Source organism: Sparus aurata, chromosome 13, assembly GCF_900880675.1.
Source record: "Sparus aurata chromosome 13, fSpaAur1.1, whole genome shotgun sequence".
Classification (NCBI taxonomy): domain Eukaryota; kingdom Metazoa; phylum Chordata; class Actinopteri; order Spariformes; family Sparidae; genus Sparus; species Sparus aurata.
The window spans coordinates 2,303,120-2,356,547 of NC_044199.1; the positions used below are offsets into that span (position 1 = coordinate 2,303,120).

A 53,428-nucleotide genomic window follows, 5' to 3' on the forward strand; every position below is an offset into this window, starting at 1 on the left:
TCTAATAAGCTTGGGGAAGATTGTAAGCTTCCGCAGTTTGAACAGAAGAAATGGATCTTTGCAGTGCCGCTTAAAAATTCATACATGGAACATCGTCTCGAGCGTTTGCAAGTGATGTTGTTTATTTTTTGGGTGCTTTTTTTCACAGAAAGCTTGAACCAGTTTCTCTTCCATCGAGTCACTGCTGACTTTAAACACATGCCTCGCTCTTTTTGTGGCCGTCCTTGTAGGAGAAAGACAACCGCGTACCTTCTCTTGCCCGTGTGAAGCCACCAGCTGCTCCCGTGCACCCGACCCCTCGGTACACAACATGTCAGCGTTGTGTTTATCATTGTGTAAGCGCTGCATAAGCAACCATCTGTCCACTTCAGACTCTGAGTCAGTTCTGTTTTGCATCCACATGGGAGTAAAGAAAACGGCAAACATGAGGAAAATCATCTTTTATTATCACCGCTGTTGACTGAGCGACTGAAGAACCGCTCAGATCTGAACAGAAACTCTGTAAGCAGCCTTCAGTCCTGCTCAGCTTCACTTCTGATGTCATCAGACGCTCCCTCTGACATCATGTGTTTGACTTCAATGTGAAGTTTTAGCCCAACCAGTGGGCGTGGCAGCAGGGAATGAAATGACCATCTGTTGGCTAAAGCTAGCATTGCTAACAAGCAAGTTACTCACCGGGTTGCTGAAGCGCCTCCGTCATCTCTCACCGACATTGTTCTTGTTTGACTCAGTCGTGGTCGTCCCTCGAGGAAACATCGAAAAGGCAGCGGTATGGTTCCTATCTTACGCATTTACACACTCTGTCATATGTTGGTCAACGTCAACGAACATGTCGTATGAGATGTCAAACTGAGCAGGAAGATACAAACATTTCTGACACGCTCGATTTGTGGTCGAGGTGTCGCGGATGTCACTGGAGTAAAAAGCAACAATTAGTGCAGACGATCAAGTTTAGCATCTGTGCCTCAGTCAGAAAGAAGCTGCTCTTCAATTCTATGTTTTTATTTTTTTGCAACAGGAACACGACACTTCTGATGACGGTGTGACGTCAGGTCGCTTCGTTGGTTTGTTTATAACACACACACGAGAGCTGATCATATTTTATATGTCTCTTTTTTGTTTTACCATTTTCAAAACCCAGTGGGACAACCTCTGAATGAGCAACAAGTAAACTGGGTACTAAAACAACATATACTGTGTGTGTCTGCTGCAACAGAGAGATCTCATTAACACCATGAGGGGCAGTTATCTATATTGACAACACGGTAAATCAGAGATCAGGACTGTGTGGTGTCAAAATGTGATTTTTATGATCTTTGTGATGGAGTATTCTCCTTTTTTTGTTGGGTTTTTGCCCAAAAGACACATTTCTATCTCTAAATGTGTATCAACATATATTTTGTTGGTGAAATAAAATAACACACAGTGTAGGACTTCATCGTCCGACCCCTCGCAGCAAGAACCTCATTACAAACCTTTCTGTTACGCTAGAAAAGCAGGAGATTCTAGGAGAAGAAGAGGAGAAACTGTTCATGAAGCTATTATAGGCTCATTATAAAGAAACATGGAAGTGAGAAAATAACAAAGACCTGCCGGATGTTCGCAGAGTAAATCTGTTTCTTGGGTCTCATTGTGAAAACAGTTTTAAAAGATGATCAGACTTTGTTTTTTACACGAGCTGACAACAAACTCTCAGTGGTTGTGTGCAGCGGCTGGATGAAGGATGAACTGCTAGAGCAATAAAACAGTTTCTGGTATTGAAACAGGACGAGACAATTAAAGAATATGCAAAGCTTTGTGTTATTGCTGCTCTAAAGTCTTGTAAATATAAATTATTTGTTCTTTTTGCACGGCAGACACGCCGAGAGTTTGAACTCTGATGGGACTAAAATGCGTCAACACGAGGATGAAACTAGAGATGCAGCATGTGTTCTCGTGGCTGATATCGATAAGATCACAGATAGTTTGACACTTTTGAAAATAAAAAAACTTCCTTATCTGTAGTTTATGTGAACCTGAAGGTTTTCTGCAGCTCTCATAAGATGTTTTGTCAAGATAAAACTTGCAGACGTCGTTCCTCTCTGAGCTCCTGGACTGATGAATAATGTGCTGTATTCCTCTGAAACTGTAAAAAAAACAAAAAAAACATCCACACCCGCTTCTTTGACTCTCATCTTCTTCTTCTTCTTTTTGTTTATCGGTTGACATGAACATTCACAGTATTGCAGTGTGTGAATGCTGCACTTTTCAAGTTAATGAAAGTAATTTGGCTTCAGATTCTCAGTGTTATTTACTTTCATGATCGACTGAATCGTGTACATTTCCCAGTATAATGTTTATTGTGGATCTCCAGTCAGACACACACATTTCTGGAGATTTTAAATGCTACATTGATTGTTTATATTCTTATTTAATCAAACACAGGTTTTATTTTTGTCTCTTTCTCTTTGACTTTTCGTCTCTGTCTCTGATGCATTCAGCCGATGTTTTATTCCGAGTGAAAACACACCGACAGCAGACACGTTCATTAGAATACAAGCCTCTAATTAGAAAAGCCGGCTCTCCCTGTCACTCACTGAAGACACCGTTATTAATGCTGCACATGAGAAAAACAAAAGCCTTTATCTGCGTCCACAGAAGACTCTGGTGATGAATCATATATCCAGTAGCCATTACAGATACAGGTATTCTGCTGCTGCTGCTCTTTCTTTTTTACTCGCTGTCAATCACAGCTGCTCATCAACAACCCTGCTCTCTGCAGCTCGACACACAGACAGCAGAATACATATCTGATGTAGTATGAATCTGAGTGGGAGCAGGAACGTGTGAATAATATAACGTGCTGAATGAGAAGCTGTCACTGTCGCTCGCACTGCAGCGCCTCGGGGCTGAATTAGGCGTTAGCGTTAGCGTTAGCGCCAAAGAGACGCGGCGGTGAGCAGGACTGACAGACACACTCGGCACAGGTCACAGCTTGTTTTTATTTTGAATTCAAACCAAGAGACAAGGATGCACACTGATAAATTACATCAAGTATCGCTACATATCAACTAACAACATCACAATATCTCATAAAAGCGCTCTTGACAACAGATCCAACGTTACAAAATGAAAAGTGACCGTAGAGGAACAGAACCTGGCTGCAGTCGAAGCCCATCGATAAACAAACCAAAACACGGCAAAGAGTTTTGGCAAGAGACGGTGATATGCACAGTATTTCCTTTCCCATCTGCAACATCGTGTTCGAAGGAGCTACAAGACCGGCCGCAGAAGCAATATGCAACCAAAGAGGAAAAACAGAAAAGGAAAAATCGGCTAATTAAAGCTACTACAATGCAAACACACACAGGAAACTAGCCTGAACGCACAGGTGTATGTACAGCTTGGGTCACCGGGGGGGTCTCAGGATTTAAAATGTTATAGCACAGCACATTGAAATGTCACTGAAGATAAGCCATCAAACAGCCATGATGGAAAAGATTCATTCAATCAACTCAGACGTGTCTCAGTGGCGTCAAAACCTTCCTCAGAGAGTGAACTTTGTGTTTTGTAAATGTGTTACAGCTAGAGCGTGTGTGTGTGTGTGTGTCTGTGTGTGTGTGACTGATTCTACAGTAACGACAGTAAACACACTTGAAAATAAAAAACAAAAGAATCGCTACAAACGAGAAGGTTGTAATTCAGCACTAGCGCTTGTCTTTGTACAAAGAGTTGCCTGGTAATCACATAGAAATCATCCGCACGTTACAGTTAAAAAATGAACATATCATGACGAGTCGATAAATAATAATAAATAAGAACGAGGGAGTCGACATGGTAACGAGAGAGCAGTGTGTGTGTGTGTGTGTCTGTGTGTGTGTGTGTGTGTCAGCAAACGATTATAATCCCAAGAGAGAAATGCAGTCAAGGTAAATCAGAAAATGATCTCGCTGTGATGTGCTTGTGTGGTTTAATGTCTGCATGCATGTTTTCACTCTACATTGGCATTATATATGCAGCTGTCGTGTTTGTGTGCGTCTCTTTTTGTCTATATTTCTACATGTTCACCTACTTGTTCTCGTGTGTCTGTGTGTCTGCATGTCTGCATGTGTCTGTACGTGTTTTACGACACCCTCGGACCCGCCGGGCCGGCTCAGTGGCCCTCGCCGCTCGGGGGCTTCGCGTCATGCTGCTGCCCTCCCGCCCCTCCAGGCAGCCAGGGGGAGACGGAGTGCGAGGTGGTCTGCTTGGCCATGCTGTAGTGGCTGATCACTGTGTAGAAACGGCCCCTCGAGTTGGCGTCCTGGGCGGCGTAGTACGCCTCCAGAGAGGCTGGGATACACCGCTTGTGCTGAGGAGAGAGAGAACAGAGCGGTTCAGAACACGGAGCCGTTAATTCATTGTTAAAAGTTGGTTTACCCTGAAGGAGAAGTATCTGCTGCCGAACCACCAGCTGACAGAGCTTCACTCCTCAGGCCTCCGTCCATCCTCCACATTCCACCATATAAAATATTTTTCTTGTGCACATGTTGGTGAGACTGTGAAACCTCCCTGCGCTCATAAAGACAACGTGTGACCAAACTTAAAGGGATATTCCGGTGTAAGTTTAATCCATGTTCTAAATCACCGTGAAACTGTGTTAGACTCCCTCTCGAGAGATCAAGTTAGCAGACCGCTAATTTACGGAGTTTTATCAACCTCAGAAACGACCGCACAACAACAATACACTGCAGTAAATGGATCCAAATATAAACCGCCACCAAAAAGCCACAAATAATGCTCAGAACAGCACCAAACTTCAGCAACAGTACAAATAGGGTCTCAGCACATAGTCCGGGGCATCTAACCTCCGCTAGCTTAGCTGGATTTCTACTGTGAAAGCTAAAAACAGACTTCAACTCTCCTCAATCAGCTTCCGGGTCGGGGAAGTCCCGACGCGACGATTACCGAGTGCGGTTAGAAATGCTCAAGTTCCGTTCTTTTCCCTGTCCGCTCTCGATAATAACTGTTATAAACTGGCAGGTAAGACACATATGAACTTTGATTGCTTTTCCATGGAGTCATAATCATACATTTTCATCCATGAGCCGCGGAACTCTACTGCACTCGGTAATCGACTCGTCGGGACTTCCCGTCAACAGGAAGCTGCTGCAGAAGAGTGGTAAATTTAGTCAGCTTTTCAGTAGAAATATGATTTAGACCATGGATTAAATTTACACCGGTATATCCCTTTAAGCTCCATAAAGCACATTTTACTTGGTGTTTTAGGTAGCTAGCTTTAGCACGATAGCTAAGAGAGAATTATTATAATTTTGTGTTGGCTGTGTCTGAAATCACGACCCACAAAATAGTGGACTCTATAGTGAGCTTGCCATTTTGTACTGCTGCCCAAAAGTGTAGTGGGAATTATTATCTTCTATATAGTTTACTCATCCCGCAATGCCTCATAAACAGAAGTGCAGTAGTACAACTGATAATCTCTAAAGAGTTTTTCATTTGACAGATGAGCTCACTATGGACTCCTCTATATAAAACCCCCCGTAGGTAGTGAGAAAGGAGTGAGTGGGTGATTTCGGACACTACTATGAATCTAGGTCACTCAGCAGATTGAAGAAATATCTCCTCATGTTACTCAAGTACAGCTGGTAAAACAGCGTGCAGAGCCAGAGTCGTTTCACATCCAACTCTGCGAATTAAGGGCTGAATGCTAAAATCACAGTTTTTTTCAGTGGTAGCTTTGAAGAAAGTTTGTTTAGGTCCAAGATGCTGATGTTCTAGTGCGACACCTGGTGGCAGCGAACGTCTTATGTGCTAAATTTTGCATCGACTGAACCGTTTCATAGAGCTGAGAGGTTTGTGCGAAATCGTATCGCAATTTTTCTGACTAATTCTGAATTTAGACATTTAAAAGTGCTACGTTCAAGAAACCAACGTTAAAAACAAGCTTCAAAGACTTCGACTGCTGCTTGTGTTTGAAAACACACTCATCTATATTTATCAGATTTACGTTGAATAAAACGTACGCAGAAAGAAAACACAACACTTGTTTTTACTGTTTTTATTAATGATGCAAAATCATGGAGCGCAACGAAAAATGTCTCTCTAAAAGATGTGAAAAATGGAATACGGCTTGATGAGCTTTGATTAGGAGAACTGCTTTTATGGTCTGCTCGCCCACTGAAATAAACATCCAAGAGTCATAATCTGCATTTACACATTTACCTGGTTTTCATCAGAGGACGGGGAGCAGATGAGAGAAGGTATTTTGCATTTCTGAGGCTAAGAGTACAACTCTATTACGGGGGAGAGTGGGCTCATAATACCACATGGAGTGCAGGCTTATATTACTGCATTTTGCGCCCGTATAGCATTAAAATGTGCTTGAGTGTGCATACATTAACAGCCCGGTGTGCAGTTGTGTCACAGTGTGTTCTTCTATCGACACATTTGCACCTGGCCAACGTGCATGTGACACTTCTAATAATACCTCTGCAGACTGCAGTCAGAGAGCCCCTGCAGAGGCTGCGGACCTGAAACTAGATTTATTCCACCTTAAAAGACCAGATTCATCCAGAGACACAGACTTCCAAGGTGACCTCGCACAAACTGCTACACAAACTTATAAGTGCAGTGCAGCGGAAATCTATAAGTACCTGGGAGGAGAGGAAGTCTGCATCCACCTCCTGGAAAGAGATTAAACACTGACACTGAGCACATCGGGGCAGCAGATTGGTTGGAGGATGGACGACCTCGGCCGTATGGATCACGAGTTAGTGATCATAATGTGGTAATTATTGTAAAATAGGCAGTAAGTCTAATTCTCATTTAATAGCAGCTAATTACATATCTCAGTGTCTTTCTTTGGCTTGGAGAAAAAAAGAAAAAAAGCTTGAAATTACACTTGATTACACTCGTCATAAAAAAATCACTGATATCGTTAATTGATGATTGCCAGTCTAATAAGCCTCGTTAGCCTCTTCCTGTATGACGACCTCGGACATTAGTAAAAGTAGGACAGGAGTATTTTATTTTTTCCCTCTCCCACAGGAGGCTGGGCAGAGCGCTCACCTTTAATTCTTTATTTAGAGCAGAGGGGAGAGGAGAGGGAGACAGTGAAGGGCAGATAGTCTCGTGTTTTAGGAGGAGCGAATATATGAGTCCAGTTGGAATCGTAACAGCCGGCAGGAGGCTAGCGTAGCACAGCATAAAGACTGGAGACAGGTGGGAACAGCTAGCATGGCTCTGTCCAGAGGAATTATTATTTTTTGATAATAAATGGATAAAAAGAAAGCAGACACTCTTAAGTCTGTATTCCAGTTAGAAAGGGAGGACTCAAGCACAGTGCCGACTGCTTCTTATCAATTCATTTTATAATATCTGGTTTTATTTTGTGTTGAAGTCACATTTTTATTTCTGTTTATTGTCTACAAGGCTGCAGGTGTGACTGTGTTGGTCACACATGCACCAAAATATACGTCAAGTGCGACTAAACATTGACATCATGCACAAGATCATTTATTTAAAGGGACAGTGTGTAATATATCAAGTATTTAGCGCCATCTAGCTGTGAGGTTCTACATTGCAACACCCCTCCCGTTCTGAAGACGTTGGAGACGTTCCAGAAGCTACGGTGGCCCTGACGGACAAGAAACTCATTTTCAAAATATGGACTCTTTCCCAACAGCGTCGAGTATTTCTACTGATTCAAGTAATGAGGTAACGATGTAGTTAGTTATTGTTATTGTTGGTGACGAGCGCTTTTACTGAGCTCCCTCTCAGTTCCGCAGTCAAGCTAGCTCTGAGCGAAAACGCGTTTAGCCTTACTACGTAGTACCACGTAGTGCTTTGTGTCCCTCTCAGCAGTCCGTAGTTTTTTTAAAACCGGAAAGACATGGCGGCCTCCATAGAGCTTGCCCGTGCTGTGTATATTCAGCAGTGGTGGACAGTAACTGAGTAAATGTACTTGAGTACTGTACTTAAGTACATATCCAGAGGATTTGTACTTTACTTGAGTATTAGATTTCTTTGGTACTTATTACTCTTACTTGAATACATTTCCAAGACAAATATTTTTTCTTTTACTCAAGTTAATTTCTAGGAAGGCTGAAAAGTACTCGTTACTTTCAGGTCTGCTCTTTTTTTTTTTTTCTTTCTAAAATACTATTGGACACAAGCTGTGTTTGTCAAAGAAGGAAACCTATCACAGTGCACGCGCTCCACTGGGATCTACGTAAAAGCTGAAATACGTCATCCCTCCCCATAAGGAAACCACCAAAGTAGCCACGCTCTCGACTGCGTTTGTCAAAACAAAACCGCAACAATGGCTGCATCAGATGTAGTTTTTTGTAAAGCAGTGATTCTCAACCAGTGGTCCGGGGACAACATTGGTGTTTGAGGGGGTTCCAGTTCCCAACTTAGCTAAATGATAGAGAGTTAGTTGGACGGTGCAGGTTCATTTGGTTACAGTTTTAATGATTGTTAATAAACATCTGCATCTGCAACATCTGCTGTCCTCCTGTGATCCATTCATTGTATTTGTTGTATAGGTGTTTCTGCAGGCTTTATATAACATTGTGGTTCTAAAAGCAAGCACATCAGTGCAGGTGGTTTCAAAGAGTTCATTCTCAGAAACAAGAGTTAAAAGGTCCTTAAATTCATTTAGAAAAAATTATAGTAATTCATTGATGTGAAAAATAAGAAATTTACTCTTACTCTTACTTAAAGTACATTTAAAAGCATGTACTTTTGGATACTTAAGTACCTTTAAAAGCAAGTACTTTTTTACTCTTACTCGAGTAACATGTCGACTGAGCTACTTTTACTTGTAACGGAGTAAATTTTGACCAGTAGTATTTGTACTCTTACTCAAGTACTGTGGTCGAGTACTCTGTCCATCTCTGATATTCAGATAGGTAATTCTTGGCTCAGGAGGAGAAGTCAGATTGTTGGCAGAGGTAATTGTTCACCAATGAGGACTTACTTATGAACGAAGACGTTTATTTGAGTTAATAAATTACTTAAATCGTTACACACTGTCCCTTTAATGTCTTTAGAGTTAAATTCAAATGTATTATTGAGTACAGCGGTGTAATAAGTTAGGCTGGTCTATATATTACCACAATATTTATTCAGCCGAGGTGGAACAAATAAGAATGTATTGTGTTGCATGACGAGTCCTAAATTTCCTGCTGGTGCTCCTGAAACGTTCAGTACGGAGCAGCTGGACGTAGTTACTCTGCAGCCATGTGGGTGGATTCTGTCTCAGTTTCCAGTCGTTCCAGCTGACTGCTGTCTTCTGACTGTAGCTTCATCTTCAACAGACAGTTCAGAGAGCGTTCTCATCTCATCTCACCTGCTGTGTGTGCTTATACTTATATATTCTCTCAGTTTCTTCACTTAACTGTTCTGTTTTCTGTCCATGTGCTGTTGAAACACCAGATTTTCCTGCTCTGTGGCATCAGTGTAGGATTATCTTATCTGATCTCATCTTTAATTAATTTCTCAACAAAAAGTGCCAAGAGTCTCAAATCTCCTGCTTCTCTCCATTTTCATCAGTATAAATTGAATATTGGTGAACTGATGATGTAACCAGTGAACTTGTGGCGGGCGTTTTAACCTATTTTTAGATATTTTGTCGATGAATCAAATAAAGAACTATAAAAAAATAAAATGTCAATAATGAAAACCTCCTGTGAAGGCTAATGTTAAACCCTCTTGACAATCGAGCCGCCCTGTTCACCTCCTGACGCTCTCCTGGGCTGAGTGACGGGTGTGTAAAATGAAATATAGGCCAATTATTGCTCTTACCTTATAAATGAATCCATCCGGGCAGGCGTGGTCGTAGGTGAAGGCTTTATAAACCACCAGGAACACGATGCAGGCGAGGAAGGCCAGGGCCAGGATGATCAGGATCGTCACCTGGAGGGAGGACGAACACCGGTCAGTGTGTGTGTGTGTGTGTGTGTGTGTGCCAGAGCCGTAAAGAAGGACTGTGAATATGTGGTTTATATACGAGAGACAGGGTTAGGGTTACATAGTGAGAAAGATGTGTGTGTGTGTGTGTGTGTGTGCAGGCATAATAAATGGGACAGTGAGATGCTGCTGACGGAGGTCAATGGCTCCTCAAGGCAAGGTGTTCCTGTTGAGCTGCCTGACGAACGACTCAGGTTGTGACACCGCGTGCGGATAAATATAAGACATGAAGTCGGAGGCGTTAATCAGGAGAACACGTGGATGATTTGCTGCGTTCTTGTTTTCTTTCTGTATTCTGTGTTTTTGTGTTGCTACAGAATTTATCTGTAATTATGCATTTTCAGCACAAAGACATTTGTCCTTCCAGCATAAAAGACACGGCAGACTTCCCCGCTCTTTATGCAAATGAGCACCGGGACAAACACACACACTGCTTTTTCACACAAAGAAAGAAAATATCCTCATGCATAACGTTTGCCGAATTAACAAAAAACCTTAAAAAATTTAGATTTTGTTGTGAACGGGGTTTCACAAAGTTTATAAAGTTCCTTCCAGCGCAACAACTCACAAAATTAAGCGTTTTGTTCAGGGAGTCTGGGGACTTTCTCCACAGAACACAAAAAAAGTTATCTGTGTAAAATTTGACATGTTTACTGTCAATGAAATGTTGTCTTCTTTCCTACGTTTTAAACGTAAATGGTGAAATTAGAGCTGCAGAATTCACAAGAAGGTGTGAATGATTTAGAATTTGTCGTGGCCGTTTCACAAACTTCACAAACACCTGTACACCTGCATTGTGGGTAATGTAGGCACCATGTTCATCAAGGAAGAAGAAGTGCGATATCTCTGGTTCTGCTGGATCGTTTTTGATCATCAGTTTTTAAACCGTCCATAATGAGTCCAACAGTGTTATAGGAGAGCAAAATCAGACCAGTGGACTGGTTTCCAAAAACCTGGTGCCTACATTACCCACAATGCAACTGATCCACTGAGTGACATCACTGGAGGCAGTTTATCAGATTACTTGCAGCTTCATCTGGAGCCACAACAGTCTTCATACTACTTTTCTCACATGTGCAGTTTTACTCCCAGAGACCTGTGAACACACTTTAACGTGTACAATTGGTGTAATAACCCTTTAATGGATTTTAATTCTACCAGTATCTTGTTTTTGAATCGGCCTGATGAATCGATCAGCATCCGTCGTGCGCTGAATGTCGGTGCACTCAAGTCAGTGACAGAAATCAATTAGCGCTGCATCTTCTTTCTGAATGTGTCCGGCCGTCCACAGCGAGCAGCAGAACGAAGCTCGGAGGCAACAAACACATTCAGGAACCGCATCTTCCTGAAACCTCGAGCAGCTCTGAGGTGTTCAAGTGTGCAAAAGACGAAGAACTGGAACATATTAAAAATGTTCTGGTCAGTTTTTGTACAACAAGTGACTGTGAAATGTTATCAGGATTCGCTTGGACAGAATCAAAACGCATCTGTAGCGTGAGAAATGCTTAATAGCAGCAGGAAAGCAGAGCTAATCTAAAATGATGGAAATAACATTTATTTTGCCGTGCTGATGCAAATAAGAACGCCTCTGTGTCGTTTGAGGTGTGAAATATTCATTTCCCTGGCAGGCCAGACAATGTCGTAGTAAAGCAGATTAACATATAAAAGGATTTGTTTCCTCCTACTTTCTACTTGACAGCCCGATTGGGTGCTTTTGACTGAGCATTTAATTAGAATTATGCAAAACATGTGCGAAGGATAGCTGTGTTATAAAATGCTTCTGTCTGCTAAATCATAAATGTTGCGTTTCCCCACACGTGCTCAAAATTTAAATGTTGTCGTGAAAAAGTCAGATTTATCCCGGCGGGCCAAAAAGAAACAGAACCTTCCTGAACGGATGAATATTCCTGATGTCCTGTTTTTATTTCTAGAGCGACATTAGAGCCGTTCTCAGTTTCCTGCTCTCTATATGATCTGTCACAGGGACGTCAGCGCAATTACACATGGGCGTGATCATCGGTCTCCATCAGCGCTGTGGGGGTGGACAGGGACATGCAAGCTAAGTGACTGTTTACTCGGTGTCACCCGGGGGACACGACTCTTAGCCTTGGTCGCCGCTGACACTCGCCGTAAATTACATCTCTCACATCACACACAGCGATGCATTAAAAGGACGCATTTAAAGTCACGCCGACCCGCCTTTAGGAGCGGCGACAGACGTCGAATGACTGATTAAGACGCACCCTGACCCCCTTTTTGAATAGTGATGCGCGTGAAACGGCTTATTAAGAGAAGGGATTACTATAAAGCTCCTCGTCTCAGTTAGTGTTTCATGCAAGCGGAGAGCCAACTGCGCTTGGACACTTTGAAAACATGAAACGGAGACTTAAGTCTCTAAACACTGAGGAGATTTGTGCTTTTGCTCAACTAAACTGCTGGCGTTTGAATTCGTTGTCAACGCAGCCGAGACACAAAATTCTTCCTCGTGACATTCACAAAAAGACACTCAGCAGCACAGAGGAGAAGTGATGAGACGTCGAACACAACATCAAATAATAACTCTGGCTCGGACGCAGAGATGTTCGCTTAGTTAGGTTTCTGTTTTCTGCTGCAGCGGTCCAGTTAAAGATGGAGATACTTCACATAGATTCCAAACATGATTTGCTGCATTTTAATGTGTGGAAGAAGTTAGGGAAAGTCTCGAGGTCATGCCTGATTCCGGTACCGCCACAGATTTATGCTAAGCTATGCTGTAAATGTTAGCTTCGACCTCTAATGTGTTACCTAGCAACAACTACAGCTCGTTAGTTTCCGTATAAACAGGCTGTTTTGGTGACTCCGTCTTTGCTTCCCACATTAACTCTGGAACACAGCAGGGTCACACGTCTTAAAACCATCATTAACAAATGGTAAATGTACGTTAATCAAACTTTATTTAATAGTTATCAGACTGTTATCAAACAATGGGATGCTTTATGAACCATTTACTGAGCAGTTGTTCATTGTAAAGTTGCAACTGACGTCTATAAACCTTTTAATTCAAAGTTTAATTAGCTTTAAATTAACCATTTATTAATGACAGGCTGAGAAATAGACCGTGACAGGTTCAATGACTGGTCTAAATGTAGGATATCGCCCTTTAATTCACAAAACAAAATGATTAAAGTGGAAGAAACTGCTGAGCTGTGCGGTCCATATTTAGCAATTTACAGTTATCATCAAACTGCACTTTAAAATGAAATAATCATTTTAATAATATGCAAGCATGGTACTACATCTGCAGTTCAGCAGCTTATTTACTGATTGAAAGCGTGTCCTACATATCATCTTTACTGGTGCTCAACATTACAGATTAGTCGTATTAACCGTGAGTCGTACAGTCTACGTACATTAAGGCTCCATTAATCTTTCACTGTACGTTCAACAGAAGAGCAGCAGCAGCAGCACTGGAGCAGAAACACCCCGACCTTTGTAATAGAAACGATCGCTTTATAAGTCCCTGTTGATGCGACCGCGACCATGTGGTGTATAAATCCATTAAAAATCTATCCTGACCTTTCTCCATTATTCATAATCTGGCTGAACTCCGCAGTAAACCTTCAGGAGGTCTTCCTACAGCTCGAGGATGACGACTACCTCCTCTACGCATGGAGCGGATTCATACGTTTATCTGCCCGGATCTCTGTATTCACTTATGAAAAGATAATGCTCTCATTCATCTGATCAGCTGAATCTGTGCCAAGGCTGTGCTCACGTTAATAGAACAGAAAAAGAGAAATACAGCAGAATACAATAAATAAAGAATTGTGCTTGTTTAGTCGACTCAAGGCTGCATCTCCCGGCGAGGCAGCCTCCCACGCACACATCAACATCATCCTGTTTCCTGTGGAACTCAGTCGATGCGGCTGTTCTGTCATTAGCGCTCCGGTGTGTGCCATCCTACACCACTATCACCTCCGACACAACCAGCACCCTGTCCGCTGTGCGGCACAGATAACAGGCAGGCGTTTGTTCTTCTTGGATGCGGGCAGGTGAACAGCATGCTGCTGTAATTTGGACTAAAAGCAACGTGTCCTTAACAAGGACGGACTCCATCAGTGGAGACTGGACCGACTGCAGGAGCTGTAACTGCCTCTAACCACGGCCAGTCACTGTTTCAGTCCGTATGGATCCAAAATCGCTGGTTGGATTTAAATCTGCACTGAGCAAAGAAACACTTCACCGACATCGAGGTCGTCGTCTGTGTTCACACGGTTTGTCCAAGTGGAACCAACAGAACAAGCTTAAGAGAAATATAAATACTAAACATTCACAGTACGAAACAAAAGTGAATCATCTCCGGCCTCTTTCATCTCGAAGGTATACGTATCATTTCACTAACAAAGACCGCGCCAAAGACTGTATGGAACGAAAACAGGAATTTATTACACGTAATGACGTATGTTGGATACTGGGAGGGAAAGGGTCGAGGGATGAGGGGGTTTAGGAAGGACGGGTGAGGGTTGATAGGAAGGGAGAGAGGCTGGTGGGATGAGAGGATGGAGGGGGGAGTTTGGGAGGAACAGAGTGGGTGTGGAGACGCTGAGTGGGGGAGCCGTCTCCGATCTCTTCGTAAGCCCACGTGGTTCCTGTATGTGGATGAGAGAGAGAAAACAAAAGAAAGAAGGGGATTGGAAGGGAGGGAGGTAGAGTATCAGTCAAAGAGGGAGTGAACGGATGAGGTGTGCTTAAATATATTTCGGGCGGAAATGTTTGAGTTAGAGGCGTGGTCTTTGTTCCCGAACCTAGTTATAAACCTTCATATAAAGTATGAAGTGATCACACAAAGGTTCCCTGCAGGAACACGTCTGATGGCTTCATTTAACAATTAATCCTCCAGGAAAACAAACGGACATTTTCAACTGAGTCGTGATTAAAGCAACAACAACAATGTTCTGATTGGCAGCGTTAAAAAGAGCTGCAAGCATGAATCTATTAGCTGTTAACAGTCGTTCTGGTTTCTTCTCCTCTTTGACAGTAAACTGAATATCTTTGTTTGTCGTCGTGGACAAAAGATGCGTTTGAGGACGTCAACTTGTGCTTTGTAAAAACACTGACTTACATTTTTCACAATTTTCTGACATTCTGAGGAACAACAACAACAACAACAAGGTGATTCATTCAGAAAAGAATCCACAGATGATGATCATCGGTGAAAACAGTGAGTCACAAATGAGTCACAAGATTTGATCAAGATGACAAAACTGTTGACATCCTGAAGGGTTGAAGTTCCAGCTGAAGGCTTCCCTCCTCTCTGCGTGCAGCAGTGATCACCAGATGAAGCAGAAAACAGGAGTTCTCTGACCTGATTGGATAAAGTTTGCAGGGATACCAGAACATTTCTCTTCTCTTTTAATCCGGCGAGGTGAAGTAGAGAAACACAAGCACTCTGTAACTGTGTTTACTGCTGGAAGATGGAGATATCTGTATCACTTACAGCAGCGTTAAAGAAAAGCATTTATCTAAACTGAGGCTGCAAGATGTTTGTTTTGACTGATGCTACTGTTACGATGTGATTCATGATCAGCGGGAATGATCGTTTTTGTAAGAACAACTCATGACGATGTGACGTGTGTTCGTTTGACCTCAGGAGAAACAGATCTGTGTGCTGGGACGTCTCACTTCATTACGATGCTGTTTGTGTTGTATTTTAACTTTGCAACTTTTTGCAATTTGAATATGCATTTGGTCACATTGTGATTTTGATCATATTTGAATTAATCTGAATGTTGAATCTAAAACAAGATGAGTTTGTTGGTTAATGGATGAACAGTTTGGGTTAAAAATGCCTGAAACAGTGAAGCGTGATTGTTGTGATCTCATCAAAGTTCACTCACTGAAATGAAGCGCAGCTAATCTCTGCGAGTGAGAAGCTGGAACTGTGAGGTGATTAACAAACATGTTCGCGACTATTCTTCTGTTGATTAACTTATTAATATTCCTCATATTCTGATGTGCATACTGTAAATATGGATCTGCTGTCTGTCGTTTCTCCTCCGTCATCGGTGAAGCGGCGACACGTGGACGCAGCTGCCGACCGTCGTGTGTTATGGAGGAAAAAACAAACAATCAAACCAGATTATAATAAAAGATCCAGCAGGATTGTTCCTCTGTTCTCCAGCGTTCTCATCTCTGACTGCAGATTAAGCATTCGTCTACCTATTGTTTATGTTTCCCTCCATCCTTCATCACACACACACACACACAAACACCACCTGCTCGTTTTCCCTAAAAAACGCCTCTGGATGGAGGAAAATAACTGATTCATGAGGCGGTTTTCTTCCACAAAATCCACTTCCCTTTAATTATGTATGGCTGCACAGTGCATCATAAGTTCAAAGGCGGTTTCCTAAGTGGATGTGCGTCTTCACACCCTGTTTCACTGCAGTTCAACCTACCATTCCTCTCCCCTTTTCTTTTTTAACACTGCGAATATGTTGGAACGAAACACACCGCCCACACTCTTACTGCCGGAGCTCGATGAGCCACATGAGGGCTGCAGAGCCGACACCTCCTCACACTCACTCCAGGAAAAGAAGAAAAAAAAAGAGGGGAGGATGTGTAAGCGAGGAAAAAAAGGGGGAAGGTGGGTGTGACAGGAGAGAAAAATGATGCTGATAAAAGCAGATAACAGAGTGACAGGAAGGAGCAAAGTGAGAAATAAAAGGAGGCGATGACAGAGACAATAAAGCAGCGAGCGAAAGGCAGACGGAGGGCGAGCGGTGGAGATCAAGGGGCAGATGGAGGATGTCGTTCCCTCTCGTGGAGGCAGACAGACAGACAGGCAGACAGACAGGCAGGCGGAGAGACAGACAGGCAGCAAACACAACGGGATATCAGCTGATGCATCAACCAATACCCCACAAAAGGAAGCACACACAACCGTTTTTCATTCATCCTCCTGTTGCCCCTCTGACTCCGTCTGAACCGCGGCACAAAGCTCCGTCGCTTCTGGTTCTAAAGATTATCATCTGCTCCGTCTACGCTGAAGCCTCGCGCTCCAGCTGAACGCATTAAAAAGAGCTATTAATATCAAATGAGAAAAAGTTCTAATATTAAATATATCTTATCTTGGCTGTAATAATCTGTAACGCCTTGAGGGCAGTTTGTTGATTAATGAAATTAATGAACTTGGTGACGGGGTGAGGCGGCGGAGAGAAAGTCTCATCACAGAAACACACAGAGGCGTAAAGGTCAGCGGTCCGATTACGTGTCCTGCAGACTCCACGTCCGGCCGTAAAGGATCGTTTAACCATCGAACGCTCACCATCAATTCTGTCTATTATAAAAACATTTGTGCGCAGCAAGTTAATTAAGCGGCGACATCATTAAAGGGGCTCTGTGGATCTTCTGTATCGTGCTGGAAGCCGATTTTTAGCGTTAGCTGCTTTCGCTCTCCGATAGCAGAGAGGAGACGAGTCAAAGAGACGAGGCGCGTCCTTCAGACTGAGGCAGAAAATACAACCTTCACAAAGAAATCCAGCAGCGTTAGACAACTTCAACAAATGTCCACAGGCTCGTAGAGTCAACCGAGAAAGACGTTTTTCATTTATCACGTTACAACCCGCTCACATGTGGCCAATAAAGAAGTCGTTATCATCAAATCATTAATTGCAGCTCTACTCAACACCAGTCACATAATTGTTCATGTAAGAGTTCACGTTCAACAGACAAACTTAAAGATTACTTAAAGATCTCCAAAGCTAAACCATCAGGCTGCAAGACGAAAAGAATGTATTATCATGAATTAATAAGAGAAAACATGTTAAATTATCTGTTTTACCTGGTTTATATTTGACCTTCCTTTCTTTCTGTATTTTTTTGCACAGATTTCCTGTTTGACAAGATTTTATTACCAAATAATAATGTGATATTCAAACTGTCGGCTTGTTTACAGTCTGTCAGCGAGCGTCTTTCTCAAGGACACATTCATTGAACAGTTGTTTTCACGGCCGCTCGTCAGAATCAGAACCAGCTCTCCTGGACCCGTATGTTTGGACGACGAGGACTCTGACTCCAGTTTTTGTTGGCTCACGGCGTCCTTGACTGTAAAAGTGTTCAAGATTCAAGATTCATTTATTTTTCCCGTTGGAGATTTTGTCTTGGATAAAAGGCTGCCACATAAATATACACATCGCATCACATAAACACATCAGCCTTCACACACATTTATAACACCTGACATTGATCAGTTTGACCTTTACAAGCACGGTACTCTTATTTATCAGTGTTTAATATGACGTCACCAACAAAGTCTCCCTTCCCGTCCTCCCCCTCCCTGAGTGGAAAAGACATCTATCAAAAAACAAAAATCAAACCACTGAATTTATTATTCATCGCTGTACGTTTCCTGCTGTGACACGTCAAAACATCTTCCGTTAAAAGGGCCAATTTGTCAAACAAGAATGGAAAACATTCTCTGCTTACATCTGGAAGATTTGCAGCTTTTCTCTCTCTTTCTTTTTTTTATAAGATATTAAATTGCATATCTGCAGAGTTCAGACTTCTGGACCCGACAAACCAACTTGTTTGAATACATCACCGCGGGAGTCAGGCAACTTTTGACTCGCGGTGGGAATTGTGTTTTTTAAAAAACAGTTTTCCTTCATCATACAGAGCAAACGGCAGATAATGAAGATACGTGTTGCAGCCATAAAGTCAGACATTAAATTTAAAAATAAATCCGTCCTCTCTGCGACCAAACAACCTGGAGCGCAGATGGAAATGTGTCCCGCTGAAGTGTCTAATCCGCACGAAGCCCTCGACTATTCATCACATGTAGAGGCGTTCGAGTCAGAGATCAGCCTGCTGCATAAAAATGTAAATGAAATATTCTCTTATCCTCTTAAGGCACTTTTGTAATGATGAAATTAATGAGGTGGGTGATAGCGTACCTGTTAGGGAAACCACGACCAGAACTGGAAAGGTCACGGGTTTGATCCCTGCGTGTCCGTGAGCAAAACACGGAGCGACTCTGCCTCCGTACAGTATATGGAATATTAATGATTATAAAGTCAAGAAGTGAGGCAAATACGAGACAGGACGAGACAGAAATGACCATTTGGGCTCCAGAAGAGATTTTTAAACCTCATGTTTCCCCCGTGGTGGACGAGACAATCAGAGCCTTTGAGAAAACATAACAGTGGAGAAAATATGGATCATCAAAACAGGAGCAAAACACAGATACAGAGACAGAAAAGCAAACTTTAATGATGAGAACAAAGCAGGAAAACACGAGGGCCTGGGATCATTTAAACACAGAGGAAAGATTAACTGAGAGAGCGGGGAAAAACACAAAGACAGGAAGTGGAAAGGAAAACAAGAATAAGGATATAACCTACAAAATAAAACAGGAAATGAAACAACACTCCAAACCACGATGACCTACAGATGTATTACAGGTAAAATGTGCTCAAATTACCATCACAAGATGAAGACTGATGCATAAATAAGGATTCAGCTGCTGTAACTTCTCTGATCGGAGCTGGTTTTACATTTTCTACAGTGGTTCACAACATATTGTTCTGAGGGTCACGAGATGATAAATGAGACGGACGAGAAGAAGTTCTGCTCCATAACTTCCCCGATGATCTTTCAGCCTCGTAAAATGACTAAAATGACTGAAAATCTCAACACAATCGCCAGAAAAACGTTTCTACAAAACCACAGAAAAGTTCAAACTGTTTCTGCGTACATCTACAAACTGTAGCTGTTACATAAACGTACAGTACTTCCCTCTGAAATAGTACCAGAGAATATCGCCTCTCTACAGCCCTCGCGGTACAACTGTACGTCCATCACTGTGGTTTTTAAGCTCATGTTCAGACACGAGCACGACGCCACAGTCCAGGAGAAAATCGTGTTTCTTAGACAGAGAAACATTTCTGCAGTCTGTGTCTTCTTCCTCTAAAAGCATCTCAGTGCAAAGACCTTTTTTTTTTTTGTTTTGTTTTGAGGAACAAAGAAACTCTCGGAGCCGTGATCTTTGGGGAGCGAGCTACCTCCGAGCGGAGCATCTGAGACGGGGCGGGGGATGTCAAGGAGACCGTGTTCAGGGGGATTCGGGCTCTTGAGGACTGGCTTTCCGGTTGAGACAAGCGCAGCTACAGTAGTGTGGCAACAAAGCACAAAAACTCGGCTGTCGACATGCATCGTGTCTCGGATGGAAACACAAACTGTTAAAATGCCAACCTGAGACAACGGGAGCGTTTCCTCTCAGGTCAGCTGAGGTCTGCACGCCGGAGCTCGGCTCCCTCCGAGCTGTGCAGGAGGTTCTGAGAGGTTTCGTCTGCTGAGGTCAACAAGCTGCATTGTTCAATATTTCCCAGAAACAATGAACAGACCGAGAGGCTCAGAGGACTGTGTGCCGTGCCCACGCTGCGTTTGTTTGTGTGAGAGGAGATTTCATTATAGATCTACCGTTTTATATAAAGGTCGCTCAGATGCGACGAAGAGAACGACTCGTTCAGGTGTCGTGTACGTCGACGACGGCCGTCATGGATCACTGAACACAACCCCGAAAACTGTCAGCCGGTGTGAGGTTCATTTTTTAATAATCACCAAAATAACACAGGTTAGTATAAACATATCTTTAGAAATAAACACTGGCATTTTCTCAGAACACGTCATTTTTGGATGATTCTTACTGGGTAAAAGTTATCGAATCATGTTGATGGATGCGTTGACGTCTTCAGTGGCGTTTTTTATCTTCATGGTTTTCCAGATTTTATCAAAATATTTTTTGGGAACTCTCCCTGATCTGTGGGATCCAACGGGCTGCTGACATCACAGTGCTTTTTGTATTAAAGGGATATTCCAGTGTAAGTTTAATCCATGGTCTAAATCACAGTGAAACTGTGTTAGACTCACTCTCCAGAGATCAAGTTAGCAGACCGCTAATTTGCGGTTTGAAATGCTCAATTCCGTTCTTTTCCCTGTCCGCTCTCGATAATAACTGTTATAAACTGGCAGGTAAGACACATATGAACTTTGATTGCTTTTCCATGGAGTCATAATCATACATTTTCATCCATGAGCCGCGGAACTCTACTGCACTCGGTAATCGACTCGTCGGGACTTCCCGTCAACAGGAAGCTGCTGCAGAAGAGTGGTAAATTTAGTCAGCTTTTCAGTAGAAATCCAGCTAAGCTAGCGGAGGTTAGATGCCCCGGACTATGTGCTGAGACCCTATTTGTACTGTTGCTGAAGTTTGGTGCTGTTCTGAGCATTATTTGTGGCTTTTTGGTGGCGGTTTATATTTGGATCCATTTACTGCAGTGTATTGTTGTCGTGCGGTCGTTTCTGAGGTTGATAAAACTCTGTAAATTAGCGGTCTGCTAACTTGATCTCTCAAGAGGGAGTCTAACACAGTTTCACGGTGATTTAGATCATGGATTAAACTTACAGAATATCCCTTTAAATGGTAAATGTTTTTGTTTTGGCCGTCCAATCACATGACAACAACTTTTACCACCACAAACCTTTATCATTAACTTTATCCTTTTAAAGCCATAAAATTCTACTTCTACTTGAAAGCCATCATAGAAATTCAATATAGTGTTTGTGTTCTTTTTACAATTGATGGTTTGATGACGGCACAAAAGATATTCTTGAGTTTTCCCGTCGAGGCGTGATCGTGCTGCCTCCATCGATCTGCACAACTTGAAAATGAGTCCACAGTGACTCAAAATCTGACAAGAGCAAAAAAATAAGCTCCCAGACACGTCTTCTAATCCAGAGGGCTGACACAGACAGAATTATGTTTGAGTTTTTATGCTGCACATACAGAAAAAAAATTACAGAAATGCACAAAGCGAAAGACTAGAATCTGTCTGGTTTGAACAAACACAACCTCCCTGTCGCTCTCTGAACTCATCCGGAGGTGACTGAGTTCCAAACACTTTGTACCTGAGCGTCCTCTGCAGCCTCCTCCATAAAAGCCCAGCAAGAGTTGCTGAATTTTCTCTTTACAGGATCGACAATTGCACTGACTTGCAGGAACAAAGCGAGCGCTCTGTGCACTAAAAAGGAAGAAATACCAGCCAGAGACGAGTTACAGGACCTTTAAGTACAAACATCACACATGTAACGACTGATTTGTGCAGATTAGCGTCATCTTACTTCCAAACGATCTTCTCAAACCGCAGGATCACATCCATGTTAGCCGATTCGACTGGTTAAAACGAAACGTTTCCGATGTAATCGCGGCGGATCAGACCGCTCGGATGCTTAATTTGGAGACGAGAGATTTAAATCCTGCACGCTGTGAGATAACGTGCGAGTCTCCATGGTGACTTGGCCTATTTTTCAGAGGCGTGGGCTCCTCACAATCACAAAAAACATTCTTCATGGGAAAGTCAGGATGATAATCGGCCTTCGTGTCATGTATTGTGTTTCCAGCTTTAGGCCTTCTCTCAGGAATTATGCTTTTTAGAAACGTCTGGGGCGCTTCGTGAGGCTAAAGGGTGTGACCGTCACAATAAAGGTGTCTTCTGTGTGTGCAGATAGTGTGAGCTTGAATTTTTACTTCCTCTGCTGTTTAGTAGAAATGTGATTAAATAGAATCAAAAGTCTTTTCTCTTTCCCCGTGAACACGCTCCACCAGCTCAGCAGCCAGCGAGACGACGCGTGTTCAGCAGGAGATAGATGCTAATTATGCTAATGTAGCCCAATTAAGGAAGGTCTCTATGGAGACAGAACTTCAAAGGTTTTGTCGGAGCACGCTGTCATGTTGGTTAGAGACGCCGCCCGCAGGAGAATGTGCTCTCGGGGCACAGACTCAAGTCAAATAGCAGGTGGGTGAAATGATAGAAAACGCATAAACAGCAGCGAAATGAATAAAAACATCACGAGAGCCGCGACCCGCAAAACCCGATCCAACGACAGAGAACCCCATCGATTCCAAGGCTACAGTATACTCTCACACCTGCCCTGAGGAAACAGACGATACCCAGTCAGTGGAGACGACAAATCTGATTGGATAACATGAACAAACAAGCGCACACACACACAAACACACACACACACTCACACACACACACACACACAGACTCTCATTATGAATCAGTAATGCGTCTCTGAGGAGACACTAAACATCTGGATAAGATTTGCTAATCAGCTCGAACTCTGCGAGATGAAGATGTTGCAAGAGAGGAAATATTATTAATGATGGGACCCGCCTCTCCACAGACACACACACACACACACACACACACACAGACACACACCACTTTTCAGTTGTTTACATCACAAGACAAGGTTGATTACTCTAATGTTTCCCCAGCTCTCAGTCTCCTGGGCATTCTTTATGTTCCTGCTTATGTAGACAGCTGTGTGTGTGTGTGTGTGTGTGTGTGCGTGTGTGTGTGTGTGTGCATGTGTGTGTTGCTGCAGGTTAGCACGTTATGTTGATGGATGTCTTGAACTTCAAGTCTTCCTCAAGTTATTAATTTTATGTTCGTAGTTTTCCTGAACTTCATTTCATCCAAATCATTTCTGGTGACCTGCAGCTCTGATCTTTGGTTTCCAAGCAACTGCTCACACAACACAGGTTTCTGCATAAAACAGTAAACTTTTGTTGGGTTTTGTTTGTTCATTCACACGATAACGGCGATCTGGGGAAGTGAGAGGACAAAGTTTTGAAACCGGCTTTCCAGAGGATAATCTTTTGACTGTGTCTGTCTTATTTTTTACAACGCAAAGGAAGAAATGTTTTGTTTTTAGCTAAACTGTTGTAATTAAAGCCAAACTGTTTTGTTTTGTCCTCCATGCAGCTTCGTATCCCTCCGTCAGGCCGGCCTGATGTTGTTGAGCTGCTCAGATTGGGTTCATTTCGTCATTTCACCTTGAATTTTGAGCTTCTTCTGTGCAGGGAAGGCTACGTAATTAAACAGTTTCATCATTTGTCTGCATCCTGAGTCTGTACAGGCTGTTTTATTTTAAAAAGGCCTGATGCACTTCGCGTTCCGACTTCAGTCTGGCTCGATCTGCTCTGCGCTTCAATCAAAAATAGACGGACGCTTGTTAAAACGTGGAAACGGGAGCGTCGTCTAGAACGGCCGAGATCAGCTCCAGTGGCCATATCGCCACCGCAACACAACCGAGAAGGGTCCGATGGAGATTAAAGGAGCTTCAGTTCTGATCATTATCAGCCAGTATTCGTTCTGTAAATAGTTTGGTTTGTATGAAGGACCAACAGAGCATCAGCCTTTGTTTCTACACAGCGCTAACATGCTACAGTGTACTAACAGCGTCCTGTCGCTTCCCAGTCAGCAGTGGAAAAATATTAATAGTGAAACGTTCCCACGTCACGTCCATCAGCAGCACACGGCTTACTGGCATCACCTGCTGTTACAACAAATCAAATCAAATCAAATCAACCTTTATTTATATGGCGCTTTTCATACAGAAAGTATCACAAAGTGCCTTACAGCAGAAAAAGAGAAACAGCAAATAAAATCAGGAGAAGAAGCTTAAAAGAACCCAACCCTCCCACCCCCATAGTCATGCACAGAGACACACACAAATATATACACACTCATACACACACTCACACCTACACAAACGCTAGCTGTCACTACAGAGACATGGCTGGGCAGCGAGACCTGAGGCACAGAGGAAGCTTTAGGAAGCTACCTTTGGGGGGCCAACCACACTGGGAGAGATCCCAGTCCAAGGTCGCAGGGAGCCCCACCACAGAGACCACCCCAACCCGGGCAGACAGGAGGCCCCGCACCAAAGTGCAGAGCCCTCTAGTCGCCCAGGCTGGAACCGTCCACGGGACAGCACCCCCCGCGGCCAGACCAGAGACAACTCCCAATCTGGCAGGCCCCCCTGAGGAAACACTGGAGATTAAAAACTGATAGTCTAAAACAGTAAAGGGTTAAAATATTGGTTAAAATATGGAGGCAAAAAACATCGGGGACTAAAACATAAAAGCATAGAGGCTAAAAACATGAGGGACTAAAACATAAAAGCATAGAGGCTAAAAACATGAGGGACTAAAACATAAAAGTATAGAGGCTAAAAACATGAGGGACTAAAACATAAAAGTATAGAGGCTAAAAACATGAGGGACTAAAACATAAAAGCATAGAGGCTAAAAACATGAGGGACTAAAACATAAAAGCATAGAGGCTAAAAACATGAGGGACTAAGACATAAAAGCATAGAGGCTAAAAACATGAGGGACTAAAACATAAAAGCATAAGAGCATAAGACATGAGAGACTATAAAAAATAAAAGCATAGAGGCTAAAACACAGAGAATAAAACAAATAAAAGATGGGTCTTAAGCCTCTTTTTAAAAACCTCAGCAGTCTCCGCGACCCTGAGGTTCTCCGGCAGGCTGTTCCACAGTCGGGGCCCATAACTACTGAAAGCCGCCTCCCCGTGCTTTTTTGACTTTACCTGTGGTATGGTTAAAAGGCCGGTGCCGGAGGACCTCAGGGTCCGCGGCGGCCGATAAGGTAAAAGCAAATCAGATAGGTAAGAAGGCCCAAGACCGTTAAGACACTTAAAAACTAGTAAAAGAACTTTAAAATCAATCCTGAAACGCACGGGGAGCCAATGCAGCGACTTTAGAACTGGTGTAATGTGCTCCCGCCCTCTGGTCCTTGTCAGCACTCGTGCAGCTGAGTTTTGTAATAATTGTAGATTCGAAATGCTCTTTTTTGGAAGGCCAGAGAGCATCACAGGGCATTACAGTAGTCTAAACGACAAGAGATAAAAGCATGCATCATCACCTCCGTGCTGGCCTGAGAGAGAAACGGGCGGACTCTGGCTATGTTTTTAAGATGGTAAAAACTATTTTTGTTATATTTTTGATGTGTGGAATAAAACTGAGCTCAGAGTCAAAAATCACACCCAGATTTTTTACAGATTGTGATGGTTTAAAATCCTTTAATTTTGGTAAAAGTTTCTCTTTCTGGCCCTCAGGACCAATGAGTAAAACCTCTGTTTTGTCCTGGTTGAGCTGTAGGAAATTCGCTGCCATCCATGTCTTGATATCTAAAATGCAGTTAAAAAGGACATCAATAGGCCCTGTGTCATCAGGAGACACGGCGATGTACAGTTGCGTATCGTCAGCATAACTATGAAAGCTGATGCCGTGCCTCCTGATGACGTCCCCAAGGGGAAACATGTAAAGATTAAAAAGAGTTGGACCTAAAATTGACCCTTGGGGAACCCCACACTTTATTTTGTGGGTTTCTGAGGAACATGTATCCATACTTACAAAGAAGTGTCGATCTGTGAGGTAAGAAATGAACCAGTTAAGAACAGTACCAGAGAGGCCGACCAGGGTCTTCAGTCTATCTAATAAAATGTGATGGTCTACTGTATCGACAGAAGAATCCAGAGAGAAAGGTGTTCAGAGAGAAAATCAAAGAAACCAGAGTCGAGCAGACGGATAAAAATGATTTTTCTACTTGAGAGAGCAGATGGGAAGACTTTGGAGAGCTGTATGATTCAGTGGGGAGGGAGGAGTGTGACCGCTTGATGTCCAGAATATGTCTTTTTATCAGCCTTGACGGAGAAGACGATCAATGACACTAACAGTAAATTAAACGAGCGATACTGCTGTTGTCCGGACTGCGAACACAGCGTGAGTGACACAGAGAAAGGCGGATCGATGGCGAGGACAAATGTTAAAGTGAGAGGAACCAACAGACGAGTGAGAAGTGGAGGGTCAGACTGGCCATCCGCAGTCTGTCTGTCTCCTAATTGCTCCCATGGCTCAGCCTGTCAGAGCAGCAGCAGCAGAGAGAGGAAGGACACTCGCTCGCTCTCTGCCGACACTTTTTATCTTTCTGGAAACATCAAACGTGTTGTTTTTCTCCGGGCTCCACTTCTGTTGACGCGGGATGAACAGATATTTACCGGCCACATGAGACGCCGCTGCAGGAAGTTGTTTCTTTGAGTCTTATCGGCCTTAAATTGATCGAATCTGCACAGGGCTTTAATTAAAAGATTACAGTTCAACTGAAGGTAACAACACGTCCTCAGAATTAAAACCGATGCTGCAAGGTGCCATGCAGTTAAAGGGATATTCCGGTGTAAGTTTAATCCATGGAACTGTGTTAGACTCCCTCTCGAGAGATCAAGTTAGCAGACCGCTAATTTACGGAGTTTTATCAACCTCAGAAACGACCGCACGACAACAATACACTGCAGTAAATGGATCCAAATATAAACCGCCACCAAAAAGCCACAAATAATGCTCAGAACAGCACCAAACTTCAGCAACAGTACAAATATGGTCTCAGCACATAGTCCTGGGCATCTAACCTCCGCTAGCTTAGCTGGATTTCTATTGGGAAGCTAAAAACAGATTTCAACTCTCCTCCATCAGCTTCCGGGTCGGGGAAGTCCCGACGTGACGATTACCGAGTGCGGTTAGAAATGCTCAATTCCGTTCTTTTCCCTGTCCGCTCTCGATAATAACTGTTATAAACTGGCAGGTAAGACACATATGAACTTTGATTGCTTTTCCATGGAGTCATAATCATACATTTTCATCCATGAGCCGCGAAACTCTACGGCACTCGGTAATCGACTCGTCGGGACTTCCCGTCAACAGGAAGCTGCTGCAGAAGAGTGGTAAATTTAGTCAGCTTTTCAGTAGAAATCCAGCTAAGCTAGCGGAGGTTAGATGCCCCGGACTATGTGCTGAGACCCTATTTGTACTGTTGCTGAAGTTTGGTGCTGTTCTGAGCATTATTTGTGGCTTTTTGGTGGCGGTTTATATTTGGATCCATTTACTGCAGTGTATTGTTGTCGTGCGGTCGTTTCTGAGGTTGATAAAACTCCGTAAATTAGCGGTCTGCTAACTTGATCTCTCGAGAGGGAGTCTAACACAGTTTCACGGTGTGTCAGACCATGGATTAAACTTACAGCGGAATATCCCTTTAAACTCTGGTTCTGTTACTGACAGTGGAGTTTGGTTTTAACCTCATTTATTTGTCTGGTCTGTTTAACCCTGATTGGCTCCAGTTTTGCTTTTTGCGGCGCTTTTACAAGACAAACTGTGAAAACACAACTCAGATTAGCAGCAGTCTGCATTAATCACTAAAAATCATTTAAATAATTTAAAAGAAATCCTCTTTCCTGCAATCTTGAGAAATCCTTTGAATACTGCTTGATCAGCACCAGACACTAATGACTTTTTCCTCGGGTGATGGCCTAATTTTCCACCAAATTTTCATGAAATATGCTTAAAAGTTTCTGTCCGGCTTTGAAAAACAGAAGACGTGAGTGATGATTATGTTTCCGACCAGCAGAATGTGTGATTTGATCGGATCCCTTCACGAAAAGACCTGCTTGGCTGTTTCCACTCCTGCTCTGTGACGAGGTGGATTTTTAAGGCAGAAATATGAAAACTGAAACAAATCAGCCTGCGTGTGAATATGTGTGCCAAGAGATGTAATGCTGTCAGACCGCTCTGCCATCAGTCAGGCTCAGAAATTCCTTCCAGCATTCGCGAACGCGTGACAACTGACTTACTGAGTCCAACAATGGAGTTTTGATGCAGCCGCCGCTGTGATGTCAGACAAAAGAACTTTCAGACTTTCTGTAATCACAATTTAGGATTTTTCAGTGCCTAAGAATAAAAATCAATCATTATCTACTCGCCGCCCCCCCATGGTGATGGAGAGTTGGGTGAAGGTTTGTAGTTAACAAAACATTTCTTGAGCTCCACAGCAGAAAAGTCGACGGGACCTTCAGAACTCGTCTACAGACACACAGGAATTTTTAAAAATGCATTTCTTTCCTCCTCTGTTTTCAAAATTTTTGTGTCCACACCAACAGTATGAAAATGCACGCTGTGAAGCGCACGCCAAAGCAACAGTTGGCGATTTAACCTCTACTGTGACGCCACGCTGTCCAATCAGAAGACTGCAAAATAAAGAAAACAAGGACATTTTTTAAACCCTTTTTTAAGTTTGATGTAGCTGCTAAAAGCGTTTGCTCCCACCAGTTTTGCCACGTTAGCCGACAAAGTCTGAAAATGATGTTTTGTTCTGTGGATTAACTTTAATCTAATTTTTGATTAAAGACGGCAGTAACTCAACTCATTGCATTTCATAAGCTGCTAGGAAAGAAGCTTCAAAATAAAAGTCAACTCAAGTTCTGCCAGTTAAATGCTTTTAATGTGAAGCTGCAGCAGTCGAAAAAAAAATATTAAGACATCATACAGACTGTGAGCTTCTTTTCCTTTAAATAAAACAAATAAATAAATATTAAACCTGGTGCTGTCGACAGCTTGTGAGTCGAAGAGAAAGTTTGACAAAGTGGCGACACCCCGTCTGAAGAAGCTGCAGCAGGGAGTTCGTGCCAAACTTTATTTAACTCTCCCTCACATGCTGAACGGGTACGAGAGATGATTTATGTTCATGTGTCACATCTGCTGATATTGACGGACAGTGATTGAATTCTGCCGTCCTTTGAGTTGCGCCTGATACCAGATCTGAAACAAGAGGTAGAGCAGAACGGGAGCCATCTGGACCCGTTGCAGGTATCACTCATACAGCCGCGACGTCTGTCTGTGTTGGGTCTGATGGACGGGATCTGTCTGTACGTCCGGCCCGTCTCACTGTCTGTCTGTGTGTCTCGTATGGCAGCTGACACACAGGGACCTCTTTGCAGTGACAAATAACTCAGAATGGAGTCGGCACCGGGGCCTCTGGGACGGCGGGCTGACCTGACCAGGACTGTTTGTGGTTCAGTGGAGCGTGAAGACACACGTACGCTGGTCTCGACATTCAGCCTGTTACCAGCTTCCTCTCCATCTCTGTGTTACGCTGATAACTGACTATCTCGCCCATATGGAGCCAATTCAACTATCACATTAAGATGAGGCCAAAACTGATTATTAGTTCAACTACTACGGCCAGTTACATCCTCTAAGTGTGTGTTTGTGCACACGCCAAAGCCGGAGGATCTGGGGATCACATCTGGCTCGTTCATTTTATCAGAGGCCAGTTTTTGAACAATAAGATGTCTGTGACTGTCGGCCAATAGGAGCTGGCACGGCTCTATAACAGGAACTGTGAGTGTGTGTTGGAAGTGTTCGTGTAAAACGCTTCCCAGAGCCGAGTTTGATGAGAGAGTGCGAACGTGCTGCCACCGATTGTTGGCCTGTTACGACACGATGGAGAGAAAGAGAAGAAGAAGAAGAAGAAGAAGAAGAAGAAGGAGAGGATGAAGCCTGTGAGCTGGACAAATGATGAGAGGACAAGACGGCAGAGGAGGGGAGGATGATAAGTAGTCAGGACGGTTGCCAGGTTGAATCCCTGAACAGGTTAAAAAACAAACCCTCACCTCGGTTACCAATTACTTTCAAGCTGCCTTTGGGCAAAAACCACAGCTGCTGAGCTGCAGATAATAAAACTGCTGCGACGATTACTGCGTTCAAGTCAGCTCAGGACATTAAAATTAGTTCAATATGTCAAATAAAAGTCAAACCTGCAGGCTGACTGTCCATAAATGTAGTGATGCAATGCAGCTTCTACAGTGAAGGATCGAAAGTTCACAGAGGTGTAAATACTTCTCACACAGGAAAAGTTAGTTTCTTGTAGGCATTTATTTATGACTGTTTGTTTTCTGACTGACTGCGCTGAGTTCTGCAGCTCATGTCCGCTGTAGTGTGAGTGGATGAAGGATGCAACAATTCTAGATTTAGTCTTTATTTTACATCCGAGTGTGAAGGCAAGAGAAAGAAACATCTCAGTCACTTCTGGATGGATTGTCATGGAATTTCTTCCAGACGTTTGTGGTCCCCGAGGGATGAATCTTAACAACGTGAAAATCACCCATTTTCAGACATTATGGAACCGGTTCCGTTCATGTTCCGACATCTAATTTTTTACCTTTTGCAGCACTTCAAACCTGTAAAGCCGGCATGTTATCTTCTAAAGGATCTGAAGCATTTTGCTGTCCGTTCCTGATTACAGCGACTCAAAAGTGGTGGAATCGTGCTCAGATAGCATCAAGGATCACGTAATCTGAAAGGGAACTTATGAAGCAGAGCTAATTTGGTGGGAAACAGGTTTATGACAGTGACGTGAGCCTCAACCGACCTTCGCTTTTAACACTAATCAGTTCGTGAACTCACTAAACTGAAATGGTGAACAACACAGTAAACCTGCTATCGCTCATTCAGCATGTTAGCATTGCTATTATCAGTTAGCATGCTGACGTTATCTTACAGCTCAAAGTTTAACCTCACAGATCCATTAACAAGCGAATTAACAAGGGAGAATCTAATCTAAAAGAGTAGTGTGCTTAAAAGTGTTAAAACAGTTTGATTACAAAGTTTATGTATTGCAGCGCTATCCGCTGAAGTTAGCATGCCTACCAGCTAACCCGACCTGTCTGGGTTCAGAACTGCACAAGATGCACCGCTAACATAGTTGACTAGCTAACAGCAGCGACAGAGAGCAGTATGAATTCAATACTTGTCTGATTCTGACATATCGCACCTTTAAAGTAGCATTTGGAGCACAAATATTCAGTAATCACACTGATAATGTTTTTGTTACTTCTCTGTCTTTTGCTGGACCCATATTCTGACCTGACTTCATCAGCGGAGCTGCTTGATGAGAGTTAACTCATCAGTCTTCTTCAAACAGCAGGAAAAACTCAAATGTTTGGATGCTTCTGGACCAAATTCAGGTGAAAATCTGTGTTTTTTTCCCAAAATAGGGGACAACCCAGATTCACAAAGCGGAGGGATGCTGTGTGAGATGTAAACAAAGACAGAATGCAGTTCTTTAATCATTTTCAAATCCATTCAGACTGCTGTCCAACTGAACACAGTACAAAGACAAGGTGTCTTCTCACACTGAGAAGAGCCAAAGTGTCCCAGTGGTCAAGGAAAGTCAGTAAAAAACAAAAACAATCAGACTGAAACAAACAGCAGTTTAAAAATCATAGATTTTTTTAAAAGCCCATGACGACAGCCTGAGTCGACGCTCACTCACAAACACATCATCATCTCTGTTTCCACGACACCTGCTGTAGTCTGAGTGCAGCAGAGCAGTCTGGATGCTGCAGCTGCTCCCAGATCAGCAAAACAAAGCGCCGCGCTCTCCTTCCGTCCCTCTGATGTTCTCCGCCTTCAGCAGCACACAGAGTTCAGAGCATAATACTAGTGAAGGTAAATCGATTGTTCCCTACACTGCTCACTTGAATGTCGGTGTGTGTGTGTGTGTGTGTGTGTGTGTGGGTGTTTAACAGAGAGCAGACGACGGCCATGAGCACTCCCTACAATCAGCGTACTATTAGTCATCTGAAAAAAACAGGGAAGAACAATACGTGGAACTGGAGGCTGTGCAAGGTTCTCGAATCACAGCAGTAATTACCTCCAACCTGACAAACAGAGCGGGCCGTCTGTGGAGGCGGCAGATTGCAGCAAAGCTTTTATCAGACGGGGAAGTGAAGGTAATAATGGGATAATTGTTTTGGACGATGGCTGCCTCTCCCGTTGTTACCTGCGCAGGCCTGCTAACTTCTGCTGGCATCAGGCGGACTCGGCTTGGCAGCCACGGCGCTGTCATGTAGTCAGCGTGTGTGTGTGTGTGTGTGTGTGTGTGTGTGATGAGGTTTGTGTTGGCATTTCGTCCAGGAGTGTGCGCGAGTCCCTCCTGCAGGAGTGGGCGTGTGCACGTGGGTTTGGAGTGCGTGCGTTTGGGCGAGAGGCGGCCAAGTTACACCATGTTTTCTGGATGCAGATCGTGCCAGAAACCGAGCAGGACGACGCAAATTACATTTCCCCTTCATCAATCTCCACACCTGCATCTCTCAATCCTACTGCGCCCAGACTGATCCAGTTCTTTGCATACGAGTCCTTCCTCGTCCACGTCTTCATTTCAGAGACGCTCTCTCTGCCGTTTCTTGTTATTAGGAGGCTGCAGCTGAGCATTGTGGGAAAAGTGGAGGAGGAAGAGAACCGATTCGCAGTTCGCAGCAAAGATCACAAGATGAATTTCAATCGAAAACGTTGCACAAACCTTTCATTTCATCCTTCATCTGGTATTCTGATTTTGGGGGTAACTCACATTTCGATGTCTGAATCAGCCGTAACAATTAGTCAAATGATTGATATTAACCCGGGTAAGTCTAAGGAGACGTCGTGGTCCGGTTTAGTTCGGAGCGGTGACAGTGTGACAGAAGCTTTCCGAGCCGGAACCGAAGTGCTTTTGTTGCCTAAATCGAGCCACAGACAGACTTTCTACGCCCACCATCCGCCTCGACCGTCACCCTGCGACAGTGGTGCAGCAGATGAATGTGCTGCTTCCTTCAGTACAGAAACATGTTCGCAGAGCCACAAAAACATAACAAGAAAAGCATATTAGTTGTGTATAATGACAGCGTTGTTACACACAGAAGCGGTGGAGGTGGGAAGTGATGCTTTAAAGGGTTGTGACATAAAAACATGGCTGATGGCTGGTTGAATACTGAAGAAGAAAACAGTTCCTGTCTCAGTTAAAGATGGTATTTAACCTGAACCTCCTTCTTTAGGATGCTTACACACAGTCCAAGAAAGTGAATCATGATTCACCTTCTCCAGATGTGTTATTTGATTCTGTTCCTTAACTTTATTAATCTGAGCTGCATTTCTTTCCAAACATATTTGCAGATGAGTCGTGTTTCAGGGCTGTGAATCTTCTCACAGAATTCGCTCTAATTTCACTTTTTTGGTTTTTGTTGCTGCTCCGCTCCGTTAGCGTTGTGTTGTGTCGTCTCGTGATGACATGAACAAACATTTGGTCTGCTAAGAAAATCGATTTCTGACTATTCTACTGTGAATGGATTTTGTTTCCCATCATATAAAAACATAGTTTTTATGTGACAGGGATTAAAAAGGGTTAGAGTTTAAGATTTGTGTCCAAAGAACCCGACATCAGGATATTTTTCAATCAAAAAATCATCTTGTAAAAAATATTTAAAGTCAATACAACAGCAACACTGTTAACAATAAACCTGACATTAAAAAAGGGACCAATAAAAAAAAACATTAACAAAAATAAAATCGATAAAGCTGAGATGAGATTGTGTGTGATGTTGACCTGATATCATTTTATATTTAAAATCAACTGTCACCAGGGACTAATTCATCTCTGCAGAATGAATTTAATGCATTCTTAATTTACGGTAATCTTTTGTTTCTCTGAAGGTAAAACCAGCTACATGACACAGACATTATATCTGTCAGCAGTCTCACTGAGACCTGTGAACATTCAGGAGTTAATGAAACGAGCACTCCTCGGTTTGTTCATGGAACAAAACAAGGACTGCTTCTCAGTTCTGCTGGGAGTAATCATAAAGACAGAGAGGGAGAGATGAGGGGAGGAGGAGGAGGAGGAGGAGGAGGAGGAGGAGGAGGGAGGCGGCGGGGGACAGAACAAGAGAGAAGGAGGGAAAGAAGAAGTAGGGGACCAGGACACGGGAAGCGACGACACGTGAACCTGAAATGGGGAAATAGAGAGGGAGGAAGGGAGGAAGGGAGGAAGGGAGGTGGGAGCTCCATCATCATATCTGCCCTACTTACACCACATTATAACTGTATTTCATATTCTTTGTTTTATTTTTAGGATGTGATATTGGATTTTTTGTGGATATATGCACATATTTTCAGTAAATGAACATCAAGTCGCTCCTGAAGTCGGTTTTACAAAATGATTTTTCCTACATGCAGACATACGATGGTCATAATCTGTATCCCTAATGCATTATGGGTATTAACATGTCTCCAAAGAAAATCACCTATTTTTCCTTCTCCCCATTTGCTCCCTTTATTTCTGCCCTCTCCCTGCAGGAGGATCATTCTCACAGTAACACCGTCAGGGACATGTGTGTCGGATTAAAAGCTGCAACTAAACTCCTGTCTTTGACAAAAACAAGCTGCGCAGCGTTTCAGAATAAAATGGAGAGGAAAAAAAAGCAGTGCAGTAAGCAAAACCATGCGGGAGAGGAAGGAAGGGAAGGAGAAGAGAGGTGGAGAAGAGGATGGAGAGCTGGTAAGCAGGAGCAAGGCGGTGAGGGAGGGCAGATTAGAGAGCATTTTACACTCTGAGCTCTTCATCCATCAACACAATCTGCAAAGCTTTGAAGAGAGAAGAGATATGCAAGCGTTTCATCCAGAAATGTTTGCTCTGTACTGCACAGCACTCTGAGTGTGTGTGTGTGTGTGTGTGTGTGTGTGTGTGTGTGTGTGTGTGTGTGTGTTGTGTGTGTGTCGTGTGTGCTCGCCTGCAGAATCAGCTCTGTCAGTCAAGCAAAGCAAGCGGTTCAGTCAGGCACCCAAAACCAACCGGCATCACACAAAATCGCACACAGACTGAAATGCATTTCTGCCTAACAAAAGCTGACATGGTGTGGCGAGCCGGAGATGACAGCAAAGTCAACTGCGGCAACATTTTGGGCCGGCGCTGATGAGCAGCAATCTCCAACCGGTCAGCTCAGCACTGCTGCAGAGTGATGTGTGTGTGTGTTTTCTAAGACTGTGTCCTGATATGTTTTCACTCCTGCACGTCTCCAAAACACACGTCAAGTGTTTCCTCGCTGATTTAACATCGCAGTCCTACCGTGAAACACTGCGACTGACTCGTAGATATGTTCTGTTGTTGCATAAATTCTTCTTTGTCGTCAAAAACCTGGCTCCAACATTACCCACAATGCAACTCGACCACTTAAAGCTAAGGCTGGTGAGTTATTCTAGAAACAAAACAAACACATCAATCAATAAATTCCATGTTTTGACAAGTAAAAGAAAAAAGATTGTGTATCTGTATCCACTCACCTCCTTCACCCTGTGTGAGAAGATGGACGGATTACCTGTCTATCTCACTACACACCTGCCTACCTGCCTGCACACACACTGCTCTTTGCACTGTGCACTCAGTGTGTGTGAGTCCTTCACAGTGCCGGCGGATGTGTTACTGAAGCTATTATAGTCACACAAGAGAGAAAGTCAAAGAAAATGTGCCCAAAACTTCCTTCAACTAACATACTAGCTTAGCAGCAGTGATTACTAACAATAGCCACGCTCATTATTCACGTTCATGATGATAATATTACGTGTTTTCTTACAACTGATTGAGACGTGAGGTAGTTGGATACAGTTAGCGATGACAACGATGCGCTGTGCTAATGCTACACAGCCTCCGAGCCTGTAACTCAGTAGCACAAAGCACACAACCAAAGAACAAGTGAGCAGAAACAGACTGTCGTTCAGCTGCTAACCAAGTACCACAAAGCACACAGCCGCTGGGCCAAAGAGCAGAGCCACTAGCCGTTTTTAGACAGAGCACCAACCCGCCAATTAGCCCGTCCTTTTGGCGGCTCGGTCCGCGGTTTTAGACAGAGGCCGGCAAAGTGGGGGTCTGTTTTGGTCCGCCGATTTCCCGCCTCGGAGGGAACACTTATTTCCGCCTCGCCTGCTATCTAAAAACGAGGCGGCAATGTGCCGGCCTCTGCGTGAGGTGGGCGGAGGTGTGGATGACCTGCACTGTTGTGCGACCCACAGCCGGGGAGTTTTAAAACCAGGAAACAGCTGATCACAGCAGTCAGTCCATCACTTCATCTGCGGACATTAAGATGAACAACTGGACAGCCGCTGAGATCCAGGAGATGCAGCGTCTCCTCGGTCTCTGTAGCTGTTTGGTTGTGTTAGCTTGTTGTTGTAGTCAGGAAAGCTAAGAACGGTCGCTACTTTCAAATTAAAAGCCCCCCGCTAAGAACCCACTTCTAAACTCAATGGGGTGCAATATAAAGCTCTTATTTTGAAGACAAATTTATGTCACTGTTCACAGCCCAACTTCGAGCTTCACGTCACGTCACATGTTTACGCCGACCTCAGAGGCGGCTTCTGGAGACGGAGGAATATTACGCCTCGGTTTTAGAAAGACAGGCCGACACATTGCCGTCCTTACCTTGGAGCAAATGTGCCGCCTTTTCTATCTAAAAAGGGCCACTGCTGTAGGATCAGACTCAAAGCACAAAGCACACAGACCCTGAGACAAGCTAACCTAATTAGCACAAAACACACCTACAGCAGTAAGGAGTTATACCATTATTCCAACCCTAACTTCATGTCAGAGGTTTGGCTGTGTTATGCTAGTAACCACAAATGTAGCATTTCCAAACAGTACTGTAATTAGATTATGGCTTCGTGGGTACGCTTAGTCAAAAACACACACACGTATCATGATTTTGTGTTGTGATTTCAGAGGAAATGGTATCACACACTATGGCAGAAGAGGCAGGAAAAGGAGTGGGGTCCTTGTGATTTTAGGCTTAGCTCAAAAAAGGCTGGCGGACGTTCTACTATGTTTACATTTCAAAGACACCGAGCTCGTCACATTGCTTTTGAGGCCCGAGTGATGCAGCTTTCCACTTAACCTTCGTGACTCGCTCTGGCACAGCTTCAGCGTCGCGGTGTGTGAATATGTGTGCATGTAAACACAGAGTGTCATCCAGACAGATTTCACAGCCTCTTCTGGTGTCTGATATCTTATTCTGCTCTCCTTCACTTTGAAGGATCTTCCCAGACACCGCCACACTTCTCGTTTACACACACGAACACACCTCTGCTTCAGCTCTCTCTTCTCTCGGTTGCCATGGACGGAGGTTTTATTCTTTGCTGCCATGATGCGACTTCTCTTTGGTCTCCTCTAACACGCGACACCTGGACGATGTCGATGTTTTTGGAAAGGTAACTCGGTGATTCACACACTCGGCTACTATTTGCCAGGGAGGATTAGTGGTGGAAGGAGAATTCAGTATTATAATAAAAATACTCAAAGTCCAAGTCCTGCAGTCAAGATCCAAGTTGGGTAAACAGACCAAGACTGGAAAGGATCCGGGACAACTTGGTCCAGTCGGTCGTAACAGTGTCCCTGCCTTTAGACTGAGGTGGCAAAAGTACACACACTCTTTACTCAAGTAGAAGTACAGATACTTGTGTGTACAAAGACTCAAAAGTAAAAGTATTGCTTGAAAGGTAGTCTGAGTATAAACGTGAAAAGTAGCTGTCTGAGGATTTGCACCGGACTGTCAGTTCAGCCTGGTCAACCTGATTTAATTTTGGTGAGTCGAGTGGAAACGTTAGATGAATAAATATCCTGCTTCTAATTGGAGCCAAGTATTTCCTCAACCCACACGCAGGAAATGTTCCGCCTGCAGAGCTGTCGTACTTTCAAACTGCAGATCGAGTACAGAATGTTTTCTTGAGGAAAACAAGGTCCGGTTATCAGCTGGTAGCAAGTACCGATCCAGTACTAGTGCTGGAGAGAGCGCTGGACACATTCTTACCTTAAGTCTCTCAGACACCCCGTCAGTGAAGCTGATGGTGAACTCCTCCACCTTGGGAACCTTCAGCCTCTTCTTCTCTGTCTGGTACTCCGTGCGAGTTTTCACCACCACCTGGAGGAGAGAGAGACCGTTAGATCAGTCACATCCTCGGGGAATCTGACGGCAGTGAAGGGCGGATGGTTGGATTTGTTAACTCTTAATACACCTCACAACAGCAGACAGTAGTGTTAAGTTTCTAGACAACAAGATGTAGAGGCACGTAAACGATAAAACACACACAAAGACAAATCAAACATGAAGACGAGAAAGCTGAGCAAACAGCGTCAGTGCAGGTTCTGTCAGTCACAGGTTTTATTAGATACAGTGGTCAATAAATGAAATATGATGTGCAGTATGAAGACGACACCATGAGCCTGCAGGTCTGAATGCAAATCACAACTTTTTTAACTCGACATCATTCTTGTTTTTTCTCGTCTCAGTGAAAATGAGAATGTTGTAACTCGATAAATTCCAGGTAAATTATTTAAACGCAAAGTTTAGGAGCTCTCTGCATGTCTGATGAAGTATTTGACAGTATAGACTTATTCAGTGTGGTTTTATATTTACAGATATTACACTTTGAACTGTTTAAAGTCATGTGTGGATGTTTTAGTGGCATCTGTCCCAGATTGTGACCAACTAACCCTCCCTCATCTCATCCTCCCCTCCAGTGGTCGCTAAAAACACGATATACACGAAAGAGCCGGTGTTTGATTTGTCCGTTGGTGGACTAAAAAGATCCACCTAAATCCTTCATACTGGACCTTTTAAACATGAACTTCAAATGTGTTTACTGCTTCGTCTAAAAGTTCAATATGAGCCAAAGAGCTCCTGAGTCGTACAGGACACGGAGAGCACATCAGGAGGTCAGGCATCTTTCATCAAAGCAGACATGTCATAAGAAAAGCAATTTCAAAACAAAGAGGTTGAGATGAGTGTTCAATACACAAAGGTGTAAGTAAGCATAGATGGACGGGTGAGAATGTAGTTTTTATTGGATGGCGCTCATATAAAAGCAGAAGTGTAAATATACAGTATCAGTGGTGTGTACTGTGAGAGCGGTGAGTTCATGGACTCTCCTTTCGTTTTGGTGTAAGATCAAACAGAGATAAATCACATCCAACACAGCTACAAACCGTCCTGCAGCAAACACCGGGACCGTATCTGTTGGAGCTCTGCTGTTAAGGTCCGCTGCTCAGAATCCAAGAGCCCCAATCCGAGGGGAAAACACTGGGCTTTGTGCCGGCAGCTAGATGGAAAAACAGAGGCAGGGCACTCCGGCTCTGCCCCAGTACTGTCAGTCTAACGCTCCTCAAGCAAACAGGTTTAGAGGGCGAGGAGAGACAAAGGAAAAAGACAGAAACTCCTAAACTCTGAGAAAGACCTGAGCAGCTGTACGTGGACAGTCGGGGTGAACTGATGGGCCGACAGAACGTTGGACTGACGTGAGAGATCGCTGTCTTCAACCAGACTGTCCACTAACCCTTACTCAGTAGTAACTCTATCCCAAACATGATCTTTTCCTCGAGATTATGAGCCCAAACTAACCAAATCTTAACCGTAGTGATGCCAGATCATCTAATTTTCCAACAGTGATTCGTAATTTTGTTGGAAGGTGTAGACAAATGATGTTGTGCTGCTGATAAGGGAGTCACATCAGAGAAGGGCTTCAATCAATCATTGTGGATGTCGGTAACAAAATAATCTAGCGGTGATGATAAAAGTGTACTCCTCCAAAGACCAGCTGTAGTCAAGACCACCTAAACCGAGACAAGACCAAGACTTTTAGAGGTTGAGACCAAGTCAGGACAAAGACCAAAGCAGGACAAGACAGAGACAAGATCAAGACTTTGAAGGTTTGACACCAAGAGGGCCGGACATGACCCAGTGTCCTGCCATGGTTATTAGCATTTTCTTAGGTTAGCTTCCTCATTATATCTTGCCGGCTGACTTTGTTTCAAGCTTCCGCAGCTGAACACTGCTGAGTTACGGACATGTGGTGCAGAGATGAAGACTATTTTAAACCTGACTCATGGATATATGTGCAATAGTCTTAAGTATTGAAGAGAGTGATGATTTTCAGCCAGCTAAATATCTGGATTGTGCCGTAACATTTCCAACCTCTACTGACTCGTCCTCTCAGCTTCAGCATCGTCTCCTTTTCTTTGGCTCCGACTTAACTGAACAAAACAGCTGCTAGTCACCAGGTTTCACCTCGTCGCCGCTCTTGCCTAAAGAAGAAAGTGTCCCTGCTGTTTTGTGCATTGACTGTATATTAATGCTCGCCGGCGGACGGGGCAGATACAGAGGAAGGTGTACAAATGACAAGACGGAGGAGAGGTTGGATGGAGCGAGAGAGAGAACAATGTCTCAGTGTCCTTGTGGCTAATTGCTCTGCCTCTGAGCAGCTCTCTGTTGCTTTGAGACAAAGTCAGGAACTGCTGTGCACACAAATGGGCTCCACTATCTGAATAACAACGCTGTCAGTTGGCTGTAGAGAGCTCTTATCTGAGCGCTGAAGGCCGCAGTAGGTGTACTGACTACAGTGCGTTTGATTGGACCCCTGAGGCTTCCGGAGCCTCGCGGCGTTCAGCGCAGCAACACCCGGCGTCAGGCTTGTCATAGTCGTAACTAATGTCTTCATTTTGCCTCAACTTTCTCTTTCTCTGACTCATTTCACAACAACGTGCTGCTGAGAGGCCTCTAGGTTCAAACACAGCGGCGCTTTATGTTGCTTCATTACTCTCCTCCCTCTCGTACCTCTCGCTCCTTTATTCCATATTACCCGATGAAGAGGCGATCAATCAACGCTGCCTCATTTACACGGCCCCTTAGCGATCAGCAGCTCATAGAAATCTACTGGACAAAGTGCCACCTCCTCTGATTAGACAGGTCCAAATACTTTGTGAGAAACCATTAATATGTGGACAATTAAATCTTGTTTAACAAAGCCTGGTGTGAAAAACATCATATTAATGATGCAGCCATCAACGGTCGTGACAGAATCAATGAAAATATAATTACAGCCGGCTTTCTTATTATTCCACCGAGGTTGCACTTCATTTTTCACTTGAGATTTCTCGTGACAATCTATTAGTTTGTTTTCTAGGCGGCGTGACTTTAGAGATATCATCATCATCACGTTCAGCCCACGACTTCAGTCCGGACTGACATTAACAGCTCTGGATTGCCACGAGGATGAATCCAACTTTTCTGTCTTCGATGCTTTTGTTTGTCATTTACTGTACGACAGCAGATAAATAGTCTTTGGATTCTGGACTGTTGGTTCAAAGAAACAATTTGACTTCATGTCATTTCATGATTGATTTTCTAGATTATATCCTCGTGTGTCATGTTTTACTCTCCACTTCCTGTCTTTGTTTGTTTCCCTGCCCTTTTTTTCTGTGTACGATTAATCCTGAACACAATAATCCATTTACTCACTAATGAAAATAATTGTATGTTTGGCAGCTATTGGAAGGATTGTTTTGAAATGTTGTACCTTCGTGTCAGCCACAGGCAGCACAGCCAGCAGTTTATAGTGCGATATCAGTGTCTCCTGTCAACTACCTCAACTACGGCAAGTCACAGAGGTCATATTTTACCATAGTTTCATGATCAGCTGAAAATATTTTGAACTTCTCATATTTGTATCAAAGATCTCCAACGTTTTGCGGCACTGCGTAGCCAAAGAAACCCGAGAGGGTCCGAGGCCCGTCCACTACAGTCCCACAGAATCCTGTGAAAACACTGAATGTCATTCTTATAGTTTGTGCTGGAAATCCGTTGTACGTCCTTCATTATTCCAAGATGTTTTCCCCTTTTTCTCCGTGCTTCCTACCCAAAACTCCGGCGTTGGTGAGTGACCATGTTGAGAATTTTGAAGGCATTTTCCAGAAGCCCGTTTTGTAAACTTACTGTGTCTTCGTATTTTTTACTGTAACTGTGAAATACGTTCAACCATAATTTCTCTCCCAGAATATCATATTCTCTAAAATGTCCAGTTCTACTACGACTGCTACCTCTTGTCTTGTTTTCTTTTACTATACCAACATTTAAGAACCAGCACGAAGCAGTTTTATTTCATTGCCCCCTGATAAAACAACACAATGACAGCAGGCTGTATTATAACGTGTTATCTTCTGACTTTTTGATTTCCATTTTTACTCATCTTGCCATTTGCTTTTCTTTGAACAGCCTCATATCACGACTGTTGACTTGATTAATTAATTTCCTCTCTCACTGTGACCGGAAGTTAAATGATTCCAGCACACACACACACAAAAAAAAACAGCCTCAATTTCCTTTGAAAATCTATTCAAAGATATTCAATTAGTCGTGTGTATTCAGAAACATCTTGATTCACTGTGACCTTTTGATATCGCCATGACTGACGCAGAGTCACTTTTAGATCTGTAATCGAGATCCACAATTTACTTTTGTGTGCTGAGCAACATGACGCTGGATGGCTGCATGTTTAGGTCAAACAGACTCGATGTATAAAGCACTTCAGAGCTTTTTCAGTTTATATCTGAGTGAATGAACAACAGTTTGAGTGATGCAGAAAACTACATTTCAGAAAAGGCTGTTTTAGTTTGCTACTATCTCTCCGTCTGTCTCCAGTCGCTGTAGGGTTTTTTTTTATTAGATCTTCCCAGAGGAAGAGCTGTCAGAACTTTTCTTCACCCCTTCTCTTCCCCACGATGTTATTCCTCAGACCTGTTATCACGATGATTGCTGTTTCATTTTTTAATCCCCAACGACTGAGCTGCGAGAGAGTTGGGCTTTGGTGCAGATTCAGCATTGAAAGCAGCTGCACACATTTTTTTTTTTCCACATCTGATTCTCGTTTTTTTTCCTTGTGAAAATAACAGTGAATGAATTCCACCAAAAAATGTAAAAAGCAGGGGGAATCCATCTCTGTGGCAGCTCGATTGGTACAACATGAGTTCTAACAGGATGAAGCGATGATATGATCAAAGGTGAGGGCTGTTCAGTCGACTCATCGTCAAGTGCTTCGATATTTGGTTGATTTAAATCAGACACCCCTGCAGAGGCTGAACAGACATGAAAATTGATTCTAAAAAAAGAGATGGGAACTATTTTTTGAATTGTGTTCTTATGTGGCTCTGGTTAGACTTTTATTTATGAATATTATTATTTCAGAGGATGTAATTATCCAATAACACTGGGGTGGGATTTAATTCTGAGTCAGAGAGACTGTAAAACAAACACAACAGAATCACAGGTGTTTTTTTGGTTGACTTTATAAAAAACATACCGCTGACGGACGAAGCAGATAATGTTGTTCGGAGAGAGAAACAGAAAGGAGAGGCGAGGCAGAGTGCACGAGGCTGCACTCAGATCCCATCAGGCGGTGCAGTGAAAACACGTCTTCAGATGCAATTCAGTTGAAAGTATTCCATTTTGGTTGCAGCGGTGCAAACTGCAGGGGGATCCCAGCCCCAGAAAAAAAACATAGCCAGCTGCTGTGAAGAAGATGAAATGAACTCGACTTTTGGAGAAACACAGCCCGACGTCACGTTGCGTTGGCCAATCATCTGCTGATCAGATTCACAGCAAGTGAATTCACTTTCTCTGATGCTTCACTTGTGAGCACTTGGTTCTGTCTTGTGCTCCAGTTTAAAACACGCAGTAACGACCTGCCTCGCATCCTGGTGGTTTACTGTTGTTTTAAATCTGTTGATGCTTTGTGTTTCAGCAAACTGATCAGCAGAGGTTCCCAACATGTCACACACACGGACCAAGGAGTGACACGCTGCCTGTTTTGGTCTGAATGTACCTTTAAAGTGGACAATTAAAGCAACACTGTGTAATGTAAGCAACCCCCCAACCCCAACCACCCATACGCCCATTCACACATCAATTAGCAACAAAATCAATCATTTGGAATCATTTGGAGTCTTTTTTTGGCCTCACCAACTCAATATCTGTCTCTTAAGCTGCTAAATGCTCGGCTGTGTTCACCAACTCGTCTCTAACTGTGTCTGTAAGAGCCTTTTTTTCTAAAAGCAGCTGCCTGCTACCTCTGAATTTTTTTTAAAAACACGATGATAGGAGCTTAAAAATATAAATAAAAGCTTTATACCATTAAAAATGAATATAATCACTGGGCTCAAGCCCACTGTTGGCTCTCTGTTCATCCAGGTGAGTACGAGCGTTTATTTGCATTCTCCTGACACTGTAGTGTAAATCGATATCCATGCACACAGCCAGAATAAAAACCAGCAGGGCTCGGAGTCCTGAGGAGCAGGACTGAAACCAGCCGACAGGAAGCTCTGCGGTACTGTTGGATCACTCAGTGTGTGCTGTACACAGAGCGGCATGGAGAGGAGAAATATGAAGTAAAGACGTTACTGATTCCCACTGATGCTCTGAATCACTTCTATTTTATGTTTCCCACAGATTTACAGTTGCAAACATGTTGGACTCGACGCAGCTGGAGACGTTTTATTTCTAATTTCTTGTCCATATTTGAAGCCATTACAGAAACCAACCAATAAATGGACAGCCAATCAAAAACACGTGTTGAGTTGAAGCTGGAGTTTCAAATCATTGGTAATTACACTTTATTCAGCCACTTTGAACACATCTGTATATGTGATAACAACCCGGAGCCATTCAGTCAAAACTTAACTATATTATTGGAGTGAACAAGCTGCATTTTACTTCAGTTAAACTCAACTAAATTGTTGAGTTTTCCACCTTTATAAGAAGCGTTTCAACTGTGTCTGCTTGTGATAATATGGTAAAAGGTTTGTGTGTATCTTCATCTGACAAAGAGCTGTGAGTCTCTAAATTCAACTTCATCGTGTCATAAAGCAGTAAGATAAACCTACAGTGTGCTTTCATTTAGAAAGTCCTTTAACAGTCAGACTCCAACAGTCTGCAGTATAAAAAGCCTCATGTGTGACTCACCTCAGTACATAAACACTGAACATGATCAGTCTGCAGTGTGTTACACGTGTGCTGTCACGTCCTGGCTGTGCTGAACATCACTAACACCTTTGGAAAATGACATCCTTGGAGCTAACGGGCTCTTTCAGTGTGCAGCTTTCCCTCTTCATAGACAACACGATACTGAGTCACGGCCATAAGACATTTATTTTCCCTGAGAAGTCGTAGCTACTCTCGCCAGACGGATAGGACAGAAAACATCATGTATAATTTGTGATCATTTGTGAAATTAAACTTGGATGGTGATGGCTCGTCTGGTTATGAGCTCTCGCTGCACGTGAGAAATCATTCATCGATCCATTACTGATTTAACGTGCTGACTGAGGATTCCTGATCCGAGGGATTCCTCCCTAATTAATGAGGATAAGAACACACAGGCGTAAAGACTGAATGAGCCTTAAGAGCGTCTCCACAGCAACCAGGAGAGGACGCGAGGAGACGTGTTGGACAGCAGGTCTGTGTACCTGAGCTCTGATCTCAGAGAGACGACAAACGAAGGAACAGATCCGTTTGTGGTTCTGTGTGGTGGTTCTGTGTGGAGTCAGTCCGTCTCACGTCTCTCCACTCTTCTCTGCTTGTTGCTTGTTTTTTCTACCAGCGACCCAATCAAGATATTGGTGACCCAGCGGTGGTTGTGTCGCGTCGCTGCCCAGATGGAATCAAGTCTAATACCTCTCTAATGCCTCAGCCTCTGTGGGCCACAGCAGCATTGTTATGTGTGTGTTGTGTGTGTGTGTGTGTGTGTAACCCTGCAGTCGGGGAGGTCACACAGTCATCAGGCAGGATCAGGTTGAAAACAGCTGGGGTCGAGTTCGTAAAGCTGCTCAGAACTCTGAGGCTGATCTGGGGTACGAGTCGGGTCACGTGACCCGCTAAACCTCGCTTCAGCTTTAAAGGACTGAAAGAGCAGAACTGGTCTCAGATCAGACTCAGAGGCAGATGAAAGCTGATTAACGGTGAACTCCCTCCGGGTGTGGCAGCTAGCAAAAACAACAACAACCCTGAATTCAGTGAGATTAGAGAGATTTTCCTCACAAAGGTTTGATCGGTGTCCCGTATCTTCAGGTTTAGAGAAGGAGCCGCACAAACGTATAACATCCTACAACACAGTCGCTGGCCTTGAAGTGGTTTTAATCAACACTTAGTTAAAATTAGAGGTAGACGAGGTAGTTTTGACCTGCAGACTGTACACATCAGACTCATCACCGAACAGACGACACATTTAGTGTCTAACTGGTGAACAAAGGGAGCGTCTAGCAGCCAATTAGCCAAACTTCTCAGAGGAGTTAGAGAATAAAAACAGAGCTGCAGATTAAAAATTAGTGCCAACATGTTGTCATTTATGCACCGATATTAAAAAGGTTTGTTTACAGAACATAATGCTGAAATTATGTTAGGGATATTTTAAATTATTAACTCCCCAGTGAATTTTACAGTTTCGGCGCACTGATGTAATTTCAGACAATACAATTAATTATTAAACGGTAAAACATGCTGCCTCAAGTCTCTGTCACAAGTAACTGATAACCGCTTTGGAGGGATCATTGCAAAATTGTAAATTTACATAAAGAATATATCAATATCAGACTTTTTTACTCCATGGTACCGGTATTGGTATTGTACCGGTTATGTAGAAACAATTATTGGATCTGATATTCAGCATTTTTCTGCAAATCAGAATCAGTGTTTTTTTAATCTGATCTGAAATTAATTTAAAAATGTTCTACTCTGGCTGTGATAACGTACTTATTTACATTCCGTCACTGCTCACTATATCATAAAAAGTGAGTTTTTGAGGATTATATATTAAAGCAGGATTACAGAAGAGGAAACGGGCCTGATGAGGCCATGAGAGACAGAAGGACGGAGCAGCGTGATCATACAGTGCACAAGTCTGTTAAATACAGTGTTCAGATTTCCATTAAAAGAACCGTAATAGCCATCATCAACACTTCCCGCACGCTGACGTCTAATTACAGTTTTCATTATTATTCCTCTCGGCCTCGCTTGTGTTCATGCATCACTTGCCATGAAGACGGATCCCCACACTTACAGCCGGAGACACAATCTCAGATTTAGCAGCAAATTGACCTTTAAAACTAAAACCAAACCGTCCCATGTAAAAAACAAATGCACGCGTCTCATTTGCATAACGATATATAAGAAAGATATTTGTGCTTAATGCCCGTGAGCGTGGGGACAACTTCCACCAGCGGTTCTGCAGCGGCTAGGCAAAGAATCTCTCAGAGCTGTTTACAAGTGAGCAGCACGCCCAAAAAAAAATAAATCTGCATCAGCTGTCAGCGAGAGCAACAGAAATCTTTGTGCCTGCGTCTCTCAGGGCATGAAGGATTCTCTGATAGTCGACCAAACAGCCAGCCGTCTTCTCTGACCTGCTTTCCTTTCAAATGCAAACAACAGACACACACCAGAACATCTCACACTCATCAAAGGTGATCCTCCCTGTCGCTCTACCTGTTCAGGTGAGCAATAAAACTCCACACAGCACAGTGACGACATACAGCATGTGAGTGAGCACAAACAGTATGTAGCCATGTGACCAAGACACTGTCACTCACATGTTCAGGATGCACATAATGTCCATCGTGAATTAAAAGTGCATTGATCGCCTTCCTGTGTGAATGACAAGTCCAGTAAACAGGTATGATATGACGTAGAAGAAGAGGTTGTGCCTCCATCAGCAGAACGCAGTGAGCGCTCAGACTGAAACTGCCAACATCAGAAATAAATAAAGAATTCAAATAAATGTCCCAGTGAATAAACTAAGAAGTCATTAAAAGCTTTAAAAAGAATAGTGAACATAAATTTAGACATGAATCAGTTTCATGATGCATTACTTGATATTTCTGTTTTACTTTTCTCTGTATGTATTGTTTTATTCATTACCAATGAATGAAAACATTTTCTATGAAGCTAATATCTATAACGCATCATCAACATACAGCAGCTACCATCATAATACACCTTCATATAAGACTACAGGAAGCCAACTGTTGTGTCGTCTCCTATTGCCTGCGTCTGCACTTGAACACATCACAAAGCCAACTACTGTAACTAGAGTAATTAATGTAACTACTGTCAATATTGTCACTACAGCATGTGAGACATAAACAAAAACTCTCCATATCGATCCTCTCATCCAACTCTCACCATAAAGCTAAGTGAGCTTCTCTGCCAAGATTTGTAACTATTCCTTTAAATTTACAAAGAGACTTATATTTAAAGACGGCATGTTCTGCTCACTGTCAGGTTCATAATTTTATTCTGGGTCACTACTAGAACAGGTTCACCTGCTTTAATGTTCAATAATCACATCAGTTTTTCGCATTCTGTCCAGTTCTGCAGCTCTGTGTTCCCTCTCTGTCTGAATCGCTCTGTTTGAGCTCCTGTCTCTTTAAGGCCACACCTCCTAGATTCCCTGTCTGCTCTGATTGGTCAGCGCACACATGCCTGAGCCAGCACCGCTAACAACAACAGAGCAGCTGTGCTACATCAATTCTTACATGCCAAACTAGCAGCTTGGCTAGATCAGGACATGTTTATGTGACATAGTGACGTAGTGTGATGTCACAAAGTCACAAGCAAAGGCGGGACTACTGACGAGGCGTTTAAGGAGCAGTGTTTCCTGTGGGAGAGAGGAGCTTCTGTTGGTGCAAACTTTTAAGATTGTTTACATGCACAAAATATAATATTCAAAACAACGAAGGTCTCCTTTAAGTCACTAGAATCAGGGAAAGTTTGGTATTTTTCCCTTGAAAAATGGTTTAAATTATTGATCAATCAAAAAATGATTGGAAATTGCCTTTCTGGTGATGATGTCATGTTTTCCAGCGAGTGAAAGCTTTCTTCATTTCATGTTCCAGATATCAAATGCCAGATCTCACGTAAACACTGAACACATGAAGTGTTTTCATGTGAAACTGCAGATAATGTCGACAAACAAAATCTCACCAGCTTTTAAACAGTGCTGCTGTTTGGAACTGGTTGTACTAATGATGTCATCCTTCTGATAGCAAACAGGTTGAGAGGTGACTGAGTGTTGGGCTTCTATAGTAAGTCACAGATCAGCATCATCGTCACACTGAGCCCCATAATCGATGCAATTCCATTCATTGTCATCATGTTTAATCGGTGCAGCTCTCTGTCCCGAACCCTGCGGAAACACCAATCGGCTCGGCACGTCCTTCTGCCACCATGGTAACTGGATTAACGAGCGGCGGTGCAGTTACTATGGGATGTCGGGATGATGAATGACAGTCTGTCTGGCACCAAATCTGTCTCCTAATCTCAGCTGGAAAACAAAGGACGTGTCTGGGAGACAGCTGAGATGAATGAACGTGTGAATGAATGAAAGGGCAAGCGTGTGTGTGTGTGTGTGTGTGTGTGTGTGTGTGTGTGTGTGTGTGTGTGTGTGTTATTCAGCATAAGAGGGTTTGAGGACGGTGTAGGTCAACAGCAGTGAGTTAATAGAGGCAGGAGGAGATTAAGGATGCACAAACAAGCGGTGAAACTCTCCCACAAACACTCAGCAGCTGTCGGGGCCGGGCTCGTCTCTCACCTTGTCAGGTGCTTGGCTCTGGAGGCTGCCAACATCCAGCGGAGTGATGAGGGGCACGTTCTGGAAGCCGTCCTCCACGCTCACAGGTTTGGCCCCTTTGTCTTGAAGATTACTCCCTAGTTTCACCATCTTTCGGCCGTGTGTTATATTCCCTTATTTCCCTGAAGACTGCCGCTGCTCCTGGATGAGAGAGAGAGAGAGAGAGAGAGAGAGAGCAGTTCAGGTCAATGAAAGCTGGCAGATTATGTGATGGAGATGATTTTAGATTGAGTATTGATGAGATTTCTTTTAACTTGACGGCAGCTTTTAAACTAAAATGTGAATATGAGGTAAACAAAAATGACTGTTCACTTCACAGGTTTGCCAATTAAATTGAAAAGCGTGGGATTAAGACTGATCAGCAGAGCATCACACTCAACATAAAGCTCAGATCAGAAGCCTGGACCAGCAGCAGCAGCAGCACCTCATCTGTCTCCATCACAACAACACAAACACGCACAACATAACACAACTTACAGCTGCTCGTCCTTGTCCGTCCGTCCGATCCCTCCGTGCTGCTGCAGTGTCTGAGGCTGGTCACAGAGGCGGAGGGAGCGCAGATGATGAGGAGCAGGTGAGGCTGGAGGCTGCGCTGCGGTGTCGCTGCTGCTGCTGCTGATGCTGATGCTGATGATGATGCGGGGGAGCAACGCTGCACCGCCGGAGACAGAAGCGAATGTCTGGCGGCAGGTTTCCTTCCAGCAGGCAGCCCAACCCCCTAATCCAGACACAGCCTCTTCTGCTTCCTCAGCCTGCCGCTGCTGCTACACCAGCCGCCGGAGCTGCCACTAGGGGGGCTCTGTCCTCTCAGGGAGCCTCGTTTGTTTGGGCTAAAGTGGGAGACGAATTAATGATGCCTTTGAGGGCTGCTCGGAAAATCCAAAGCTGAGCCGAGAGGGCGGAATGAAATCCGTTTTTAGTGTGAGGTTTTGTCATAAAGAGAGCAGTTTGATGTTGTAAATGTGTAATAAAGAAAACAATCCCAAACAATGAAGGTAATGATTATTTCTGCATCCTGCAACTGAAAAGTCAAACTTTTCCTGCAGGAAGTTTGTCAGATAAAATAAATCCGTGGATTTCACAGCACCTGAACGCAGCATCAACCATGTGCCAGCCAGATTGTGACTTTTGGTCCCGCAGCGCCATCTGGTGGTCCAATCAGTGACACACACACACACACACACACACACACACACACACACACACACACACACACACACAGATTTAAAGGTAAAATAAAAGAAATGACATGAATGAAACAGATGCTGAGATGTTTAAATGATGAGGTTTATGTGGGATAATCAGGAATTAGTGATGAGACAAATCTGTTCAATATATAAATCATCCATACAAGTGATTGAGGCAGAAACAATAGAAATACAAGTTAAAAAGGGGTTCTATAAAGTAACCAACAGTCATACTTAAAAGTAAAACTACCTGAAATCACCATGTAACTCTGCTGTAACTTGTAGTCGTTGTTTCTTTTAATCAATCACATGATGAACATCAGAGGAATCAGTTGTTCCACCTCCTTCTCTCTCTGTCCGGTGACACGTCACTCCTCATGCTGTCTTCTGTTGTTTTATCTTGGAGCTGATGATGACATGTTTCCATACATGTTGTCTGGAGAATACATGTCTCGTTTCGTCTTTTGTTTGTTCGTTTGTTTTGGTTGTTTTCCGTTTTAAATCAAGTCTCCGTCTGCTTCAGCGGTTTAGCAGAATGCTGCAGCTCTGTTTTGTTTTGAAGCTCCAGAAATGTTTTGTGGACTCCTGAACGTTCCATCGGCACGGCACTTATCCATTAACAGTTTCCTCCAGGCAGCCCAATCAATCTGTATCTCTGCGGTGGAGAAACATCCTCCTCTGGTTGTTTTGTACTTTAAAGCACCTGATGTCCTTCATTTCCTGACTCTTGTTTCCTTATGAACATTATGCTGATCAACCTTGAGGTGGATATTAGCATGAAATTCTATCTTCTGGCAAAAGGTGTCATGGTTGCGTTCACATTAGTGGGTGTGATATATTCAGTTTACTGTCAGACGAGTAAAGACACCAGAAAATCTTCACATTTAAGAATTTTGACTCTTTTTCAGGATTACTCTGACAAATAAATGTAACACATCTTGCCAACAGACTGATGAACGTTTCAGCGAGTGAGACTGATCACACTTCCTTGAACTACAAGACGCCACCAGCTGGTGGTGTTACTGAGCCATCCGGCTGTTTGCTCAGTTTTTCCTGGAATTTGAGAAAACAGCACATGACCCAGTCAGCACTGTTGCTTTACTCAGAAGATAGCATGACATGTTTTTATGGATCCACACAGTGAATGACTCGGCAAAGTGAAGAGCTCATCATGAGATGCACACTTTTTTCAGTGAGCTACACAGTTTTTACACAATACATGCTGAAGAGTGTGAAACGTGAAATGCTGAGGTGTATTTACTAATGTCAGCTGCTTATTTCAATCCTAGAGATTGTCGATTAAAGGGTCAATCAGACCCAAAACAAGTGAGTGCTGTGCTATTTCCTCAATGGCCGACAATGGCAGGAGCATTTCAAAGACAGAATCATACAAAAACAAGCTAATCGTTAAGAGATCTTTAAGTACCTCGACTTCATCTTGGACAATAAACCGAGCTTTAATCACCACAGATATCCAGACACACTGCTAACAAACACTCTCTGCCGTCCACAACCTTCTTCTGTCTCTGTCAAACCCCGTCCACTGACCCCACCCGCCTGTACTGTACCACCTGCTGTCCCAGTCTGCGATAGAAACAAGCTTCTGTAAATCACCAGCACATCTTCTCAACCAGCCGACACCTCCGCTCCCAAACCCAGCAGCTCACTGACACGGCTGCCAATCACAGAGCACGGACCAGAACACATGACCAGCTGTCGTGACCCATGTTTCACCCATCTTCCCTGTGGCCACATATACAGACAACTAATCAGCAGAATAATAAATATATATATATTGAAAAACTTAACCTCCGTATACAGACTGCCAAAACAAATATAAAGTATGAATCTGAAGATAAAAAAAATCTCTTTTCAATTGTCAATTCTAACTCCTCATGTCACCAAAAGTTTATTTCTCTTATTGTGCGTGAATCAAAATCAAAGTGAGAGTTTATTTTCTTTTACTGCCTCTTTAAACCCTGAAGCTACATCAGAGTTATTCCAGAGAATTTCCTTCAGTTCAGGAGACACATTCACAGGATGTTCTCTGTAACAATGGGACCAGAGTTAATTGATTGTATGATTAAGCGTCTTAATTTTTAATTCACTGACTCAATAAAGTGTAGATAATGTTAAAGAGTAACACAGCTGGCTGAAACTCATAGTTCTGCTGAGATTTAACTTCTCTCCACCCTTCTGTTAAGTTAATCAATAATTATTTACCGGAGCCATCAGAGGCTCTGACGTCATCTGCTCCACTTTACATTTACAAAGATCAACTCATTAAAGTGACGTTAAAGTGC

General features: G+C 43.3%; 1 protein-coding gene across 1 annotated transcript; it reads right to left on the reverse strand.

Annotated features, from left to right (window-relative positions):
• Positions 1 to 2,961: 2,961 nt before the first annotated feature.
• On the reverse strand, positions 2,962 to 50,781 carry nsg2 (neuronal vesicle trafficking associated 2). The gene is made up of 5 exons (XM_030438850.1): positions 50,416 to 50,781; positions 49,900 to 50,079; positions 38,304 to 38,414; positions 9,787 to 9,897; positions 2,962 to 4,330 (listed from the first exon to the last, which is right to left on the reverse strand). Exons 2-5 carry the CDS (start codon positions 50,026 to 50,028, stop codon positions 4,133 to 4,135), a joined length of 549 nt encoding a protein of 182 aa, XP_030294710.1. The 5' UTR covers positions 50,029 to 50,079; positions 50,416 to 50,781; the 3' UTR covers positions 2,962 to 4,132.
• Between the last annotated feature and the right edge of the window lie 2,647 nt (positions 50,782 to 53,428).

What these genes read in the sequence shown, in the direction of transcription:
- nsg2 (XM_030438850.1), bottom strand. Translation starts at nt 50,028, where the DNA reads ATGGTGAAACTAGGGAGTAATCTTCAAGACAAAGGGGCCAAACCTGTG. An exon ending in AGAGCCAAGCACCTGACAAG is followed by an intron (nt 38,415 to 49,899) that starts GTGAGAGACGAG and finishes TCTCTCCTCCAG; the next exon opens with GTGGTGGTGAAAACTCGCAC. An exon ending in GGGTGTCTGAGAGACTTAAG is followed by an intron (nt 9,898 to 38,303) that starts GTAAGAATGTGT and finishes TCCTCCCTCCAG; the next exon opens with GTGACGATCCTGATCATCCT.